We start from the raw sequence: 60,948 nt of genomic DNA on the forward strand, positions 1-60,948 counted from the left end.
TGAAAAGTCTTCCTGCTGCAGTCATTTTTATTTTCTTACTGAGTTTCTTTCTTCAGTTTACTTTTTTAATAATAAAAATGTGTTGACAATTAATGCACTATTGTTTTACAGAATTAAACCAACAATGACCAGTTTCTCCCTCATAGTCAAGATCTGACCCATCACTGTCGCTTTTTTTTAGCCTGGGGGATAAGTGCAATGTTGCAAGTAGCTCCTGTATTGTCTAACTGGGCTCAACTGTCAAGGACAAACTATTTCTTTAAGCCAAAGAGCAACATACATTTATTGTTTCAAAATAATATATCAACTCTAGACCCTTTCAAGAATGAATTGAACATGTCATATCTAACTAATAACAGGTTATTAACTTTCTGTCGTGGATCTCTGATCACTTCATCATCGCTTCATAGTGGACCCGACAAGGTGGGCCCAACAGCTGTGGTCATGTCATTAATTATAGGGCTGCAACTAAGGATTAATTTCATTATAAATCAATCTGTCGATTATTTTGCCGACTGATTGTTTGGTCGATAAAATTTCCGAAAACTCTGAGCTACTAAAATAGGAGTCCAAGCAGGAAGGGCAGTAGACATGTTGTCAGAGACTGAAGCCGACCTGATGAGTCACCACACACGTCTACTACATGTTCTGCAGTAAGGACACTGTCATATCAGATCTCGAATTGGACTGAAACCACTGACAGATGATCAGTTGCAGCTACCTTGAGACTGTCACCTGAGCATTCACACAGCGTGTGAAAAAGGCAAAACGGTTATGCTCTCAAATCTGTTGAACTATACTGCGCAGTCATTGTAATCAGGATGTCATCTGGTTTGACCTGAAAGACTCTGGCACAAACTGGTAACTCCCCGCCCCACAGTTTGATACTTCACAATGCTCAAGGTGGCAGCAATATGAGACTGTGTCACTACTACAGCATTCATCTGCAGCTGGTGTGCATAAACAGCTTTGATTCACAGTCAGCGTGTGCTCTAGGGCCACTCTTGCATGTGACGTGTAGTAATTGCCCATTTTTGCCTCATTGCTTAAGCACACAACACCTCTGGATTTTGCATGATATTGTGTAATGATCGGACCGGGCTCCTAAAGCTGTGCAACACCACCCGCTGGGGTTAAATAATGCGCACTGGCTGATTTCTGCTTTGCTCGTCTTTTCCTTACAGTTGAATTCCTAAGAAATAAACACTGTCTAGCAGATAAAGCTTCAGCTGATTGATGACTCCTGTTGCTTATTTAGGCCACGTACATGCACTGCAGCACTCAGCTTGTAGGCTTCTGAGTTTCTTTATCTGTGTTTGCTTTTTAGAGCCTGTTACCCTGCCCGGGCCATCGTCACACTCGGCGCCTTTCGTTCTGATGTCCACCGTGTTATTCATTTACACCCCTGACTGATGCTGGGAAAACTAACCCCTTATCAGCTTCGTCCCGGGGAGCCAAACACGGCGATACAATGACTTGGCGCATACATGCAACGGTGAAATTAACTTTGGACCAATACATACGTTTCATTGGTTGTTGTTAATGAGTAACTAGTAAACGCGTCAACAACGAACTCCCAGTCGTTGAACCAGCAGCGTGTCCTCTGAGACTGGACAGAGAAAACTGAGATAAATGTGTGTAACTTTTAAGTTTAATTCCGGCCAGGTTGTCGGTCCTGTGAACGAAACTGCGAGTCGTCTGTAAGGACACATGTGTGTGTTTACTCGTACCAGGATTTTAACGTCACCCACGGCATGTACGTTAGACAGCTAGAAAAAACATATATCCTACACGTTGTGCACCTGCTCTAAAAATCAGCTCCATGAACTTCCCCACCGGCTGGGATAATTTACACTACGTTAGCGACGTAAAAGTTTTCGGTATGTTTTTTATTTATTTATTTTTTTTTTTACCTTTAGTCTTCACGCAGTCATACAGGTTGAGGAAGGAAGGAAGCGGGAAGAAGTTACAAAAGAAAATTGTCTCTCAAGTTGTCCGCGATGGTCTCGCCTGCTGAGCTGTTGTAAGAGTGGTTTTTTTTTTTTTTTTTTTTTGTTGTTTGTTTTTTTTTTTTGCCTCCAGTCATTCACAGTAACCAGACGTCAGACTGCTCCTACGCCCAGCGGACACTCCCTCTCCGCGCCGCCTTTTCAGGTCGGGCCACACTGCTCCGGGGGTCAAGCCACACGCGCGCACACAGACAGGCACGAAGAGACGGGAAGTGCGGTGTCGCTACTTCAAAATAAAACCGCAGTAACGCGTGCTCAGCAAATGCACGTGGCATCCATAAGTCCTTTTGTAGCGTAATGGTTGGAGATATGTTTTAATCACCATAACCAAACAAGACCACCACTGAGGAGATATTGTCTCTATTGTGTGTCACAGGGTCAGATATGTGCTGCATAATTGCCAAAAGAGCGGCTTGAAGGCAAGTGTTTAACTTCGAACTGGGAGAACAGGTTTGTATTCAGGCCATAGCTGGCCCAATAAGTAAACTAAAGGGCTGATTCCCGAGAGAAATTTACAAATGTCAAGTGTGTTTTCATTTTCTGTCATAAAACTGCAATCTGTACATTTCTGTATGTTCAGACTATATTAAAGATAACAGGGCAGCGTCTATTGTGAAGAGTTGAGTGGAACTCGCTTTGGCCCACATTATTAGGTAATATTAGCTGTGGAAAATATGATGAAAAGTGAAATTAGTTAGAGAACTTCCGATAACGTTACTTTACTTTACTGCGGTGTTTTGGCACATTTCAAAGCAAAAAGTATTCATTATGTACAGGTAATAATTTTGAGGTACTTCAGCCTACTTTTTAGTGCACCACTGTCAGGTGTCAAGCCGCCAGAGTTTCAACTTTCAGTATAAGTCAACAAATGTCAAAAATACAAAAAAAAAAGAAGTCAGCGAATGGGCTCAAAATGAAATGAAAGTTGAACTTGCACATTTGGAAAGAGTTACAGTAGGATCTTTTCTATTGACAATCCAGACTGGAAGCGTTCTGTAAATTCCTCCTAACTTGACGGTAGTTCGCTGTTCAATTGACCGGATAAACAGGTTCAGACTGAGGCGAAGAGCCACTTTACCCGGAGTGAAAAGGAATTGGATCCATGCAGCTCTCCCTGCTTTACAGAGAGTGCTGAGTCTACCTGGCGCGTCTTCACAGCAGGAAGTGCCCATCAGCTCTCACACAGCAAGCCCTCATTTACATAACACCTGGGCCTTTAGAGCCTTCATTTGCGTTGCACTGTGCCAGCAAAACGATCTGTGACATTCAGCAAATATAAAAGAAAGGGAACGCTTAGATTAATTCACTTGTGTGTGTGTGTGTGTGTGTGTGTGTGTGTGTGTGTGTGTGTGTGTGTGTGTGTGTGGTTTGGTTGATTTGGAAGGGTTATGATGGGAATGATCTTTCATAAAGTCATACACCATTGCAAAACTGCACACTGCACACAAATAAAAATCAAAATCAACCAAGGAGTTTCTGACAAATTATCAGTGATGGAAAATAAGGGTTAGGGCTCAAGGTTTCCAACCCTTTGGTCACAATCCAGTGTCTGCTTGGGGCCTCCTGTCATGTTGAGAGGCCCATGTGTTGATAGCAGTTCCACCTATGAGAGCTCTCCCCTCTGAACCTCTCAGGCGGTTTAATTCAGATAACTGATTTGATTTGGATCTTAAGGGATCTTAGCCCAACAACATTACTAATTTTACTATTATTATTATTATTATTATTATTATTATTATTAATAGAAACTATTAAATGACACAATTCAGTGTTTTTCAGAGCGGTGTGAAGGGGTTGTTTCCGTCGCCCCCTGGTGGTCGTTTCGACCAACCGCTTCACACCCTGCTCTGGCTCACCGGACGAGTTGTCATGGCAACTGTTCAGCATGTGTTTACAAAAACAAGCGCTTGACCGTTCACCGACACTTCTCTCGACACTCGACATCTTAGGCGCCATCTTCTCCTTCTAGCTTTTACCTGAGGAGGAGACGGAGCCTACTCCTTCAAACAGAGAGGAGCCGTGGAGAAAGATGAGCGGAGCCAAAGCCCGCAGCGAAGCTCCCGTAGCAGAAAACGTCTCCAGCGGCGGGCACAGCACGGCGGCTCCTCCGCGGGAGCGCAAGCCCGGTGGCGGGGTTCTGAAGAGGCTCAAGTCCCGGAGGAGCCAGGTGGACAGCAGGCCCGTCACGGAGGAAGACCTGCGGACACAGAGTGGACACATCACGCCGGAGGATGTGTTAGGACTGCGGGTGTCTACGCGAGGTCTGAGTCGCTCTCTGTCGCCGCTTGTCGTCGGTTAACGTGGACCCGGTGATGCTTGATGCGCTGCCGAGGCTGAATTAAGTATCGAGCATAATGTGACCGAGTCTCTACAAGCTACAGAATACATCAAATCACACATTACATACAACTAGAGCGGTTGTACTAGCTTACGTTGCTGTCATTTAAAAAAAAAAAATGGTGATGAGACTATTGTGATATTAAATTACATCTGTGATCATTATGCGAGAGAATATACATATCTGACTTGACAAACACATGTAGGACGTCACTGCACGACCTTTCAGTCATGGAAAAGCCATTTGTTTCTATTTTGAAGCAGCTCGATGAACAGGAGGCGTTTGTGATATGAAAATGTTCTCTGTTGTGTCACTTTAATTGAACTGAGATATTACGTCTTCGGACTCTTCAGAAATGTCGGATACAAATGAGCTCACAAAACCACTGCCATGACATCACAGTCAGGATTGATCAGGAAGCCCCTTTGCCTGGTCTAAATTAAAAAAAAAAAAAAAAAAAAATTATATATATATTTATATTTATATATATAGTATAGCAGCATGGTAAATTCTCATCAGTGTGGTAGCCCACGTTTACAGCTGTTGTGGCAACACAGGAAATAAAGGAAACAAAAAGAGACTAAATTTAATGCTTCATTTTCTTCCCATGAGAGGATAGCACTGTTTATGAAATTGTTAAACTGTGAAGTCATGGTCAGCGTTCTTAATCTCTCTGTTGCTTCCATTATTTTCCATTAATGCAGTATATTCTTCTGCGCCTCATATTTGTTTATTTCACTGTAGAGCTCACAGTAGCCCCACAATGGTCATTAAAGCTTTGTCTCATCCTACTTTATGGCTGCAAAGTTGTGTGTGTCTGTGTACAAGCAAAACTATGTCATCTGAGTGCTAACAAAGTCAAGCACAATGTTTTGCGTGTAACCTTTGTGCACGTCAGCAGCCTGTATGTGCTTTAACAGTGTACATAGTAACTGTGCTGGCTGGAAAATCATTCCAATGTTTATGACTTCTGTCATTGTTGCAGGTTACCTGTGTAAACCCGAAGACAATATTTATAACATCGACTTTGTGCGCTTTAAGATCAGAGACCTGGAGACCGCCACTGTCTTGTTTGAGATCGCCAAACCCCCACCTGCAGGTATTGCGTATTAACATACTCCTTGTATTGTTTTATTTTATTGTTTGTAATGCACGCATGTAATGCACATGCATCTGTTGACTGTGAAGTATCTGGCTATGGAGCACTTAAGATGGATGTACTGACCCTGCTGGCAGCTTGTTCTTGTTATTAGCTTGAAATGAATGACTCAAAGCAGGTTACGTGGTTCAGTAACATTCATTGCTGGTTATTCTTATCAAAAATAGTCCTCTCTTTGAATGATTTGAATTGTCTGTGTCGTCTGTTGTGGCTCTCAGAGGATGATGAGGAGAACAGAGAGGCAGACGCCAGCGCAGGTCGATTTGTACGCTACCAGTTCACCCCAGCCTTCCTGCGACTGAGGACCGTGGGAGCTACGTGAGTGACTCAGGCATTGCAACACACTGCTAAGAAAAACACACTCGACTGTTCCATGCACAAACAATAAAGACAATTGCAGCATTGTGTTCGATCAGCTACACACACTCACAGAAATTTTTTACCTGTACACTGATTGTATTAACATTATAATTACACAAGAACAGGCTTGCTGTTTTAATGCTCCCTTCTCTCCCTGTTATTCAATCAGAGTGGAATTCACAGTTGGAAACCGGCCTCTAAACAACTTCCGCATGATCGAGAGGCACTACTTCCGTGATCACCTGCTGAAGAGCTTTGACTTTGACTTTGGCTTCTGTATCCCAAACAGCCGTAACACCTGTGAGCACATCTACGAGTTCCCTCAGCTGTCTGAGAGCCTGGGTGAGTCCCATTTTTCAAGACTATTATGAGTAAAACTTAAAAATGCCTTGAATAGGGTTATGGTTGAAAATGAAACAATATTATGATTATATCAAAGTGTACTGTATGTTTTATGATACACTGTGTCACCTTTTTAAAATGATAAATATCTAGGAGATGCCAGAAGTTGTTTTTTTTTTTTTTTTTTTTTGATTATGGAAATACCAGAACAACAGATCAGCAGCTCCTACTAATGATATTTCCTTAAAGGCTATTCTTGACTCCTTCCTTGTCATATTTCACAGTGGAGCAATTAACAAAAGTAAACATGAAATTACATTTTAGCAAGCGTTTTGGTGGTGAGCTCATCGTTCTGTGGTGAATCTTTGGATAATGGTTAGACATGCATCTCTCAATGGCAAATAATTCTTTAATAGCTCGTGCTCCCAACACGACATTCACAATTTTCTTCAACCCACTTTACTGTTTTTAAGCTGTGTGTTGGATGATTCTATCCAAAATAACTAATGAACAATACATGACACTTTGATCACTGGTTGCCTCTATAGAGTAGATGATCTTACTGATTTTTGAGCACTTTCTGTGTAAACCTGCGTATAAATGAGAAAAAACGGTTCTATTGAAAATATTATAACTTCTTAAAGGGTAGATTCAAGAGTGTTTCAAGTGTATTTTGATACACTTGAAACATTATTTTAATACTGTATCTACATGACATGTGAATGTTGCGAGAGTTATTGATCACTGCAGTCATTTCTAATCTCCATACTGTAAAGACATTCCTTCCTAGTATGACTTCAATGTAAAAAAGAAAATGCAACAAAATCCACAGTCCCCTTTCTGTGCAAAAATACACTCTTAATTTCAGCCAGAAATAAATGTGAATCTTCAGGGCCCTAGGCTGGTGGTTAACATGGTGTCATCAGGCTAAAATAATCCTGTTAATTCTCATCCAGCTAATTTTCTTCTTTGAAGGCACTTTAGGGATTCATTTGTTAATCCTGGGTGAAGCTATCTCCCGCTCCCGTTTTAAGTGGAGGCAAAATGAGTAAACAGTTGAAACCCTGATCAGCATTGGCCTGATTGGCTGAGTGCTGATCATGTGATTGCAGTTCTTTGAGGTAGGTGTGTTGGGAATCCTTCCAGCCTGCACTGGGGCAATAGATTAATGGACATAAATCTCATTTTATTTCAGGTTCATTTTATTTTATGGGAGTTCCTGCAGTGTTACTGGTGTCATTTCTTCAACATTGTGCTCTACAGTGCTTCCACTGTTTCCACACTTCAATCGCTGTTAAACTTTAGATATAATCAGTGAATCTGGTTGGACTATGAGTGATGTTGGGTGCATGAATGGTGAGGTTCACCCTAATGGACATGCAAGATCCTTTTAAGTGACAATCATCAGCCTGCCACGAAAATGAAACCTCCCTAAGATCTCTCAAGAGGCAGATTTAATTGCATAATCAATTTTTAGCAAATTGACCTCTGCAATTCATCATTAAATAAGTGTTCAACTGACAAATTTACATTTTAATGTCAAATTAAATTCTGTATGTTCTGGCTCCATTTGTATTTTAATACTCAGAATTTGAGTCTTGTTGCTCACAGTATCTCAAAATCTGGATTGGTTCTTATTTAGAGTAGAATCCTTTATTTATTTTTTTTACTATCCTATTATGTATAAGTAAAGGTAATTGAAATGTGGTAATTACATCAGCAGATCATAATGTTTTTCAATAACCTCCATGTTCTCATCTAAAATCATCATTATATAAACATTCTGTGATTATATTGCTACGAAAGGAAGCCGTTTGTATCTGAAATTTAGTTCATGTAAAACATAAAACATCTTGTTCATGATCCAGCTAACTGTCAATAAGCCTGCACTTTTGCAGTTGTTACGCTGACAACAGCTCAAGATGAAATTTAAACAAGCTTCAAAGGACCAAAAAAATCCAGACTCATGCCAAATTCTCAACATTATAATCTGGATATCTCATTATTCCACAGACAAAGAACAGGGCCTGAGTTATCCAAATCATGAAGGTATTGCCGTCCTAGCAGTTGGAGTAGTTTTATTGTCAGTGTTTTGTCCCAGTAACAAACGAACATGTGACAACGATAAATTACTCCTCTGCTGCGGCACACAAAACACAAAGGGGGAAATTTGTAATGAAAAAGACTGAAACTTTGGAGGATACAAGCTTAATCTGGCTAACTCAAACTAACTCAAACTGCAGTGTAGTTGCGCAGTGTGTAGTTAGGAAGGGATCGTTTCATAGCCAGTATGGAGTAGATGACCACGGTGACCATTAACGCTTTCAGTGTTCAATGTGCATATTTCAAGTGCTTAATCAATTATACTGACCCAATAATTTCAGTTGTTTTGTACATATACGTTCATCCATTTTAATTGCATGGACACTAAAAAAGCCTTTGTAGCAATTACGGACTTGCATTTGCCGTCTGTTTTGCAGTCCGTCAGATGGTGGAGCGTCCTTATGAGACCCAGTCAGACAGCTTCTACTTCGTCGAGAACCGACTGGTCATGCACAACAAGGCAGACTATGCTTACAACGGAGGACAGTGATATTTGCCTGCTAGCATGCAAACACACGCACAGACCTGTGCATGCACCGACATCGTACTCACATTTATAGATATACATATACACAAATGCATGCACACGGCTGAACATTCATACACTTCATTCATTCAGACATGCACAAGCAGCTACAGGCAAGGTTGAGTTACTTCTTATGTTTGTAAAGATAAATCGCCACTTGTCATTTTCAGGGGATGCATTTGATATTGCACGAGGTCAATATCAGTCTGCACTCTGACACACAAACAGGAAGCCGCTGTTAGAAAGAGGTACAAAACGGGTTAACGTGTCTGTTTTTAATTATGGAATGATCGCTTTAAAACCGAAGAGGGCTCATCATTCTAGTGGCCATGTGACGTTTGTCTCTAACAGACCCAGTGGTTACTAGATGGATGGTTAGTCTCCTCTTAGCAATTGTAAAAGTGTCCTACCACCCACTCAAAACACACACACACACACGCACACACACACAGATTTGCGCGCACACACTCAAAACCCCAAGTGACACACATAGTGTTTACGCAGTGTTTGTCAGAAGCAGCTGTTCTCAGAGCTACCGCCTCCACAATCCACTCCAGACAATATCGGGGGAGAAGGAGAGAAGCCATCCACAGAAACACTCCTGTCAAACACACATGGTCACTCCTGTGATCCTCTTCCCACCTCCCTCGCCTCTTTCACTTTCATATGCACACATAAAGACATCAACAATAGTACTGTATAAGACTTCGACTTAAGGTCTCTGAGATATTACTCTTTTATTTTTGTTTTACAGTTTTGACTGGTTGATAGCAACATGGAAATAGATCAGGTAACAGTTAACTACAATGTCATTGTAACCTTTGGCTGCGACAAAATAAACTAATTAATGAACAACAGCAACAAAAAAAAAAAAGAAAGTTTCAAGTAGAAATTGCTCATCAGTTCAGAGGGGGATGGGTAATATTTGATATCATGATGCATGTGATGATATAAACAAAAAAGGGAGAGATTTCTATAAATTATTTGATATTCAGTGTAGAAAAATTTAAAAACAGGTGTACTTTGCCGAAGGAAGAGGTTGGGCTTCCTTATTTTCAAAGTCACATCAAATATTCTTATGCCCCATCTTAGTTTAATTACCTAGAATGTTAAATCATTCCCTTATCATGCACATCTTAACACATCAAAATCAACTTAGAATATGTTGGGAAAATGAGTGGTATTTCTTCTAATTAGATAGTATACCTCCTCTTTGTACTTTGTAAACTTTGGTGTTCAGGGTTAAAGGTGGTGTTTGTAAAAATATATATATAGTTTGTAAAAAGTGATAAAAGAAAATAAATGTACATTTTCAGATACAAGATGTGTGACACTTGTTTCATTTTTAGAGGATGAGAAAAGATGAAGAGTTAATTTTGGTACAAGTCCCAAAAGTGTCCACTAGGAGGAGTTACATTATAACTAAGTTACAAAAGATTGCCACTGGTTTCGGTTATTGGAGGAGATCACAGCAGTGGTTTTTATTATTATGCTGGGACATGTTGACATTCATATCTGGTGTTTACTTAAAACAAGTTGAATTACTTCAGATGAGGCCATGATCTGATCCCTTTATTCGTCTGTGGCAGAGGGGACACAACACTGATAATATCTTTTTAATTCCACATCATTACTTTATCTACAGGCCACATGTGATGAGCTAACATAGCAGGCAATACATTTTGAATTTTTTTCAGGATTTTTACACTTTGATCATCCATTTTTGGAGTCTTGTGGGATTTAAACCAAAATCTGAGCCTCTCTCTGTTTATTCTTTCTCAGGCTGTTTCCTCCAATCTCTGTGTTCATCTCTTGATCTCTCTCAGCCTCTCTGAGTCTCCATTTCTCTTTCTCATGTCCACACTCTCATGGTCTTTTCTCTCCTTTTCTGTTTCTCTCTCCACACCTATGCAGCTCTCCCTCGCTCGCTCTCCCACTCTGTTTTTCCCCTTTTCTTTCCTCCCCTCTCACCTGGTAACCAGACCTCTGGAGAGGAGTGTTGAGTTTCCACTTTCCCAGAGAAGAGGACAATCTGAGGCACACAAAGGCCCACAATGGAACCCTCTGCTCTCTCCTCCCTTTACTCAGTCGCTGCACAGCTGCACGCACATACACAGAAACATACAGTTCACTGAAATATATAAGAATACATACAGTGATCGGCCAAAACATTAAAACCAGTTACCGGTTTTAATGTTGTGGCTGATCGGTTTACAGCCTCTGCTTGTTATGGGCCCTGTCCTGATTACCTCCTCACTCAGTTTGCTATACAATTTTTATTTTTTTGATGCTTCCCTTCTTCTTTTTTTCCCACCTAAATCGTTTCTATTCAATTCCTGCATTAGTTCTGTCACCTTATACATTTGGTGCTCTAATAGATACATTCAGTTGTATGTAGTATTTGTAAAATAGTATCAGTTTCAACCTTTCTCTTCATTTACCCCCAATATTACAATATTAGCATTCATTTGGAGTCAGGTTTGTATCCACTAGGATATATTCACCCTCCTTTTACCTCCGTTTTGCTCTCCACCACCTCATGAGAACAATATCTGGCCCTTTAGCTGCTAACTGCTCCACTGTGTTCACCAGCTAGTCGATAACTTTGTCCGTTTGGTGCTGGGCAGGCAGCATACAGTTATTTTACAATAGCTTTTTTACTGAAAACAGGTGCCTGCTGTGGTTGTAAATAATGTTTATGAGAGTAGTGAGACCGAACCAAAACAGTCAAGCTGTGGGTCGTAAAACCAAAACAATGAGCTTAAAGATGCTAACACGCTCCATAGAGCTGAAGAGAACTGCAGAATTGGATGAAAATTAAGTGCAAGTTCGTCACTATGAACAATGCTTATCATATTGATTTGCCCAGCTTTAATGGTGACATGAGCAACTTTCTCAAACACATAAGCTAAAAAACGCAGTTTAATTGTACTACCTCTGGAAAAGTTTAAAGGTGTTTTTCAGTACTTTCCTACTGGGTAGCACAGACATTTAGCAACAAATGTGGGCTAAGCTAACCTCACAAATTTATCACTGAAAGTTTCAAGCAGCCTGTAGAGAAAAGCATCCACGAATTTACTCAACTCACACCTTTCCCCAAAGAATGAACTATCCCTTTAAAGTGCATAAAAAAATGATGGTGTGAAGAACCAATGTGTCAGTTGCTGATTAGACCACAAAGCAGAGAGCAATTCAACTGTGTGCTCATAAATCAATAGCCACTGCCTTCCATCAGGCTGTAGGGCCTGCACACTGCAGCACGCAAGTAAACCAGCTGTATTGTGCTCAACCTCGTGTTGGTGTAATAGGAATCTCAATAGATCCCGTTTTAGCGTCTACAATTAGCATGCACATGCACAGACACATTCACAGCAGTAAATACACACACTTTCCAACTTTCCAGGGATGATTTGTGTGTTCCCAGGCTTTCGTGGAACACATTTCAGCAGTCAGTTGTGGATCGACATGCACGCACCGGAAACAACTGGACAGGTGGGATAAATCAACTTCATTCACCCCTCCCCCAAACACACACACAGACACACACCTATCTTCGTAACTGGATTTCCCATATATCCTGTTCAGTGAATCACACCACATTGAGATTAGGAGTGAGAAGCCACTGGTTTGTTGAGGTTCCCCCTGAAACACACACACACATACACTCACACAGATCTGCGCAGGGGGACAGGGGGGACAGTGGTCTCCTATAAATAGCAGCTCGGAATGGCGTTGATAGGTCCTGTGAAAAGAAATGGAGGGGGGAGTGGAAAAAGGATTAAAAGAGAGACAGGGACGCACTGCAACTCCACTTGTTCGTGTGTGTCTGTGTGTGTGTTTGTAAGGTACTTTGAAGAGAGGTGACATGGATTTCTTTGCTGCCAACAACTCTCTCTCTTGGACCCCCCCCCCTCATGAAAAAACCTCCATCCACACTCTCTCTTACATACATACACTTCCTCATCCTCTCCTCTTTCTTTCTCATTCTCACCCCCCCCCCCTTCCTGTCGTCCTGCTCCAAGGCCCTGGTGTGAAATCCATCATGTGTTAACACCTAACATTACTCGCAGCGCGTCTTCCGACAAAGAGATGATGAGTCACTGCACAGTCTGCTCTTTTAGGTCACCACGACGATGGTCTCAAAGATGGTCGTGACTCCATCTGTATGTGTTATGATGTCATTTCCAGCAATTGCTTCGCGACATCATCTCTCACCCTGAGAGAAGACAGGGAAGACTTTATGTTGCAAACATAGATGATGGTGTATGTTAATATGAATAAACATTTCATGTAAAAAAATCTCATTAATCATCACTTCTACCTTTTAACCAAGAAAGCACATTCAAAAAAAAAGAGGACATAAAAGCTTTTTTGAGGTACAACGTGTGTGCCACTTTTGAATGAACATCTCATTTGGGACTGAAGGCATGCTGTAATTTAATGTCATGCCAAGCAAATCTTTGTAGATGTGACAAGAGATAACACATAATTAGTTATAGGGGAGCTAATAATGCACTCAGTACAGCAGTGATGGATAGACAGTCCTTTAACAAACTGTGATTCCCATACCAATTTCCATCGTGGCAAGTGCAGTATTGACAATCTGTCTTTAAGTGTTAGGTCTCTGCTGATATGTAACAAGACACCTTTGTGCGGCTTCTGTTTTTTGTGTGTGTGTGTGTATGTGTGTGTGTGTGTGTGTGTGTGTGTGTGTGTGTGTGTGTGTTTCCCTGTGTTTGTCCGCCCAACCATCTGTGTGGTATTACAGCGTCGATCTCCTTTGCCTCTTACACTCATACAGGCGACAGACAGACAGAAATAGTCCTGTGTCATCTGGGTAAATAGGTTTTGGTCTGTTTGTGCTCGCAGGAAGCCCACAGCCGCCTTTGGAAGCCTCTCAGAGCCCTCCACCACCGTCAGTCCAGTTTGTTTTGTGTGCATACGATTAATAAAAGGTTAACTCAACCCTCAGTCAACTGCTGAAGAGGCCTGTAAATCTCCCCACAATCTCTTCCTTCCTCTCCCTTTCTCTCCTCCCTTTGTCTCTCTTCTCTTTGCCACACCTTCGCCTGGGGGATGGAGGGATTGTGATCGGAGAACAGAGGTGGGGCTCCTGGTGCAACCACAGGTGTGCCTGTTTCCTCCCTTCTCCTCTCTCATGTAATGATTTCTTTGGCTTGCCACCTGCCAGGTGGAAAAAACACCCATAGCAAATGGAGTGCTTTAAAATGGTCTCCTGGCTTCCGCTTTAAAAGACTTTTTTGCTTGTTCTGTTTGTCTTTTATCCATCAACATACAATTCATGTTATCCTTTCTCATTATCCACAAACTGAATTTAATTCAGTCTCGCTTGAACTACTTGTTGCTTGTTTACATTTTGGAACACATTCAAATGATGGCTTATGGCTCTAAAAGATTGTTGCTGCTACTGAAGCATACAGCTGGGAGAGCCAGAAAGGTTTTGCCTTTTTAAACTGTTTTCTCTCTCGAGCCCCCTTCTCAGCTCTCTCTCTCACACTGCCTCGAGGGCGGTGGAGAGCAGGTCCCAGGCCCTGGCAGGTCAAAGGTTGCTCACAGACAATGGGTTGCCACTCTGGGTCAGCTGTGGTCAAGGAAACAAAAGCAGCGAAGACCTGGATTGGACAAACTATCAGTGTTTTAAGGTGGCAGAGTGACAACAAGACAGAGGGAGAGAGATGGCAGAGAGCTAGAGCAGACATAAAAAGGGCAATGTGATCGACTGAAAACCTCTCTCACACACCCACACCCACACACACACACACACACACACACACACACACACACACACACACACACACACACACACACACACACACACACACACACACACACAACTGTGTTGATTTTGCCTTCACGTTTACTTTACCAGATTTTGAAATCTGCCAAAACTGTTGCCTAAGCCCATAAAACAAGTTTGCAAAAGGTTCCTCAAACACCAAAAATATCTTTCTCTTAATGGTCCCTCTTGAATCTCTTATATTTAAATTGATACAAAACTTACAAAACTACTTTAATATTACAATCAAAAGTAAAGCCAAGTGTTTTTGCTCTATTCTACCCGTATCCTTTCACATCGTTCTAACTTGTTCCTCCCCCTCCCCCATGCCGCTGTCTTTCTCCTCTCTTTTTTATTCAGTGCCATTGATCATGCATGCAGAAATTCAGCACGCCCAACCATGGCTCCAGCCAGGATAGGTTAGCCGGTGCAAGGCCCTGTCCTACATACTGTTCTCTCGCTATGGTCCACTAGGCCACAGTCACACCCTCCCCCTGATCTCCCTCCCCTCACTGACTTCTCCCACTGTCATACACACACAAACACACAAACACCCTGCGGCCCGTCTCAAACTCAGCACATGCACAGATCATCATGTGGTGTTGGGAATGTTAACTCCTCACTACCGAAAAACTTTGCGTCAGGTGCAGAGCGAACGAAAGGGCTCATCTCTGTCTCTGGTTTAGTTTCACTTGCAACTTGTTACACACACATACACACAAGCAGTAATTTAATTTGAAGGGATATTCTGTCCTACTGTAATCAGAACAATTATATAAATGTCACAGTTACATTTCATCTGGGCCCATATGATCTATATGATCTCGCTAGTCTACGAAACAGTTTTTGACTGCATTAAACTGTACGTATGCTGCGAGCTTTTGGTTTTCCTGTGTATCAAGGTCTCAGTCTGATGAGTTGAACGAGGGCATTTCACTTGCTTTTGCTAGTGCATCGCTTGTTTCACTTTTGTCAGAGGAGCTGAGGTAAATGATGAAACCACTCAGCTAACCAACTAATCTACCTTCTAGCTGTTAGGACGGCCTGTCATGTGGGTGGGGGCGGAGAGGGGAAGTGGCTAAAATCAGGTTTAGATGAGGGCTGAACTGTAATTGGGTAAGAACAGGATGAAAGGTATTGAGAGGTGATCACTGCCGTTTTGAATGTGATGGATTAGGATGAGAGCCGGGGCAGCAGGAACAGGTGGGCTGAGGGTTGTGGGAGGGTTGGACCAGGCAAGGATGATTGATGGATGGAGATGATCTCAAGTAGTGTGTTTGCACGAGGTTTTGAAAGACTTTGGGGATATGTGAGTAATGCTGCTGCTGCTGATGAAAACCAGTCCAGGAGGTGCCTAAAAGAAACCATAAATGGTTTTAATACGCATGGATTACAGTTAGGGTTGGATTGAGTGAAGGTAATGAGTACACATACTATCACATACTATGACATCATATCATATAGTATCACATCACAATGCTTCACTTTGCATCATGTAAGATACATACCATATTGAATTGCATGGCATCGTATACAGTCCTTATACGGCCAGAATTATTGGAACCGCTGGATTTTAACTACAGAATTTAGAATATTTTCAGAGAGAACTGCAAATGAGTCAATGAGTATAAACAGAATGTTTAATGAAATGTCCAAAGTTATTGAACAACACACAGAAAAAGCTTTCATATAGTGAAATAAAAAATACAGACATAAAATGTACATTGGACACAATTATTGGCATCCTGTTGATGAATTTAAATTAGTTCCTCAAACAAGACTCGCCTGTGGTAGATTTTCAGTGTTCACATGAGCTGAATTAACAAATGAACGATGGTTTTACTGCATAAAAAGGGGCTGACTGTTTCCACTTTCGTTTTTACACTGGCGAAGATAAAAGAGCTGTCTGAGAGCATCAGAAATGCCATTTTCAAAAAACATAACAATTTTAAAGGCAACTGCAAAGATCTTGAAATCCATGTTTCAGCAGTGTGTAATTGTTTCACAGTCGTAAAACTGTTAAGACGCTTCCAAGACATGGTGCTAAGTAGAGACGTCTGTGAAGATTGGTGCAGATTGTGGAAAAGACATCCAAGACATCTAAAGAGCTTCCGGCTGACCTGGAGCAATCTGGAGCGCTGGTTTCAGCCTGTATCAGACACCGCACACTAAACAAAGTAGGGCTCCATGGATGAAGGCCAAGGAGGAAACACTATTGAAAGAAAGGCACAAAATGGTAAGACGAATGTTTGCAAAAACTTTAATAGATAAGCCACAGTCTTTCTGGGGTAATGTTCTATGTACAGATGAAACCAAAGTAGAGCTCTTTGGGAATGCAGAGCATCAGTTTGTTTACAGGTGATGAAATGAAGGCCATAAGAAAATGGAGACGCTACCTAGAGTAAAACATGGTGGTGGCTCTATCATGCTCTGGTGGCTGCTTTGCTGCTTGTGGTACTGGAAGCATTGAATGTATCAAAGGAATGATGAAATCAGAAGATTACAGAGGCATTTACGGGTTAAATGTGTTACCCAGTGTCAGAAAACTAGTTTTGAGGTGAAGGTCTCGGGGCTTTCAGCAGGGCAACCACTCAAAGCACAAATCCAGCAGCACAAAAGAATGGTTGAAAAAGAAAAGATGGACTGTTTTAAACATTTTCTGTTTGAATTATTTCTCCATTATGCAAGTTTTGTATTTTTTTTTCTTTTGCTCAGTGACCTTGGAAATGTTATCAAACTATTTTGATTATACAAGATTGGTTAATTTGCTTTTATTTCTGAAGATGTTCTAAATTCTGTACTTAAAATTCAGGGGTGCCAATAATCCTGACCAGAATCGCATCACATTACATCATGTGAGATCACATCTAACATATTACATCTTGTTAGATCCCATTTCATTATATAACATCATATAAGATCACATCCTGTCAGAAAGCAGGGCCTGACGAACCTCTATGCAATCTGAAGAGAGAACTACAGCACTGGCTCCACTGCCAACTGGCTGAATATGTAATCGAATGTGTGGCTAAATGGGTTGGGAGCAAGTGTCCTGGTTACAGATGCCTCATTTCACCTGAGGCCCAACCTGGCACTGCCGGAATACATCATTATCCATTAGTAATACCTCAAAGCCTGCTCATAAATCTAGTTGATATGGAGCGATTAATAATAAGGCACAAGACATTAGTCATCAATTAAAAACCTGTTCTGCAAAGATACATACAGTGCATGTTGGTGCTTCATGGTTTTACGTTATTCTTCTAAGTGGGTTCCCTGCTCTCGTTGCGTGATCTGTTATTTCATTACAATGCTACAGATTCCAAACCATTCAAAAGGCTTTCGACGGGCCGTGCTGTTGTGATCAACCAATGACACGAACGGCGGGGAAACACTACAGAGTGAGCGCCACTGGCAGCATGAATAAAGGCAGGCAGGCATCGCGCAGGAGGGAGGGAGGGAGGGAGGGAGGTCCGAGGCTGGGTTTGGCTACGGGAAAACGAGGTAGAGGCGGAGTCTCTCTCGGAGCATGTGTGCGTGCGTGCGTGCGTGTGTGTGTGTGTGTGTGTGCGCGTTTCCTCGCTCACCCCTCCTCCTTTCCACCACCCCACCCCCATCTCTGCCCCCCCTCCCTCCCTCCCTCCTCTCTCCCCCTCTCCGTCCCTCCCTCCCCCGGCTGCCCGCCCCTGAGTCTGGAGCAGCAGCAGCAGTGGAGCCTCACTGCCTCTCCTCGCCTCACAGTGCGGGAATATACCAGCGGAGAGCAGAATGGACACGGAAGGGAGCCAGAGCAGCCTGTCCTCCGGCACGGACAACTCCCCCCACGACCCCTGGTAACAGCCTCAGCCCGCCCGCCTGCCGTTCGCTCGCCCCTCGGCCCCGTTTGAGTTCACCTTGGACTTTAGTTGAGTTCGGTGCGGGAGCGGAGCCGCGCCGAGACAAAAGACAAGCACGCTGTGTGTGTGTGTGTGTCTGTGTGGGATGGATCCACTCAGCGGAGGAGACACAGACGCACCGCTGCTTTCCGCCTGTTTTTCTCCCTCTCGCTTGTTTATTTATGTCGGTTTTCCGCCAGAAGGCCACATTGCAACTTCTCCTCCATCATCTGGAAAATCCTCGCCTTTTTTTTTCTCCCTCTCCTCCTCTAGGGGATTATAACGGCCCGACTGGCCGATTGGCGACTTCGCAACATGGCCGATGCTTTCTTCTTACTTTAATGATGCTATATTACACACAATTCCTCCACTTTGCCCCACGTTGAATGTGCCTGTGTTGTGCTTGAAAGACGCGTGTTATTCTGTGTGACTTACGGCTTCTATTTCTCCCATTCAGCAAAATGTTCATCGGGGGTCTGAGTTGGCAGACAACACAAGGTGAGCTGTCCCGCACGCTACTTTAACAAGTCTCAATGAACGCCTCCTGTTTTTGCTCCTGTTTTCCCTCTACGTGCATTTGGCTGAATTACTGCTCCCACGTAACCCGCGAGGCTTCCTGGAGTTAGGGAGAGACGCAGCAAATAGTTAAATCAGAGCCTTCAATTCAGAAAGGATCAGCTCTCGGGATTTAGACTCGCCGAGACGCAGGGAGATTAAGACTGGAAATGCGTGCACGTACAGCGGCTTGTCTGCCTTTTCCCCCCGTGCACTCATTCCACCGTTAATAGCAGAGAAGGGCATTTCTAGTAGACGCGATCGATTATTAGAGAAGTTGGGCGCCTGTCGGTGCCCACGCTGGCGTGTTGTTTTCCTCATTGTTGCACTCCGCTGCGTCCATTCATTTATTTTAAGACCCATGAGCGCAGGCTGATGCTTGAATACAGTTTATTCTTGTAGCGACGGCCCGTGTTATTATCCCCGCTGCCGCTGCTGCTGCTGCCGCTGCCGCCGCTGTGGCAAAGCAGCAATCGTCACCAAGTGTAGCTTTGTTTGCGGACCGCAGGGCCTAATGGGCTAGTGTGCCGAAGGGCCAGATAGCCAGTGTGCGAGCTCGGAGGGGGGGGGGGGACACAAACACAACGTGGTCCGCCCGACCCCATTGTCTCTCTCCAGCCACTGCCAGCGCACCACCTCGCCAGGGCCTGTAGGACACGTCTCTCATCCCCTGCTCTTGTCTAACCATACCCCCCCCCCCCCCCCCCCCCTTGCTGTCTTCGCAGAGGGCTTGAAGGAGTACTTCTGTAAATTCGGCGAGGTGAAGGAGTGTATGGTGATGCGGGATCCCGTTACCAAGCGGTCGAGGTAAGGAGGAGGCGTGTGCGCTCCGCCGTCCTATCACTGGATGCCTCATGCTCTTCCATACTTTTCCACGAGACCGTTTAAGCTGCCGTGAGTTTGCATTCTGATTTTGAGGGGCTTGAATTGCTTTTTCCCCCTCTTCTTCTTCTTCTTCTTTCTCCCAACACAGGGGCTTCGGGTTCGTCACATACGCAGAACAAGCCGGTGTGGAAAAGGTTTTGGCGCAAAACAGACACGAGTTGGACTCCAAAACGGTGAGTTCTGCCCTTGAGGAGCTGGATGGTGCCACTAAGTTGTCATGGGTAACTTTCTTTTCCAGTAAGGACTCTGTGTAGGCCTAGCATGTTTTTTCCCCCCTCGGTGCATTTTGCCTCCCCACCTTATGGCTTGTAAAGTTGAGGAGTGCGTTTTGGAGGAGCCCCCCCCTCACACACACACACACACACACACACACACACACACACACACACACACCTCCTCCCTCTTCTCTCTGCTCATTTCCCCCCTCCAAATCCCGGTTCAGGGCGCCAACATGAAAGCGTTCTTTCTTGGTCTTCATTGCCATGGTTACCTGGGGACCTGAATGGGGTAGGAACCCCTGCAAAACCCTCACAGGGTTTATACAGAAAGCTTACAAGTTTTTTCTTCTCCCCCCCCTTTTTTTTTTTTTTTCATAGAAAATAACAGCACCCGTTTTGGTAGTGGCAACTCTCAGAGAGAAAAAAAAAAAAAAGTTTGAGGGGAGGAAACAGTTGTGGCGGTGGTTCCGAAACTGATGACAGGGGAAGCCTGTGAGTTCCAAATGAGTTTTACTAGAATTTAAGGTTGAGGGTTGTAGAGAATGTGTTTGGACAACTACTGCAATCAGGGGCTCCTCTGTGGCTTCCCCTCCTACACTATTGACACATGAAAATTCAAATGTGTTTGAAATGGGACAAATCAGTCACCAAACAGAGGCCAGAGCACACAGTGTGCTCATGCTTGTGGTTGGCTACATGATGTACCTATATCGTGGTGTGAATCCCTGCTGTTTGCTGTTTGGTGAGAGTCAAAGCCGCTTGTTCGAATTTAAATATCTATGAAAGTGTGAACGTCGTTGTCTTGTGGTCATGTTGACTGGTCGCAGGCATGGGGGACTGGGTGTGTCTTCGTCCGCTTGTGGCCTTTCCTAACCACACGTACGCGCACGCATTCGCACACAATGGGATTATTTGAGAGTGAAAATCGGTGGCACAGAGAGGCAGCAGAGCCCAGGGGTGGAGAGAGGTAGAGCTGGTTAGTTGTTGGAGCAAGCCTGTTGCCGGGGGTGATGCCAGCCACAGGAGACAGTGCTGTAGCTGCACAGCCTGATGGGATTTATGTCTCCATAACAACTTCTCTGCTATTTTGCATTAACTTAAGACACTGGGCTCGGTTGGGTAGCAGAAGAGCGCTGACACACACACACACACACAGATAATGTTATGTCATGATAGACCTTTATACTTATTTGTGTGAGCAAGATTGAATTAATATCTGTGTGTTTGTGAGTGTGATGATTAATATTCAGAAAGTTTAAAAGCTCTAATTTTCAAGTATTTGAATTGAGTGGATCTTTCTACACAGCTGCTGTAATATTTATTACAAAATGAGTGTTGGTGCTGGTATTGGGTCAGTGTTTTCAGCTATCTTGGAACTGTAAAGTGTTACTTAGTGAGTCACATTACCTCTTAAAACCAGGTACTGCTGGAGTCGTTGAGGGCCAGACCGCCCGCCCGCGTTTGTGTGTGTGTGTGTGCTTATGATGGTTTGAAGGCAGAGGCTTTTGGCGGCTCAGCTTGGCAGGCCACTGGTGGGGTTAGGCGTTGCCCTATTATAAACCAAAATACAGCATAAGGCTAAACAATAATAATGTTAACGACTCGAATGTATCTTTGTGTTGCTCAGGTTGTTGTGTTAGCACCGTGTGGGGGAAGCGTGCCATGGTACCATTTATGCAACCAGGCGTTTTAAACAAGGGTATGGTTGCCATTTTGTCGTTCCATTTCGGGAACGAGAGCCTGGATTTTTTTTTTTTCTTGTTTCGCGTGTTTTTGCAAATCTGAGATTTGCAAGAGCTATATAGTTACAGGAAACAATGACTGCAGGTTGTGTTTTTATTGCTTAAAGCTCGATTCTATGACACCACATATAATATAACCGATGCAAAATGATCGAACATTGTGCAGCAGCAAAACAGCTCATTCTAGCTCCAGCCACTGCCCTAGGTAACGCGGTTTCCACTTTTGTTTAAAAATGATTATGAATAAAGCATTTCAGGAGTTAATTTCCTGGTAAAACCTACTGCAGCTGGGAGACAACTGTGGGTCAGATTCTGTTGAGTTGGAATGAATATTTTTAATAACTTGCATAGCTTTATGGGACTAGTGTCAACCTCTCTGTAAGATTTCCAACACCTGTGTCTTTTTTAATTATTTTTTTTAATTTATTTATTTATTGCCATATTTCCAGTGCACTTTGTGTCTGCCTCACACCTGGACCCTCCCTCCCACCACAGTATTGTTTGATCAGCATGAGATTTGAGAAAAAGAATTCCTCCATGGAATGAGGAAGAATACATTCGATGCTCTGATTTTTTTTTCTTTTTCTTTTTATGCTGAGCCTTTGGTTTGTGAGAAAAGACGCTACAAATCCTGAAGCAGGAAGGAGAGAGACGCGGAAGGTGCATTTAAGGGATGTAACAGAGCAACAGGGTGCTGTGTGAGGAAACACGGGGTGAGAAGTAAACTACATTAAAGGGTGCAAGGTCCATTTTACTGGTTATAAGCGGTATTAAACATTTACAGTCCTGTTACACCCAGTATTGTTTTATCCACCATTAGAAAACCAGAACTACAGGCTAAATCCTGATATAGCATTATAATTACTATCAATACCTGTTTGCCTAAAAATATAAATACAACACAGGAGAGGTTGTCTTTTGTTTTTGGACTGAACTCTGTCGAGGTTGTTGTTTTGGTTGGAGGTTAGATTTCCTGTTAGGGCCGAGCATGGCCTTAGGGCAGTGGTGTGCTGTCGTATTTCTCTGGACAGAGAAGAAGGGCACAACTGGTATTTGTTTTCTCTGAGAAATACTTTACTGGACCCAGTTACGGGAAGAGGAAAAGACGAGACCAGATATTCTCTGAAATGTTTCCACTTCTCAGTCACTTGGATTAGCACAGGCTGATTTTAGGTTTTGGCGTATTATTATCTGTGGTGTATTTATAAGTGATGGATTATTTCGTACTTTTTCATTCTTTTGATTAATAAACTTATTTCTTTAGCCATTTTCATAGTACAGCAGACAGTACTTATGATTTATTTATTCAGTGATGATGTGTAAGTAACTGTTATTTTTTAAAGGGTAGTGTCTCCAAATAATAATAAGTGTTATGCTGAACTGACATTACTTGATAGGAAAACATATATTTATAGAAGGGAATGGAAACAATAAGGAATATACAGACTATTCTTTTTTTTTCAGTAAACAGTAATGCTCCTTAGGAAGTACGGTACGGTAGCAGTCATCAGTACGGTGCTAATATAGCTGTTTTCGTCCATAGCCATGCATTGTAACAACATGTGTTAGCAGCAGCCACCGTGGACCGTTGGCACAGCAGTCTGCTAGTGTCTCCACTGTCAAAGTCTCTCCTGGTCCAACACCTGGTTGGTGGAGAATTTAGATGCTAGCAGTAGCTCCTCGTTCCTGACTGGAGATTAACTGTTAATGCTGATGTGGACAAAACTGGAGAGGGGGATGGAGAAGGTGGAGGAGAAGTGAGAGAGAGAGAGAGAGCGAGGGAGGCCCAGCTCCTGTGCTGTAATTAGTATGGATCTGAAAAGCAACTAATCGGATTGAAGGAAACAAACTGGATTGGGCTTCCGAGGTCCATGTGCAGCCCCAGATCCGGGGATAAAGCCTGGACCTGCTCTGGGAGGTGGACCCAGGGCGCTCTCAAGCCATGCTACATGGGCACAAATTGAAACCAGCACCAGTACCACAAGCACCACCACCACCCTACACATCCAAACTGGCGAGGCGCTCTAGCAAGGGTTACAGGGGTAGGCGTGGGGTCGGGTCGGGGGTCCTCATTAGTGAGCTTCGTTAACTAATTACTGTGCCATTGTTCAGCTGTGCAGATTGACCCTGCTGGCCTGAGCCCAAACCAAGTCTCTCTCTCTCACTGTGTGTGTGCATGCATTGAAATGCCAACTCCTTTTGTCTCCTTTTCTGTTTATAGCTTTTTGTTTAGCTTATATTGATTATATTGCCATAATGGGGCAGCCTTTGGTGCCTTTTTATCAGTGTGGGTGCCATTTTGTCACAAGAATGTCTTGGCAGGTTGGCCGATGTGTCAGAGCTCGAATGTCTGTACGTGATTTGACACATTAGGGACACACATTTGTTTTCAGTGGTTTGGAAGTGGTAGATATGTGTGTATTTCGGTATTACTACCCATATAATTAACTATATGTGTCACTTTGTCTTCGTGTGTTGGTGTTTATGTTTATGCTACACTATGTGGGTGCTTGTGAGTGTGTGTGTGTATGTGTGCCTGTGGGGGTAGCACAGGAGCCCCAGTTCCTCTACGGGCCCATCTGTTTTGTACTCTTTGTCCTGTTAATTAATGGAATCAGAGGGGCTGCCTGCTGGGACGGCCCCACTGCACCGCTACACTGGACAGGCCCACTTTCTCATGGGCTGACTCTGTTTTCCAAATGAATGCCTTTTCTTTTTCCCCTTTGATTTTTCTCCCCCACCTCCTCTATCTATCTATCTATCTATTGATTTGACGTTTTTATTTATTTCTTTATTTTTTTGTTTTCCAGTTTTTAACACTGGTGGACGCGCTGGGCCACGTGAGGTGACTATTGGTCGTAGATTAGTCTAGCCTTCAAAGCTAAACCACTAAAATCATATTGTAGGCTCTGCGTTTCTGTGCTGCTTAGATTGAGCGGAGGTTGGATGTCATGAAGTAGGATGTTAGTCAGACCATTTTATGAACACTCAGTCATGACTCTTCTTTGTCAGCCTGGGAAGAGCAACTTTTGTCTTCCTACAAAGGCTTTACCATAATCCATGAGTACTTAAATTTTCACCAGTCTGATTGTGACAGACTGTGACAGTAGCAGAGCCACTTCTCAAATATCAAGCCCCTGAAAGGCTATTTCTGAGTGTTGCAAACAGTGACCTGGCTAAGTCATTTTACTTTTTGCTTTGTGGCCTATCTGTCTTCCTCGAGGCTAATATGGCAGTCTGATAGATGCTTTAGTTTTTATTATTGCCTTCCTCTGAGTACAGGCAGATGTAGAATTTAAGTTTCTGTTACTTTGCTGAAGTGGTATAATTTTTTTTAACCGCATGGCATGACTGTAGCTGTAGTAGCATTACTACAGATATTGCATTACGCCTAACCTAGTCTAGTTGGTAACTTTCTATATTTTAGACTGTTTTTCAAGAATTTTCGATAATTTAAAAGCTATGAAATACCTGTGCTTTGTCAACATGTGTAGTATGGGTGGGCATGCACCTTGACACGAGTCAAATTTATCAACCTTTAGAGATTTTTTTTAAAATACGGTTTTGTACCATGGTATCTGTGTCTTTAATATCTCAGATTTTATTATGTGTATTAACAAGATTGTTGGATTAATGCGTTTGCGTATCTACCTGTTTGTCAGGTGTTTAAGTCACGAGATAAGCCAAATAATTAGCGTCCAGTTATTTTATCCTTGAAAAGCTTTTCTAATGAGTTTCATGAAAATATATCACAATATATATCAATTCTGTTACAATATACATGTACTGACGAACCACTCCTAATGTAAAAAAGACGTTGTTCTCAAGCAGAATTGAAAAGGAAATGGATCTTACAAAGGTGCATTGACAGGCGACTGATTTGCAACCTCACCACATGTTGTTAAATTAGTAGAAAGGCTGTTGGATGTTTTTGTTTTTAGAAAGATATATATTTTTTTGCGAATATATGATGGTATTTACTCTGAAGACTGTTACCTGACTGTAGCCTTGTGTCCAATGTGAGACTTGGTTTCTCAGCGCTGTCACTGTCAGCTCATGGTCTGTGTCTTTGCCACATAATCGCCTCAGGGCAGCTCCTGTACTCTAGTCTTGTTAAAACACTTAAAGGCAGGTGGGCTGACCTGAACACGAGAGGCTGCTACCTCTCAGAGCTTTCAGGTCGGAAGAAACACCAGTCATGTTGGGCGCAATTTCCTGAGGACTGTTTTGTTAAGTTAGGATGTGTTGTGGTAGTGTTATTACAAGCGAAATTTACATGAGAGAAAGTAACACAATATGACATTTAATGACGACGTGGTGTTGCAGTGTTCCAGTGTGATTCTGTCATTGTGTTATGCTTCAGAGGTAACTGCAGCCTCTCCTGTCTCTAAAGCTTCTTCCTGGTTATTTTTATACCATTAAATAAATTTACAATCTAGAAGCAATTTTTCTCATCAGGAGTACAGGTGAACTGCTACTTGCTCTGCAAAAACCTGTAGTACATAATCAAGGCTGCATCTGCACGTGCCATTTACGGTATATGTGGCTTTTGCTCCGTTAATTAAAAAAAAAAAAAAATTCTGTCAAAGGGTGAGAACCAAGGGGTAGAGAAGTCACCGTGCTGATAACTGTACAGCATGAGCCACACGTCTTACAGATCTTTCTTACAGATCCAATGAAATGCTCTGTTGCCACTGTTTGTGAGTGCACTCTGTTGTTGCACTGCTGTTGCCGATAGTCAGTGGGGGCTTTGCGTGTCCTTGTCACCTTTGTCTTTGTGCCCGGACCAGCTGGAGGTGACATGATTCTTCACGTCTTTGTGTCCCACTTCAAGGTGCAAAGTCCTTCTGCAATCCATTCCAAGGACGCTGCAGCTGCATCATAGTTACACAGCGTTGTGCTCTCGAAGCATTGGTAAATCTGTGGCACTTAAAGGTCCTCGTAGAATGTCTGTAGATTTGTCATCAGAAGCAGGGAATTATCATAGAAAAGAGATGAAAGAATTGTTTGAATATTGAATCAATGCACTCCCTCGCATTGTGTGTGTTGTTCACATCATCAAGTACTTATTTCTGGCCATTTGATAGGCTCCTTTTAGTTGCCAATATCAATTCAATACCTCTGACAGCGGCTGTATGAGGCACAAGGGGTTTTGCTTCACACATCCAATTATTAGAACAAAGATGGAACTCTAAGACCATAATACACTACAAGGTCCTGTGACCTAAAATCATCTCTCTCGTAGGCTTGAAAGAGAATAACATGAGATTCCACACAAATTTAAAATGCCAGGCCAGGCTTTGCATATTTAGCATTATTAAAGGCCAACTCATTCAAAACTCATTTGCTTCTAATTTTATCTGTAACCTTGACCACTGCTGAGACATTCCACTGAGGAGAAATATGGATACAGTAAAATCTGGCTAATCCAAAATGGGGGTTGTCTGGATTTGTGAGATTTAAAAAAAAAAATATCCATCTGAAATATATTCAGAATATTAAATGCTCATTCTGGATTCCAGACTGCCCCGAACGGTCTAGTTTGTGGCTAAAATACATTTAGTTGTATCTCAACACACAATTCAGAGAATGTACGTATTCACAACTCAGTGTGTATCTTGTTCCCTACGCCTGTTTGTTTGGCTGGTGTGTTTGGATTTTTTGGGGCTTGCATAAACAAGGATCTACTATACATACTCTCAGATTTGCATAAGTTCTATTTCTGGACTTGCCGGCCTTCAGATGGGCCAGACTTAGAGGCTCAGTGTAATTACTAATTCTGGTTTTGTTAACAGTGTGATAATTCATTGACGCCCAGAGGGTAAATTCACTCTGCACAAACACAGGATCAACCCCCAAAAATATCCAGAGCAGGTAGAGATTTGGTGTCCTTGTTCAAGAAAACCTAAGCAGGGTGTACCTCTAAGTCTCAGAAGGGACATGGAAAAAAAGCACTTGATTTCTGTTTAACCCTTTTAACCTTTATATTTGTTTTGGGGTCCTGGAGATCCCGGGTCCTCTTTAACAGCTGAAAAAACATGTTTTACATTGTTTTATCAGCTTGATAACTCACGACTTTTAAGAATTTCTTATATTTTGAACTGATGACATGTTTCAAGTGTCTGCATTTCTAGTGTGTGGGATCTTGGGCATCCTAACTTTAAAACATGATTAAGTACAATGGATTTTGCTCTCTGTCTGTGACTGGTGTTGACAATTCTTTTTATTCAGCACTACTACTACACTAATAAGTCTAATTGGATTTCTGTCGTTCAATTTTTAAAACAGAGGGAATTAGACTGCTATGGGGTCTATCTGTGTCTCATTGAGCCCCAAACCTATGTAACATGTAGATACTATGCAGATAACATATTGTACATTTCTTTGTCTATTAATGACTTTTCTAGCAAACGAAATAATTATATATATCTATTAATGCCTAGCCCGTATAATTTATGTAACTGTTGTAATAACAATGCTTTCTAGTCATTCTTGTATTTTGTCACCTTTGTAAAACGTGCAAGCCAAGCCCAGTTTGTGTCAAAGGGAAGGGTTACCACTTAAATACTTTTCTACAGAAAATCAAGATGGGAGGAAAAAAAAATATTAATTTGTTAAGTTGGGAATAAAATTGGTTAATTTTGCATTTACTATTTTTGTTCGTACATGGCGGGGTTCTGTGAGTCCTCAAACAATGAGGAAGTAAAGCAAATGTCAATACAACACAAGGTTTCAAATCTAACTATCTGTAATACAGTAGCGCCGGCTTACTACAATCATCATCATTCATGAAAACTGTAATTTAATCTTAGAACCTCTTGAAATATGTATGTCTTTACAATAAAATGTGTTTCACTACTTTTACGAAATTTGAACACTATCTTACCTCCTCTCTCCCTTACAGATCGACCCAAAAGTGGCGTTTCCCCGCCGGGCCCAGCCTAAGGTGAGTGCACCCTGAAGGGGTTAATGGCAAGGAGTAGTAGTGATGATGTCATGTGTCACCCCTAATCACTCAGCCCTGGTTGGCTGGGATTAGAGAAGGGCACGTGACCAAAGAGGAGCGGCAATCCACTTGTCCAGTGTGACACCGTGGCCCTGTACCCTGACCCTAGCCCCCACCCGCACCCTGACCATCAGCAGCCAACATCTCATACACACACACACACACGCGCACACAAACACATACACATATGCTTGTTTGTGTCCTGGCACGCACACGACTGAAAACTCATCGGCAGTACTCACCTGTACACACACATGCACGCCTTCAAGCTCTACATGTAACAGACCGAGAGGCTGACTGACTGAACTGAATTAGCCTGAATGCTCAAAAGAGCTTTCAGAAACCTCTGAGATGAGATAAAACCAAAAAACACAAAGTTTCTTTATCACAGGCATCTGCCCCCTGCCTAATGTGATTAGTGGCAAACGATGCCTTCTTCTTCTTCTCTGTTGCTAGCTGGTGACCAGGACAAAGAAGATCTTTGTCGGAGGGCTGTCAGTCAATACCACCATCGAAGATGTGAAGCAATACTTCGACCAATTTGGAAAGGTAAACTATACACAAATCTGGTCTCTATTTGTGGCCGTCACACTCTTTGACAAGCTCCTGTCTCTCAGAGTCTCTAATGCAGTGGTTCCCAACCTTTTTTTGAGTGAACCTGGTGTCCCCTTCAGAGACACCGCCTGTCGTGTTACAAATGTGGTCATTTGAATTGATTTTTAACCTGGATATTAAAAGTGGATAAAATAATTATTGAATTGTCAATCTTTGATCAGTTTGGTTTGATACTACTTCCACTTGGAGCGGCAGAAGCGGGATGTTTCAACCATTTATCCGTTACTTTTAGCTATTTCAGTCATTTATACGTTAGCTAACTGTTTGAACTGCTTATCCCTTAATTTTAAGTAACTATGTTAACTGCTAATCCATTAGCATTAATTATTTCAATCATTTATCCATTAGCTATTTTAACTGTGTTCCAATACTTTTAGCTTACTATTTCATATATTACTTTTAGAATAACTATTTCAACCATTCTCCTTTTTATTAAATTGAAATTTCTATTTTATCAGATAAGTTGTGTTACTCTACAATCTTTCCACATACCCACTGGCAAGTGCAGAGGCTACCACTGCAGAACAAGTAGCTCTGGTTGGGAATCACTTCTCTAATGCACCTTTGATGAATTATACTCATCTTTTGGCTGTATCTCTTTGACATATTTCAACTTTTCTCTGCACATTTACAAATTTACAGAGAAATTATTGTTTTACACCTGTTGTTTTCCTCATTTTTTCCCCTTTCATTTGAGTTGAGGCATGACAAAAAGTGCAAGATGGGCTTAATTTCAGAGAAAAGGTGGAGAGAAAAGGGCCAGACGAAAGTGAAAGACATGACTGAAAGAGAGAAAGAACCAAAAGAAAACAAAGAAAGAAGCTGTGTGGTCACTGATGTCTGCTCTGCCAGCTAGAGCATCAGTTAGTTTGTTAGTTTATCTCTTTTGTGAGCTGTTTTGCTCTTTTCTGATCGCATCTTAGTGTTGTTAGCTTCCACATTTGTCGTGCTCAGCTCCTTTGAATGAAATTTGGTGAAAGGCAAACACATGCTGTGGAGACAGATGAGTGGCCGGGGAGAGGGAGGAAGAGAAAAAGCAGGCAGAGGAGGGGAAGAGAAGAGGGAGATGGCGGGGGACTGAAAGGGAAGAAGCAACCCCCCATGGAGAGCGAGGGAGGAGAACTCTGAAAGGGTTGAAGGGCAGAGAAAAGAAGGAATGTTGAGATAGTGAGGAAGAAAAGTGGCTATGAAAGGCAAAAACACCAATCTGATGGACCATAAATGTATGAAAGTGCCCATGAAATGTTGGGTTATTTTTTAGCTAACTACACGTATGGGGGTTGGGGGGTGCTTATGAGTGGAGTTCAGGCTCTTCAGTATTAACTAATCAAATGCAACAGCTGCTCCTGTAACACCCCCCCCACCTTGCCCAAAATCGGTACCTCAGACACCGACTCCCCTCCCGTCCCACACATACACACACCCTGCTCCAGTCCCTCTCAGCTTGTTGCCGTGGTGACCTGCTTTCGCCCATTGTCCTGCTGTAATCCAATGTTTTTTTGTTTCCCTTAAAAAAATGCGTGAGAAGTGTGTATTTGCATGAATGGAAAGAGGAGTGTGTGTGCACGCATGAGAGTGTGACAGTGGCATTGCTGAGGCTGCGAAGGGAGGCGAGCTTGCATACATTTGTCCAGATATAGACAGACAGCAAGACTCACAGCCAGTGATCCCACTTGTCACAAACATTAAGTGTGTGGTTCTGCTGCTGTTGGTGAGCAGGACTGTCTGAAAATGAGCATGGCTCCAGGATGTAGGCCTAATGGGTTGGAAGAAATTAACAGCACGGAGCTCCTTATTCCTCGTGTCTGGCTGTGTTTTTCTCTTAGTTGGCCTCTGACTCATGTTTGGGGTTATTACCATATTTCAGGTGCTAGCTCAAATTGAAATATTGTCTTCTAATTCTGGGCCGTGGGCCCTGGTCGACCTGCATTTTGACTCATTGTAAGGTGGGTGCTGTGACATGTGTCATGTTTTCCTGAGTGCGTTTCGTTAAAATGGCTGCAGCTCTGTGCCGAATCAGTTCTCCCTGGTGATTACAGACACTCATATCTAAGACAACATTCCCTCCGCAGGATGAGGGGATATTTGGGCTGTTTGGACACGTGAGACCAAAGCTGTATCATGGATAGCGCCAATCCCACAGTGCATTCCTGCTGAGCAGGAGGTATTTCTTGTTTATTATCTGAGCCTGGTTACAAGGTGCAGGTTAGGATGGAGTAGGACTCAGTGCCCTGTTTATTTTCATAGTGTGGCACCGCCTTGCAAAGGAAAACACAGAATGCACTATGCATTTTCTGCACCTCTTTGATGCGTGCTGCAGTTTATTTTTTTGATGTATACTTCTGAAAGCGCACCTACACAAACTTCATTAGACCAGACAGAAATGGCGGCTCAGTTGACACATCAGGTGTTTTGGACCAAACCAAGGAGTCAAAGGCGTGTGTTTATGTGTGGTTTCCCCAACTGAACAAATCTGAGCTCCTGTTGCTAAATGTCCTTGGGCCAATAAGACCACAGCAGCCATGTTTGTATGAGAAGGAAGTCTGAATACTGAGGTGAAGGACTTGTGATCCCCCTCAACCTGGTGGAGAGTTGAGAACGCCTCCCTTCTTTCTGGCAACGCTGAATGTAGAGCCTGTGTGGATCTGAGAAATGTGTTTTAAACTGGAAATCAGGCATGCAGTTAGGTAATTTGATAATTAGCATTTCAGGCATTTCGGTCACTCAGTCAGTGCGTTTAATCCAAAGGAAATTCCTGTTTTTGTGTCTTTTATCCTGCCTCTCTGTGCTGCATTCCTGGGAGTACCTTACACGAAAAACAACCATTAAAATCCCCCTTTTAAAACTCAATTTAAAATAAAATGAGAGAATATGTTTTAGCAATAAGCGAAGGAAGAAGTGGATAAGATGAAAAGTGCAGCATGTGGACAGGGCAGACATGAATAGTTGGGACTCCACTCACCCATGTGAGCTGGCGATTAGGAGGCTTGACTGAACACTTTGTCTTCTGGCCTGTTTAGAGAGAGATGGCCGGAGTGAGAGAGAGAGAGAGAGAGAGAGAGAGCGAGAACGAAAGAGGGAGATGTGAGGAGACAGCAGGGAAAAAATGTGAATGCCACCTTTCATAATCTTGGAAAAAAAGTGTAACGGACTTGCCAGCAAACACTTGTTCTTCAGACAATAGCTGTATGCTTCACTAAAACCTGGATATTTTTAATGCTGCGCTCTGAAAGCTGCACAGTTAACCCTCGTTTCGGTACATCTGAAAATGCCAGAACTTCCTGAGAATATGACCTTAACTTTTCTTCACTCTCCGCATGCATGCTGAGCACTTAGCGACTGAGCCACTGCTAAGCCAATCTCAGACCCCCACAGCTATCCAATCAGATTGTCTTACAGCACCCTGGGCAGTGGACACTGGAGATCGTCTTCTTATTGGTTTTGGCAAGGGCAAGGGGCTGGTGTGCGACCACAGCATAAGCTCACACACGTGACAGAATGTATTGTCATGGAAGACAATTAGGCTAAACGTATTAGCTTGACCGTACCGCACATTATCTTTTCTCTGTCTTCAAAAATTTGGCTTCAGAGCGGCACAGCTTGAAAGCTCCTCGGATCGGCCGTGCTAACAATTCTTCCAGAATAGATGCTGCTAATGCTAACAGGAGGGCTAGCTGTGCATGTAACTCTACTCTTATGATAACATGTTGGCTTGCAGCTGTCTACTTACTGTCCTGTTCCCTGGATCTCTGCTGTGTCATTGAGTTTGGATGACCGGAAGGGTGGAAGGCATGAGGGGAGGGGGGGGGATAAAAACTCAATGAAGGACAGAAAGAGGAGGGGGTGGCTTTGTGTCTGTGTGTGTGTGTGTGTGTGTGTGTGTTTGTGTGTGTGTGTGTGTGTGTGTGCGTGTGTCCAAGCTATACATTGACAAGGAAGGGAGTTAAAAGGTTCAAGAAGGTTATAGAAGCAACCTTGATCCTCTCCATATCCATCATTTGGCAAGGAAATATCAACTTTCTCACTTGAATAGGTGCACAGACGTAATCTCAATCAGACTGGAAGATGTGTGTTTATGTGTGTTTTTCATCTGAGGTAAAGGTTAGAAATCGGATGGCCTGGTCATCCAGAGGCCTCTGCCACTCATGTTACACTGGTTTGAGTTTCAGTGCTTGCTGCCTAATGAAAATAGCAATGTAGTCATACTCTCCATGTGATGCAGGGAGACTGTATTGCAGATATTTCTGAATGTTGTCGTAAAAGTTTTTTGTTTTTGTTTTTGTTTTTTCTTGTGGGGTACAGAAAAAACAAAAGTTATTTCTAAAGTGCTGCCAGGCCTTGGCTTCCCCGTCTCTCTCCTCATGCCGTCAGAGCTTGAGCAGAGGCTGCTAACTTTCCTGCCAGTGAAGGACAAGTGACGGAGGGAGGAAAAAGGGTGAAAAGAGGGAGGAGGAGGTGGAGGAATACGAATAGGGCAGGGGAGTGAGTGCAAAAAGGAAAGTGGAGGGAGAAGGAGAATAAAGGGAGAGCGTGTTGACAAAGACCCCAATTCACTTTGTTCTCTACTCTCTGATCCAAAATGTTCATTGACAGATTTTCTATCCTCTATCAAAACTTTACCTTCTATATTTTTTTTATCACCCCAATATCTCTTCTTTGGTCACATGCCTTCTCTCCCTCTCCTTTTCCCCTTTTCACTCCATTCTATTCATTGAAATGAGTTTGTTGGGGGGTGGGTGGGCTGAGTATGGGGGGGGGGGCAAGTTCTTCTGATTGAAATTCTTTACAGGGTCTCCATGGGAATAGTAAACTTTGTGGAGAGGGACAGACAGCAAGGGTGAACAAATGAAATGGAAAAAAAGAGGGAGAAAGACAGAGACAGAGCAAAGACTGGGAAAGAATTTCCTCCAGTGCTTCGTGAAAAGGGAACATTGACTTCTTTTTCACGTTGATAGATTGTATTTCATTTTATTTTTATACAGCTTCCCCTCATTTCCCTCATCGCTCTCTTCCTCTCTCTGCCGCTCATTCTTTCTTTTTCTTTTCTCCTTTGTCACCTGTCACCCCCTCCCTCTCTCCCCTCCACCCTCTCCATCTGCTTTCCCCTCTTACTCCAGTGCTAAAGAGGGACAATGGCACCCCATGCTGTGTAATGATGTGTGTGTGCGTGTGGGTGTTTGCGTGTGCGTTAATATGTCGTAGCTCATCTATTCTCTGCTTTGTTCTCACAGGTCGATGATGCCATGCTTATGTTTGACAAAACAACCAACAGACACAGAGGTATGTGCGGAGAGTTATAGTCGTACACTATGTTAATATGTGTCAGCATACTAAGTGAGATTCCCAGAAACATGTCCTCATAAATGAAAATAGAAACAGCATGATGGAGTCAGTAGGTGAACCCTCCACAGAAAAAAAAAAGCTGAATATTTCTCAAATCACGTTCTATTGTCTTTCCTCTTCTTTGGCCTCCCCTTGCTTCATTTATCTCTGTCCTCTCTCAGTGAGTCAGAAGCGCAGCGCCCGCTGAGGGTGACGATACAGGGTCAGGTTGCTTACAGGCGAGGATGTAACTTAATGAGACGAGAGAGGAAAGAGGGAGTAGGAAAAGAGGAGGGTGGAGTTGGAGAAACTGGGTGTGACCATGGGTAGAAGACAGTATATCTGGGCTGCGCTTTTGGTGAACCACACCCCATCCCTGCGCCTCCATGATGCCAACATCTGATCGAAAGGCGAGCCATGCCGGGCTCGGACTGATGGTGTCAGCTGCTTGTGTTTGGAATGGCTGCTAACGAAGGCAGAGGAGGAGGTTGAGGAGTGGGCCGCGGTCACTTGTCAATTACGTATCCACCTAATCGAACTTTTCAGTCTCTTGCTCTCCTGCAAGATTTGCTCTAATTTCTCGAAACAGTCTTATTATCTACTCGTATCCAGAACTGTAAAGGAAGATTCAGTGCTTTTTGCAACACTTTTTTAAAATTAGTGTAATTGCTGAGATCTGGGGTTGTGGGGTCTCTGCTACATATGTCTTTGAAACAAAACACAGGATATCCCAAACATGAACAAACGGAGAGGTCAGGTAGAGTCTTCACAGGAATAAGAGTCTGCTTCTGTGTCTTCCAGGCTTTGGCTTTGTTACCTTTGAGAATGAAGACGTGGTGGAGAAAGTGTGTGAGATCCACTTCCACGAGATCAACAACAAAATGGTACACATTTTTCATCAAGCTAGAGGTTTCAATTAAGAAACGAGAGTCATTTCAAGGTTAAATCTCCAACACATGTTCACTTTATGTCGTACATTGTAATTTAAATGATCCAAAACATCTAGAGCATTATTTACTCAACGCCGTAAGGATTTGCTTGAGCTGCATTTAGCTTTCTGCCAAGGAGTGTTGTGAAACGTGGAGTTTGGTGAAGTTTCGCTTTTCATCTCAGTATTACTTCACATCAAATGAAAATTTATTTCCAATGTTTTAGGTGGAATGTAAGAAAGCCCAGCCCAAGGAGGTAATGACGCCGACAGGCTCAGCCAGAGGCCGCTCCAGAGTGATGCCTTATGGGATGGACGCCTTCATGCTGGGCATCGGCATGCTGGGTAAGATCCCAAATCAAATATACCCGAAGCAAATACACTGTCCCAAAAGAATATGTAAATACAGTGTATATACATATATATCAAAAGCTAAAATGCCAGTCCTTGAGAAGTCTCCTTAAAGGTTTTATTCATAAGCAGTAAGTGTTATGGTTTAGAGAAGATGCTTAACACAAAATAAAGACTTAAATTTTCGGTTTTATCAAATATATCTTTACATAATATCACAATTACTAATGCATTTAACCATAGAAATGAACAGGTATTTTCACATGTACAGTATAATTGAACAGTTTAGAGTTACTGCTTTAAAAAAGTTGAAAATTCAAATTTTTCTTATCCAAAAATACAGGCCTATTTTAAAGCTGTTTACCAGACATTTTGCATATTTTATTGGATCAGAAAAGTTGGATGACCATTTGAAATAGGCTCAGTAATAATACTTTTTTTTTTTGGACGTTAACTTGCTGAACATACCTGAAGAACTCCACCATAAATTTGTGATAAATTTAGTGTTAGACCACTTTACTCTCTGCTTTGTCTTTGTGCTGCAGTATAAACCTAAAGTCTCACATCATGTTGACAATATCTTGGCCATATAAATGGCTTTTTTCATGTAGTATTTCTGGATTTCACCCATGTTATGTTGAAGAAAAAAATCCAGATGACTTAAGACCTAAGATTCTTGTTTTGGTTGCTATTATTCTCTGAGCTGATTCTCATACGAACATCTCCAGTGAAAAAAAAACTACCATGTATCTAAAATGTAGAGGTCACAGACTGAAGGGCGATACAGTCCTACACGGTGGAGTGAAATATCACTCGAAAAGAGAAATTGAAAAAAACAAACTGAGTGCGACTCTCGTGCCATTTGTAGCTGTTTGGCTCCCTCTAATGGACATTTGAGAGAGGAAGAAGGGAAAGTGTCAATATCGGCTATACAGGTCGATCACATCAGGTTTGGTTTGTCGGCAACTGGTCTAAATCTTCTAAATCACCATGTTTCCCATTTAGATGAGCTGCACCAGAACTTCATTTTAAACCCAAAATATTCTGATTAAAATGAACCCAGAAGGAGACAAAGAGAACATTAAACATAATGCAGCGTTTGTGACATGACATGCCTCGGATACCTTTCCTACTTGCTGCCTCAGAGCGGACGCAAATAGTTGATAGGAGACTGGTTAGTTAAAACTCTCTGCCGCAGCTGAGGCACCAGCTGTATTGACTCGCTCATATTCCATTTTCAAAATGAATGGCTATATTGGCTCTATGATGACAATCCTAATCCTAGTAACCAAGTTTTCTTTAGATAAACGTGGTTGCCTGCTCTCACTGACCTGTGTCAGCTAAAGAGATACCAGCTAGTATTGAGCACCAAAGTTTAGCATCTGTAATCATCATTTTTGTGTTTCCCAGCAGATCAATCTCCTCAAAACTTGGCAAATTATTTAAAGGTTGTCTTCAAGTGTGTTTTTCAAGCCAAGTTAACAGAACTGATGAGTTTTTCTCTCTTTCTAACAGGCTACCCAGGTTTTCAGACTACTACCTACACCAGTCGCAGTTACTCTGGAATCGCGCCTGGTTACACTTATCAGTTCCCAGGTAAGTCCGTAATTCACCTTACAGCTGATTCAGGCTTTATACGTGGAGAGAAGGCAGGCTAAAGGATACGGGCTGTGGCATGTAGTAGTTGATTCAGCTGTGAGCACCGGGGTCATGAAATGTATTCCAACTAGGAGACCCATGTGGAGGGATACATACACTGACACACGGTTAATACCATATTAACATCACTAGAGTCTCTGGCTGCTTGTGGATATTAACAGTTTGATTTTTAAATTGTTCCTGTTGCTTTTCAAACTTTCCTCCCTCGCTACACATGTTTCAAATCTCAAATGTTGGTCATTGTCCTTTGATTTGGGATATTTGCCTGTTTTCCTCTTATATTCTTCTGTGTTTATTTTATCTACTTATGTAACCCCCTTTCATTTGGCTGTGGCGCCCCTCCTTTTCCTTTGCTCCCCCCTTCCTGCTCTTCATTACTGTAGATTTTAACTTGCTGTGCCTGTGTCTCCATGTTAACTTTCTACTGTGGCTACATGTCTGAGTTTGTGTGGCTTTATAGTCTGGCCGGTGGATGGTGACTGTATTTACAAGGCGCTCTCTCTCGACCTTCTCTGTTTCTAGAATTCCATTTAGAGAGGACCCCACTCCTGACATCATCCCACCCCCCTGAGCTGGCAGGTCAGTGGCTCCTCACTCCTCCAAGGGCCCAGAAAGGGAAAAAAAACAAAACAAAACAAAGATATTTAGGAGCAGAAAGTCAAATGAAACTGCTGTGCGTTTTTGCAGTACTGCTGCTAAATGCACCCGGATGTCTGAGAATCTTCAAAGATGCAATGTAGAGCAAAAGCTTAACTGACCAAGGATCAGTTTGGATTCAGAGGTCTAAGGCTGCGTTTTCATTATCCTGTTTGATCCTGTTTGACATTGGATATGAGGTTTAGGTTTATTTGAAAGTTTTTTTCGAGAGTCACTACAGACTTTCAGAGTGGTTTCAATCTGAACATCACATACACAAGTATATGTCGAACTATTCCTGTAAGTGGTATGTAAAGCGACTGTTCTAGTGATGAGAACAGTTTATTGTTACTCTAACAGTAAACCATTGTCCTCAGGGGACAAAGTGGGCAAAAGCGTTTGTAGTTTTGTACAATCATTACACTCAAGTGATTTTTCAGCTGTTGTAGAAACGCATCTTTAGAGAAATCTGTGATGCTGTGGCTCCACTAATGACCCCTTAAACTTACAATGAGCTATCTCTCCCTGTGAATTCTGGGGTCCTATTTACAAAGTGTCTTATCTTACCATTAATGGTGCTAAAAGCTCCTAGAAAAGAGCTGTTCACGAAGCTGCTGAGAGTGACTTCCTGACAAACTGAGAGAACTCCCAAGCTAAGATAAGGTGCGGGGTCAAAGGGTAAAAATGAAATGAGATTAAATGTTTAATTAAATTACTCTAGAAATTACATTAAATTAAAAAAAACAAAAACAACTTAAATTAAAAAAAGTTAAATCTAATTAAAAATAAAATTTAACTAAATTATGAATTAAATGTATATTTATATATACATATTTTCCAAATTATGTCACAAATTTATATATTAAGAAACAAAGTAAAAGATTATCTTATAACTATTAAGTTTTCCTGTCTGATCAAATCTTCATCCTCTGATGGAGTAATTTTATATTGAAATGAAATCAGGTTCATACATTTATTTCATTTGTGGATTAGTTAATTTACACTTCACGAACTGTCAAACAAATGTGGATCTGAATAGCACATTTTTGGTTTGAGGAATATTTCTCGCAGCAGAGATATTGTGCAGACTGTCATCTCCGGACCTTATTGGATTGTTTTGATTTGTTGTTGAGATGATTTGATTCTTAAATTCACCTGCCATCACAATATGCGTTCAGAACTTCATTTTTGTTGTACTTTTCTGCATTATCTGCACAGTATTTAGGTGATTGTGAGCAGGTTTTAGTGACTTAGGACTTTTCAGGACTGCCCTCCTACTTATATCAGAAACGGACTTACTTTTAGCTCTACAGTGCTTTGCGATTTACTCATACACCACGAACTTTGGAGTCCTTAAGTTTTTATGAGTTTCACATTTAGCCGTAGGATGTTTTGTGAATAAGACCCCTGATCTACAAGCAGCTCTGTCCTTATACTGCCATCCAGTGGTGCTAAGTTTTACTTAGATCTTTACTTGGAAATGTCGTCTTCCCCGTTTTCTCAGCAACATTATTTTGTTCCTTATTTAAAGAGCCTAAAACCGGATGTTATTGGGTGTTATATCATTGGTGCAGTTGGTTTTTGGATTTTACTCCCTCCACCAGTTGGATTTAAATCAGGTGACAGATGTGTGAGCAGATGTAGATTGTTACTTATGTTTTGATATGAGAGTGATCCACAGTGAGTTGTCTGTGCAATAATTTGGTTTATCTGGTGCAATCCACAGCCATTCCCCTGACTGCATATGGACCAATGGCAGCAGCCGCAGCAGCAGCAGTAGTTAGAGGTACGTGTGTGTGTGTGTGTGTGTGTGTGTGTGTGTGTGTGTGTGTGTGTGCGTGAGATGTGCTGAGACAAACCGTGTGTCTGCTTGTGCATGTTTGTATGCTTGCCTTAGGTAGACTGTGAGTACAATGGCCTGCTTGGACAAATAAAAGAATATTTTTAGACTTGTGTGTGTGTGTGTGTGTGTGTGTGTGTGTGTGTGTGTGTGTGTGTGTGTGTTTGTGTGTGTAGAAAGCCCTCTAGTGTTTAAGACTGACTCGTCTCCTCTGTCTCTTAGGCTCCACCCCTTCACGCACAGCTGGTTTCCTGGGCACCAGCAGCCCTGGACCAATGGCTGACCTGTATGCTGCAGCCAATCAGGACTCAGGAGTCAGTAGCTACATCAGCGCCGCTAGCCCCGCCCCTAGCACAGGGTTCGGTCACGGTCTAGGGGTAGGTCAGACACACACACACACACACACACACACACACACACACACACACACACACACACACACACATACACACACACACAAACACCCTACACACACTTGAATAAATGCATGGATGCGCTTATGTATTCACAAAGCAAATAGAGAGTGTATTCACTCTTGTTTGTGTGTCCTCAGGGTCCTCTGATTGCTACTGCATTTACTAATGGCTACCACTGAGAAGACTCAGGTCACTGAAGATGGGAGGGCTCCTCCTCTGCTGATGAGCCAATCACAATGCTGGCTGCCCACTGATGGCACAACCTGATTGGCTGGCCACAGGCTCTACCGGGCTCTCCTGGCTCCCTGTGGCTTCACCCACCGACTGAATATCTTTTTAAATCCTGAACTCTTGTTTTGCTGTACTAATCTCACTTCAACATAACGTCCCCGTCTCACCTCTTTTGTCCTCATGTAGTCTAATAACTAGATTCCACCCACTGTTATCCTTTTCTTTCGAAGCTGAGAAAAGAAAACTGCAAAAAAAACAACAAAAAAACAAAAACAAAACAAAACATAACAAAAAACAAAAAAATCTCCGAGGATACATTTGTCATCTTCTACAAAGACACACAGGACTATTTTGAGTTTTTTTTTTTAACTATTATTTTATTTCAATGTGATATTTCATTTCATCATGAAATCCTTCAAAGCTGTTACTGATGTGACCAGAAAGAGAAAACGCCGTGCGAGATGGGTCTTTGTCTGAAAACCATTTTTAACAAAGAAAGAACAAATCCAACAAAAGTCCTTTTTTTTAAACTCCAGCTTCATGGAAACACGGAAAAAAACTAAAATGTATATTTTGGTAGTCTTTAAAAACAAAACCTTTGTAATATTGTTATTAATATTGACATAATAATGATAATCTGTAAGGTATTTTATTCTGTAATTGGTTTTAAAGCAATGTTTTTATGTCTTCCTGTAAGATATTGTACATAGACGTTGGGGTGGGGGGTGGAGGGGTTACTGAACCGGCTGGCATGTCATTGGTTGGTTTGGAAAGGGTTAACAGCACGATGTCATCTACTACTTTGTGCGGTCATCTCACTACTTTGATCAGTATGCATATGGTATATGTGTACGTTGTTGGCCAGTCGGCTCCGGCGTCGCCTCAGTGACGTGACTGTTGAGAGCTTCCAGGAGTTCGTCTGGCGTGCTCGTTCAAAACACGTTGAAAAAGCTGTTTTTGTTACAAAGTCATCACTTTGTGTGCTTTGCTTCTTGAAAAAGCAACTTTGACTTTATAGTTTTAACACCATGATGAACCAGATTTCTTGCATCTTCATGAAAACTACTTCAGATTAAGATGATGGACTACGGGAGAATAACAACTTTAACCAGGAGAAATCAGGGGTTCATGGGGTCGGGGGTTGACTTGACTTCCTCTTTTTCTGAAAATATTATATATATTTTTTTGTGCGATTCACTTCTTAATGTTCTTTTGTTTATTTTCTTTTTTTAAAAAAAATTCTTTAATGCGGTGTTCTCCACCGTGAAAACAAATGAAGGACATTCTCAGAGAAGCAATTGTAGGAAACATCATGGTCATGTTCTGTCCTCTTATCACTATTGAAGGTGCATGTGATTGCGTCTGAGTGTGTGTGAGTGAGTGTTGTGCGCATACATCAAGGTGTAATATGGAACTACTTTTGGCAACGAAGGAGCATTTCGATTGCCTCTTTTTTGGTACTGAAAAAAAAAAACGATCGCCCTGTTCCATTTTGGCTCATCTGCTCCTCTCCCCTGCCTCCCTCCCATTTCATATTTAGTTTTAATAAATTTGTGCTCCTCTGGAACCGACATATTATTGTTAATATAGAGTTGCTGCTCCGTGTAGTGGTGAACAGAGGGGGTTTGGGCAGGGAACCAGAAATGGAACAGGGTCTCGCTCCCAGTCGGCTCTGATACAGGACCTCAGTACAGACAACACTGGCTGGCAGGAAAAGTCAAAAAGCTGGAACGAATTCAACATTTGCAAAACACAAGTAGGCTGTTTGTTCAGCCTTCTTGCTGCAGCCTGTTTGATGTTCAGCACAGCAGAAAACTTCCTGATCCAGCCAGTAGTTCCTCTGTCAGACCACCTGGGACACGACACAAAACTACTGCTGGACACCAACACTGTAACTTTTTAACTTACAATAAAGCAATAAGTTATTTTTTACCTTACATATGAAAATAGTACTATTATTGGTAATAGCAGACGACGTGTGGATAATTCTGCGGCATTAAGACTTATTTTCAGAAAAAAAAGAAACTATATTTTTCTGTTTTGAGATCTTGTTCCCCTTGTATATTGATTTTAATGATGTCTTTTTGTTGTGTTGATGTAAGGAAAAGGGCCAATGCTTTGAATGGAGCGTGTAGCTCTACATGAGCTCAGTTAAAGTTTAAGATTTGGGCTGTCCTCTGCCAAGCTTTACAGCAATGCTTTTATTATTTTCTTTGTTTTTTTTTTCTGACAATTTCAATTTTAAAATCCTAATAAATTATTCTAAAGCATTTGACTGTGACTGTTTTTTTTTGCTGACCAGCGATGGCATACAATCTTAGGTGCCGGAATGCAACCTTTAATTTTGCGAACCTGTTTTTCTCCCAGTCTTTATATAAAATGAATTCAACTTAAAGCTCTCCCTGTAATAATTTTATGAATTTGGTGACCTCTCGTGGAAGTATAAAAAATGACACCCCCTCACCAAGAGGATTTGATCTGGAGATTCATGCCTTTCTGGCAAAAACTTTGACCCCGAATATTCTGACTTCCACAACAAGTGTCCAGCACCGACAATTTTAAAGTTGAAGCTAATTGTGTGCACCTCTGAATTTCTTGAGTGAAAACCACTCTCTTGTTTTACCATGAATTGAAGAAAAAAAGTGTCAATGGTGGCAGAAAATATCAGCGAGGACACCAGGTTTGAAAATGTATATTTTGTTTGTTTAGATTCTCACGTAGCCTTCAGAGTCCAAGTTGACCATTTGTGCTGCTCTTCATTCTGTGCACAAACTCGTGCAAACTAATCGTTCTTGCGTATTTGGTTTGAAACCACCGACCCAGTTTTCGACAGGACCGTTTTTCTACGAGCATAAACTTGCCAAAATAATAATCCAAAAGATGCCATAATTATATAAACTTTCTTAACATAGAGGCTTCAAAAACCTGTGACAGTTACATTCTGTGCCTGCCACCATTACTCTGTCTACTCTGGGCCCTGACCTGACCCTTTGTGGCCCTGGTGCCGTGTCTGTTAGCCTTTCTCATTGACCACATGCCTCTGCCTCTCAGATCAGGGAGATGCCCATCAATTGCTTTTAGCCACGGTACCAGCATGGCCGTAGGGTTGGCAACATCAATCTGTCCGTCGTTCAGTCCACCACTGCAAGTGATTGCAATTCATTATGTGGAGAACATGATTGTAGGGAATCTTGCAAAACTAATGACATTCCCAGCAAAGTTAAAAGAGTTAAAAGCTCCAAATGACGAGACGATTCAAAGATACAGTAAATGTGATAGTTCCCATGCACAGCCTGATTGTTTCAACTGTTTCCATCCGTTTTAAATTGAACTGCGACAGTTCCAGACAATCAAAAACATAGGGGTAAGGGGTGCAGCCGAATCCCTGATCCTCCTACACTGTGTGTGGTTAACTGTGTTAACAACATTCATACACGTTAGATGGCACTGAACTGTCAAAGGGGATCATTTCCATGTATCAGCATGTTGTGTGTTTCCGTGAGGTGCCAGCAGTGGTAAACAGTCTGATCCCTCACACTTCTACCTAGGGAGGGTCCTGGATGGAGGCCAGCAGGGTTAGGGATCCTGTCCTCTCTCTTACCTCACTCCCTCTCTACTCTCTCCCCACAAACTTAATTTTTTTCCAGCTTCGGAAGAGGACTAGAACTGGCACGCAACACAACAGACTCATCAACGGGACTTTTGAACTCCTGGTTTCAAACGTTTTCAAGTTAGAAGTTGGACTTCAGCTCCTCAAGTTGGATTTCTGTTCTTTCAGGTTCTGCTTATTTGCAGCTTATTCATAACGTTTCAAACTTTTTAATTTGGTTGTTTTTCACCCCCTGACTGTTTTTCATTGCAGTCAAGTACAATGGCTCTCGGAGTCCTAAATCCACAAGTGAAAGGTTCCCTGAGTGGGAGTGCATTTTTTGACCATGGTTCTATAGAGGATCAGGAACCTCCACCTCCACTCCGTAGCTACCTATGTCTGACTATTTTCACCTGCTTTTGTCCTGCATACCCCGTCAACATCGTGGCCCTGGTCTACTCTATCATGGTAAGCATTTGCTACGTACCTCTGCTAAGCTGACAGCACCTCCTGTATATATGTCATAGTACAGTATGCAGATGTGCTGCTGTGTGTCATGGAGGAAGTAATGTGTTAGGGAGAACAGACGTGTGTTCTCTCTTCAGGGTGTTGAACCTGTTTCAGTTACACGGCGTTCTGACATGCTGTGTTGTGCGTGAAAATGTTGGACACTAAGACGTAACCCAGTCACACACACACCTGCTCTGCCCGTCAAACAAACCTACTTGATCTTCCATTTTGGAAAATGAAATGAAATTGCCATCTTGCACAGTGATGATCTTAATGTTCAGTTAGTGGCCAAACCTCAAACTAGGCTGTATTCTGTTACCAGTCCGGGTCTCTGTCTGCAGGCCTGGTAACTGTGGTTTTACCAGCATTTTAGAGAACACAATTTAACCATTATACCGTGTGACAACTTGCCTGCGAAACAGGCTTGGAAGCTTTAGATGACACTTAGTCAAAGTTTCCAAAATTTGGTTAGTTTCAACAAAAAGGCCTTAATCAGCTTTCTTTTTTTTCTGGGACTGATCACATCCTTAGCGGATTTGTTATTGTTGCGGTTTTTAAAGTCCTCAAATGTATTGACAGAGTTTTGCATGTAAAAGTGATTTCTTATTCTCAGTCTAGAAAAAGTTATTATAATGGTGACTACGATGGGTCCAGGCGGCTGGGCGGGAACGCTCTCTACGTTGCTATCGCCTCCATCATCATCGGCCTTCTCATCATCGCCATCACCTGCATTGTTCATTTTACCACAGTAAGGCTTCCTTTTGCAGGGACGCCCTGCTCTGCGCTCACTCACACAACCACTGTGCCACACTACAACCACAGTCTGATCTTCAGGTCAAGGGCCGTTTTGTGTAACCCTCCCTCCAGCTCTAAAGGTAGATATATCTCAGAATTAGGAGCGCATTTACCTCAAAGCCCCATTGCTTGCTGTCGTGCCTCATTTTTCTTAGCCGATTTTTGAAAGAGGACAAACGTTCTGAAACTAATTCCCCCATAATCCTTATTTTGAGAACAATCGAGAACCTGCCTTTTCTCCTGTTTTCTGCCATTAAAACAACCTCTCAGTCATAACTTATGTACCTAGGACTCTCTGGAAAGACGTTCTCATATAATAAAGTCATTTGAAATTGGTGCAGTGCAGAGGTGGAGGGGAGTGTGACAGAGAGGGGTAAAATCTTGTATGAAATCTGTACGAAAGGGGCCATAACTATGTCGGACAAACCCCCAAATATTCAATGTTTCTACTGACAGTAACTGAAACACTTTACAACAACTACTGTATATGCATCTGACTGATCTAGATGCTGCGGGTATCATCAAACACAAGGCTGCGCTTAATGTGAAAGTCCTTGGTTTAACGTATTTCTCTGTGTGTTCCAGATGGAATTTTAGCACCGTGGTTGTGGAGAGAGGGGGAGAAGAGAAATAAGGCACTTGACAGAAAACTGCAAGAGGACATGCTGAACCTCTGTGGATCTCTGGACGGAGTCAGGTGGGCGGTTCATACCATCCGCCAATGAAAGGACTCGACTCATGTTTACTAAAATCTGTACATCACTTCCTCTCATGTTTCCTGTTCAGTATATGGACAACCAAACACTATAAAATGTGATGCATGTATACAACCTTCAAGTAATTCATTTCAATGATGCTTTGAATTAAAAAAGGTAGCTTTCTACAAGTGTGTGGGGAATCCACAGTTCACAGCTATGTTTTGCTAGGTCGTGATGCCCTATGTGACAAAATGTATCTTCAGTGTTGTTGTTTTTAGCTTGAAAATATTGCCAGAACTAGGATGATGATAGTGATAGAATGACCTCAGAATACATATTTTATCCATTACAAAAAGTTGTGATAAATTAATTCCAATGATAGTAATGAGAATAAAAACAATAATAATAACAATAACGATAATAATAACATTAATAGCATTTATTTTCTTTAATGTTACTAGTCTAAAATGATTAAGCTTTGTAATATTTAGTAATGGCATTGATATTTTGTGCTACAAAATATTTATTAATTATTATGATAATGTGTCTGTCTGTGGTTACAAAAATAAAATAACTTTCTAACGTATATGCCTTGGGACTTTTTCTCACGGTGTATTAATTAGCTCTAGACATTTCTAGAAACCTAAAGCTTGCTTGTGAGAATTAGATGCAAACTTGTCTTTGTCCTCTGATTCCTGTTTTAACAACATACAAAATATATGGCATCAGATTAGATTAATAGTAGATTAGATGATTTTCATCAGGTTAATGAAAGGATTTTCTCACACTGTTTCCTGTGTGGATTTATATGCCATGGCATGGCTCCAGCCTGTCCCAAACTTGGCATCAAAGCTATTATATAAAAGTAAACACAAACCAAAAGATCATATTACTTGTCTTTGAGATTCTTTACACCTGTTAGGTATTAGATCCTCACACCCCCACCTCTTTGTAACGATTCACCCTTTAAATAAGGTTTAAAACTAGGAGTTAATGCACTTTGTTATGAGTTACAATTAAAATTTGAAATATTTCACTTTCACCGTAGCTCACTGAGAACTCTCCATGAACCTTGAACTACAACCTGCTTCGCTGGGAAATTGTCTTGTAGTCTGATATGTCATAGTATACGCCAAACTAAATATAGCAGATTTGCCCTCTGCATTGCAGGTTGTCCAGCCTTTCACATGGTCAAGCAAAACCAACCCTGCTGCGAGGTAACTGGAACATATTAACAGAGTCATAGGAGGTGGGAGGAAATAAAGTGATGATTCAGATGGGTTCAAGCACGAGGGTCCTGACGTTGTTCGTGCATTTCATCTCATCTCATAACTCATCTTTTTTTTAATTGTTGCTATTGGAAAACAACACTTTCAGGCTTTTTTCATTCATTTCACAGCTCTCCATCCTATAACAACGTGCCTCGTGGACCCTGAGGACATCCAAATTACACATACATGCTCTACACGGAACGGAATGAAATGCACCGCTTGCATCTTCTTATTTGATTTGCAGTATGAGCCTTTTCCATCAAACCAATTTTCAGTACACAGGTGCAATTCAAAGCAGTGCCTCTGATGTGAAAGACCTGCTGCCAAGTTTCAGTGGTTATTCTAATGCACTTGGACAAATTAGGTTTGGCAGTAATCTTGTACTATTATCTCCGATTACTTGAAAGAAAAATGCAGCGTGTTTGTAGTTCCACCTCTTTGATGTCACACCAAAGCAGAAATTGAGAGAAGAAGATGAAAAATGAAACGAGTGCAGGGTTTAGGCGACTTGAAAGCACTTAGCAGGATTATCAAGGGAGCAAGGTAGACTTTGTGACAGCAAAGTGATTACCACAAAATATAATGAAGCTCCTTTGTACTGAAAATTTCCCACAAACAAAACTAATTAACATAGTTTTCATTCAATTTTTCATGCTACATTAAAGGCAGAGTCTGATTTCCAGCTTTGTGAGACAGCTGCTTTAGAATAGTGAATTATTTTCTTGTCCAGCTCACATCCGCGGCATCAGGTCACCTGAAGCTGTGCTGTTGTGTTGCTAGCTGCAATTCATTTGGAGAGCACTCCATGACTCACATGAAGTGCTCATAAATAGGCCACTCAAACCAGCTGCGTCCATTAGCACCAGATAGAGCCTCCACGCGCACATATCCCATGACGAGTTCCTCCCAGGGAGCAGCAGTTTGATCCAGTTTGAATAAATGAGAGAGGATGACTGTGGGAATGATGCTGAGCAGGCAGGGAAACATAAACATGCATTTACCTGATTCCACAAGACTAAACATCGTGGAGGATTCACTTTTCTATACTGACAAAATATTTTCTTTACAGTTACATTTTATTTTACCTGCTTTAATTTTTAAAATACATTTTTTGTCTTAGTTTCATTAGAGCTGCAACAGGACAAGCGGTAGACACAACATAGACGTACTATCACCTGATAGAATCGCTAAGGGGAAAATGTGTTGGCAAACTCTCGCCCATTTACACATCCAGCAGATACGGAGCAACATTATTATTCATTTGGAGTCATGTTTCAGGCCGCTTGGCGAATGTAAGTCCCATATTCCCTCTCATTTTAGCTGTATTTTTGGTTTCTACCAACTCCTGCCATACGTTCCACTGCGTTGACTAGCTAGTTGCTAACTTTGTCTGTCTGCTGTTTGGTGCCTAAGAGGTAGTGTACAATGGGTTTTTTGCTGCCTGCATCTGGAAACAAGTGCTAATGAGAGCTGTGAGAGTGAACCAAAACAGTAAAGTTCCCAGCCTGAAAACCAAAAAACAATAAGCTGAGAAATTCTAAAATGCTCTGTAGAGCTGAAGGTAACTGCAAAGTTGGGAGAGAATTCTCAGTGGGTTCATCCCATAAGTGACCAGATTCACATACACTTGGTTATGTGACCTCAACAACTATAATACCTACAGTATGTTGCGTTAACCATGATGTGATCATTACAGTTACATTTTATTGTGACATTTATTACTATCAATGGGGACCAACAGGGTAATTCAGCACTGCTACATTTTGTTGCAGTGGGTCAGTGAATACATTTCGCACTCACATGAGAAAACTGTCATCTCACATTTGTAGCTGTCTGTTGAGATGCTTTTCACTCTGTTCATAATTGTGTTAACACAGTATTGTGACATACACATCTACAGTGATATTACTTACATTGACTCATAACTTTGTCCTCTTGAAGTGGTGCTCACTACTGATTATTACAGACACTAAGAACAGTTTAACTGGATGGTTGTCAAGAGAGATCTGATTATGGTGTTACTTTACGTAAAAGAATTTCATTAGGCTTGGTGTGCTGTGTTGGGTATATTTTAATACCCATACCTATTTACCCTATTGTTTAAGAATTGTATAATAATTTTTAAAAATCAATATATCATAGAGAATAACCTGTAAGAAGTGGCTTTCTGCTTCAATATGTCTTCTGTATGACAGGAATGACCTTTGAAAACACATGTGGTAGAAAAATCATTGCCACAAACTGGGTCATGACTGTGGCTCATACACATTAGAAAAGTAGGGATGATCCATCTTACAGAACATATCGTCATCACATGAATAATGGCTGTTAACATTTACTGTGTGTGTAGCTCTGGAAAAATTAAGAAACCACTGCAAAATTATCACTCTCTCTGATTTTACTATTTATAGGTATATGTTTGAGTAAAATGAACATTTTTGTTTTATTCTATAAACCACTGACACCAGTTCTCCCCAAGTCCAAATAAAAATATTGTCCTTTAGAGCATTTATTTGCAGAAAACGACAAATGGTCAAAATAACAAAAAAGATGAAGTGTTTTTAGACCTAAACAAGTTCATATTCATTTTTAAACATTACAATACTAATGTTTTAACTAAGGAAGAGTTCAGAAATCAATATTTGGTGGAATAACCCTGATTTTCAATCACAGCTTTCATGCGTCTTGGCATGCTCTCCACCAGTCTTCCACATTGCTGTTGGGTGACTTTATGCCACTCCTGGCCAAAAAAAAAAATTCAAGCAGCTCAGCTTTGTTTGATGGCTTGTGACCATCCATCTTCCTCTTGATCACATTCCAGAGGTTTCAATGGTGTTCAGGTCTGGAGATTGGGCTGGCCATGACAGGGGCTTGATCTGGTGGTCCTTCATCCACACCTTGATTGACCTAACTGTATGGCATGGAACATTGTCCTGCTTGAAAAACCAATCCTCAGAGTTGGGGAACATTTTCAGAGCAGAAGGAAGCAAGTTTTCTTCCAGGATAACCCCTCCTACGTGGCTTGATTCATTGAGCTCATTTGCGGTACTACTAGCACTGTTTTTGCCATCCAGCTGGTCCTATTGCAAGAGGATAATGATGATCACAGCAGTGGTTTTTATACTCTTCCTCGTTAAATAAGATTTGGTTCAGGTGATCACCTAATCAGTTCCTCATTAAGTAGAATGAGGTGTGCTTGTGTTGGAATTCAACAGATACTGGAATGGAATGGAGTGGTCTCTTAATTTTTTCGAGAGCTGTATATATGTGTATATATATACATATATATATATAGATGTATGTATATAACCAGGCTCCTTTGTGGGATGTAAATGAGAATGACAAATTTAATGTATATTAATCAGCTATTGTTCTTAACATGTGCTTGTTAAAGGTTCATGTTAACATTTATTCCATCAGTGGATAATAGATCAGACTTCAGTGTTAGTTCATTTAGGTTTGGTATGATTTACAAGGTCAACGTCTCGGAGTCGCGTGCTTCTGAAATCCCTGAATACATTTCTGGGATTCGCAAGGTAATTTTGTCAAAATGGAATTCCATATGAAACTATGGCTTCTGAAGGCAGCTGAATCACAGCTTTGTGAATATGGCAGCTAGCTTCCAACATTAAGGGAAAAAAAAAAAAAAAAAAAAAATTCAAGCAGCTCAGCTTTGTTTGATGGCTTGTGACCATCCATCTTCCTCTTGATCACATTCCAGAGGTTTTCAATGGGGTTCAGGTCTGGAGATTGGGCTGGCCATGACAGGGGCTTGATCTGGTGGTCCTTCATCCACACCTTGATTGACCTAACTGTATGGCATGGAACATTGTCCTGCTAGAAAAACCAATCCTCAGAGTTGGGGAACATTTTCAGAGCAGAAGGAAGCAAGTTTTCTTTCAGGATAACCCCTCCTACGTGGCTTGATTCATTGAGCTCATTTGAGGTACTACTAGCACTGTTTTTGCCATCCAGCTGCCCATTGCAAGAGGATAATGATGATCACAGCAGTGGTTTTTATACTCTTCCTCGTTAAATAAGATTTGGTTCAGGTGATCACCTAATCAGTTCCTCATTAAGTAGAATGAGGTGTGCTTGTGTTGGAATTCAACAGATACTGGAATGGAATGGAGTGGTCTCTTAATTTTTTCGAGAGCTGTATATATGTGTATATATATACATATATATATATAGATGTATGTATATAACCAGGCTCCTTTGTGGGATGTAAATGAGAATGACAAATTTAATGTAAATTAATCAGCTATTGTTCTTAACATGTGCTTGTTAAAGGTTCATGTTAACATTTATTCCATCAGTGGATAATAGATCAGACTTCAGTGTTAGTTCATTTAGGTTTGGTATGATTTACAAGGTCAACGTCTCGGAGTCGCGTGCTTCTGAAATCCCTGAATACATTTCTGGGATTCGCAAGGTAATTTTTGTCAAAATGGAATTCCATATGAAACTATGGCTTCTGAAGGCAGCTGAATCACAGCTTTGTGAATATGGCAGCTAGCTTCCAACATTAAGGGAAAAAAAAAAAAAATCAGGAGACTATCTGGTTTTGCATTTAGAGAGAAAATAATAGGCATTCATATCCGTGGAAGTGCCAGTAAATTTTCATGTCAAACAAAAATCATGTTGCTTAAATATTCATCTACATGATAAATAGTTAATCCAAAATCGAACCGCTCACCATGTTTAAAAAGTAGCTGCATATGCAGTATAGGTGTATATATGATAGTGAACAATCACAGCACATCAAGTTTAGTTTCTAATCGCGAATGAACAGTTTCTTCGACACAGAGATTTAATAACCATCTTAATTTCATTAATGGAGGGTCAATTTTAGTCACTTAATTTTAGTCATGAATTTCTTCAAAGTTCTCATTTGAATTTCAATGGCAGTTCCTGAACTAAAAGTGACACACCATTCAACACAACTAAAGTCTCAAATTATGTCATGTAGAGATAGCAGGATTTAAGAACAGTCTTTCTGTGAAAGCGGAAAGTTCTTCAGCAGATTCGAATGCACAATGAAGAACTTGATGGAAGCTTTTAACTTGAAAAAAACTTTTCAAACTGTCCAACATGAAAGCAGTTGGTACGCTTCAAGAAAAAAATAAAGAGTGGATCTTTCAAAACAGACCTCTACCGATATTGTTTTCTACAGTCTCATCAAACGAGAGCTCCAGGAGCTGTCTAAATCTGGGAGCAAAAGAAGTTTAGAGAACGGTTTCCCTCCCACACATTTTCAGTTCCTTTCTTGGTGATTTTAATAATCATTCCACAGGTGCACAGGATTTAGATTTATGGCAACTAGATGACAGATGAAAGCGTCAGAAGTCTTATTTTCTGCTGTGACAGCTACTGTCTTTCTTTTCCCGGTCTTGTTCCATCTTTGCTTCTGCTATTGCTCCTGCTCGCAAGAATATATGTGTCTGCCGTCACATGTTTTGGGAGCTGAGAGTAACAGTATGTCCTGCATACGTCTGTTTTGCATCAGCTTCTCTCTCAGAGTGAAACCAGACTTTCATCTCAAATTCTGACACTTTGAGCTACATGTTTGTGTGTATGAGAAAGAGTAACAGAGAGAGCCAAGCTGACACAGGTTATCCTGTGCAACATATATCCATAACTGTTACATTTAGTCTAAATCCTGCTTATTTTAAGACTGGCACAGTTCACCTTTTTGTATTTTGGGGTTACAGTAGGTCGATTTGTTAGGAATCCGTTTCTGTGGTTAGTCTTGAGATATTCCTGTTAAAGAAAGGTCTAACTGTACTAGTATGTGTCTATCTTTGCTGCCCACATACCCAGAGGAAAGCGGCAGATTCTTGTTTTTTCCTGTGTTTTCCAAAGTCAAGTCAAAGTTACACCCTGAACCTGGTCTGCACTGCCAGTAATAATATTTCTGGCCTGTAGAGGGGCCTCAAGCAAATGGTCCATTGAGTCCCTGGTACTGGTACTTCCACTAAGTTAAAGAGTAAACAGGTTTGGGTATAAATAAGCAGATTCTATATTCATGGATTTCAGTGTCATCAGGAAGAAAGCAGAAGAGACAGCTATGTTTATATAGAACACACAGCAAGCTATTTCTATAGACACTCAGAAGAAATAACAACACAAGCAGATTGCTTGGACAAAAAAAATCTCATCCCAGTTCTTCCAGGTTGTATTAACATTAAATTTAAATGTAATATTTAATATTACCATTTAATTAAATATTAACAGTAAATTTAAATTTAATGTTAATACATTAAATTTAATGTATTTAAATTACAGCCACATTTAATTACAACTTCACAAACTGATCCAGAAATTAAATATGATCTCAAGTATCTAGAGGTAATATGGTATTAAAAGACATTTCAGCACTTTGCAATGGAGAAATTCGCCAAAAGAAATGCTGTTTGTGTTTGACAGTGCCAGACTTGATGGTAAGTAAGTGTACTATACATAATGAAGACATATTGTAAGTGAAATTGCAACAAATTGTCCAACTGCTTCAATTTACCTTATTCGATTTGAAAATTAATCAAGATTTTTCTGTTCAGTTAACTAGTAAACACTCACATGGTTTGCAGGTGACACCTTAATATTTTGTTTTGTCTCTTTGTCATCTAGCCATTTACAGACCCACCTTGTTTTGTAAAACACTAGAGTCATCCAGAATAAACAGTAATTTGAGGTTTTTGCCTGTTTCACCTGCAACTGTAACACCAATAATCCTATTATCCTCACTGACAGGATGGCGCTTTGGTTTAAACCTTTCACATTTGGATTATACCTGTCAGTAATACTTATTCTTTTGGAAAGTAATTAATTGACTTTTCACCGACATTATAAAAATCAAAAAACTATTTTTCATTGGCTTTCTTCTTTCAAACCAGCTGGACGCAGACTCATGGTCTGCACCTGCATGAACATCTGTGGACCCCCCCGCCCACTTTTCAGTCTTAGAGACATCCTTGTGATGAAATCGTATTGTAAGGAATTCATATGATAGTGTTACTGAATGGAAACCCTGCAACAGTGATGGCTGTGCAGCTCACTTAGATCTGAATCAAAACTTATATTAAGAGTATTCATCTGAGAAGCTAATAGGAGTCCTGTGTCCTGACTTAAGAAAGTTTAAACATGCAGTCTAGTTTGTTTTTCCAAGCTGTGAGCTTGCAAAAAAGCTATTTCATCATCAGGAAAATCTCAAATAACGTGAGTAAGATGTTTGTCTGCAAAAGACACCCCGTGGGTTTCAGGGCTATTTACTCATTGAGTATTAGCAAACCCCAAAGGGTACATCATTAGCATGACCAGAGGAGGTGGGGTGGGACTGGAGAAAACGGGAGCAGCATCAGGATATGAAAACAAAATGGAAACAACCATAAGACTTTGAAGGACAAGGGAAAGTTCCAATTTTGTAAATTGTATGCACTCGCTTTGTACTGGCTGTACCGTTCTTAAGAAATAGAATTCCCTTAATTAAGCCTTAATTTGGGTTCCTCTCATAATAGCTCAGTCAGCCTTCCTCTGTTCCCAGTCCTGTGTTGAACAGCTGAAATAATTTGTTTGGCCGTACTCTGCGATGCAGGGCGGAAGTCATTGTTTTGTCTGACAGGCGGCTTCGCTTGTTCATCCTAACAACCCCCGCCCCCCCCCAACACACACACACACACACACACACACCACCCACCCCTCCTGTCTGCAGCAGGAGCCCTTCGTAATTACATCCAAGCCGTTCCCGTCTCCCCTACGCTTGATATCACTGCTGACATCCACAAGCACAGCCCCTCCTCTCCCTCTCCCTCTCTCTCTCTCTCTCTCTCTCGGTGTGTCTCCGCGACTGGAGAGCTCTCTCACAAACAAGTGTGCAGTCCTCCCCGCCTCGTCTTCAGCTGTGTGTGTAGTGCAGCAGAGCAGATGGAGAAGGAGAAGACGAGGGGGAGACAGAGACAGATGAGAGAAGGGGAAAGAGCATGGTAGACAGCGGAAGAGGGAACTGTTAAGCATGTGAGCCAAAAGGGAGAATGGAAGCTGCGATATATATTAAGAAGACAAACTGTTGGCTGAGTCTGTGGGGTAAGTGTGCAGCTAGTATAAATGTAAGACTTTGCTTTGGCATGTGACAGCACATAAAATTCAAAAGTCTTAGCATCTTGGTGAGCTGAAGTTACCAGCCAGACAATATGAAAGACGAGCCTCTTTCATATCATCTGAGCCTGAACCTCTTAAAATGTGACATAATTAGAGGGTGAGCTAATGGATACTACACAAGAGAGATCTCTAATTGTGATTGCTGCATCCTCAGACTCTCGGGGGAAATTTAGTCATGAATAACAATCCTCCTTAATCTCCTAAGAGTGAAAGAATGGAGGTTCCTCTCCACCTGAGGGTTGAAGGCTGCACCAAAGCCAGATCAAACGCTTTGTGACTTTATCAACCACCTGTCACACTCGGTGGGCAGCCAGGTTTCCCGTCCCCACAATTCCCTGAGGGATGGGGGATCTGATTAATGGATCAGACTGATTGATGAGAAGTACTTGCAGGTCTGTGTGTGATAGTGCTGTCAGTTGTGGGTGTTTTTTAAGTAAAGCTTTCTAACAGCGTATCCCAACTGTTAAGTGTTTTGTGTGTGTGAGTGTGTGTGTGTGTGTCTATGTGTGTTTGTGTGTGCATGTGTGACAGCAGTGTGTCACCTAGAGACAGAAGGATTTAAGGCTGATAGGAAGAGAGAGTTTCAACTGAGTCAAGTGGACAATTCACTTGGGGTTATCAACTTGTGATTCACCGGCTTCGTAGAGGAGTTATTTACCACTCGTTTGAGAATGCAAAGCAAACTTCTTTCATTGAGAACTAGGGCCACTGTTCTTGAGCTTTAAGGATAACTTTCTTATTGTAAATTAGGGCCAATAAAATCTCAACAATGTAAACCAAAAAGCAAATACCCTCTGCCTCAGTGCAAACTGTTGCCTTGACTAACATGATCGATCATTCCAAATCACATTGTAATTACATTGGAATTAAGGGTGACTGTAAACAAAATGAAATGGCAGACGATTAAGCGTTCGTTTTTTAATCTAGTGTCTTTATTGCAATAAGATGACTTCAAATTCAAGACGCACATGGTTATCTGCTTTCAATAAATCTATCTCAGCAAAGGACCAGAATGCACATCGCAATAAAATCTCTAATCATTCAGATACTCTAACATGAGAATTTCTTTCATCCATTCTCAGGATTCCAGATAAGTGATAATTTTTCAGTCTTTTTCATTTCTATCTTACAAACCCAACTGATCCCAAATACAGCAACTGACAAAGTCTTTTTCTGATTTTGTTCGATGGTTGTTGTTGGATGTTTTTATGAATTCAAAAATAATTGGACTTGATAAGCACGCTCCAGGTAAACACTATTCCCTCGCTGTAGCAAAAGTTATCATTGTTAACTATCCACACTACAAGTGCTATTCCAATGTAAATTTATGGATATGCTAATTTACCAAATGGGAAAATAATGGGAGTGAATTTTCAATCTAGTTCTTGATATTGTGCGTCTGTATTACCATATGGCCCATCTGTGCTGTAAATGTTAATTTGAAGGATTATGAAGAAAGATGAGCATGTCAAGTATGTAGAGGTGTATGTAGAAAAGCGGAATGGTGCATGTGGAACATCTGATTTGTTACTGAATTTGGGCTCGTTTTTGTGATTCGAAGTACACTTTGCAAGGCGCAGTCATACTTTTGGTGTGTAGTTAAAGGCATGTAGTGCAATAGTTGAACACATAGAGACAGGATGGGTTTAGGAGAAATCCATTATCATATATTATCAGTGGGTATGTTAGGAATTGGTAACTATCTTTAAAAGCAGTGCATATTGAAAGTTGTGATAATGGAGTGCAGAGTACAGAACAGCATCTTTTAAGAGTAAATCATATTCTTGTTCATGACATGCAGAGTTAGTTATGCATTTGAAAATACAGCAGCCTACGAATATATTTTTCCTTCCAGCAGAGAAAGGCTGGATGAATTTGTTTGCACAGTGTGAGCAAAATATAAACATAAATAATTAAGCTTCTAAACCTAGATTGTGACACAAAATAGCTGCAAAATTGGCTAATAATGGCCGATCTGCATTAGTACTTAAGTGGTAGAAATTTCCTTTCAATTGTACAATTAATCAAAATCACAAAACTTTTGGGGCTCTTGGGGTCTGGGGCCATAGGGCAGTTTTGCCTGGTTGGTAATCCAGCATTGCCAACCATGTGCCAACCGTCTGCAGGTTTTCAATCCAACCAAAGACTCCATTCACTGATGAATAATTCAAGTAGTTGGGGGGAATTCATTGTTAAAATCACCTGCTGTGGTCATTGATTGGGATGAAAACTTGCAGATTGTTGACACAGGGTTGGCACGGGTGATCTATAAACTGCCGTTGTTACTGCTATAATCTTAATAAAAATGTATTTTTTTTTGTGTATTAATATGTGTCTGATGGGTGAAGAATTACAAACATGACCTGATGTGTTTTTCCTTTTCGTCACCAATTTCTTTTGCCACTGAACCCCTGAAATAGGCATTTAAAGGTTTCTTTGAATAGTTTGTCTTTGAACAGTTTTCTCATCCCTAGAGCACACCAGCTCCGAGGCAGCCATGTGAAAGACCAATGATGCAGCTCTTTCGATGTGCAGCAGATGAATGTTGATATGTAACGTTTGTACAGATTGATATGTGAACTGACTGACACACAGCTTGTCCCATTTCAAACTCTGCTGGAGTTCAATTATTCCTAATTTCTCTATTTGTTCCTCTCTTACAGACACTGGCAGGAATTTACTGGAATTGTAAGCAGCTTTTTGATAGTGCAGACTACTGTGAACTGAGCATTGCCAGAAAGTGCTGTGAGGCTCATCTGTATGTTGGAGTGGTGGTGTGTCACCCTAAAGAAGCTACAAAGAAAAACAGATTGTTGAGGAGTAAAGATTCATCTCTGCAGTGAAGGTACGGCCAGACTTTCCTGCTGTTTTATCTAAATATTCAGCAAAACCAAATGTGCACGGTGCCAAGGAACGCTCCCCTTTCATAGTCACAATGCATATTGATTTTTTGGCCTCACAGTGCACAAGGCATTTAACTACACAGTGGAAATACAGTCCATAAAATCCATCTTGTGACGTGTAATCATAATCCTGTGGATTCAAGCTTCTACTCTTAAATCTAGACATAGGTGATGCTCAGTCTCACACATTCCCTGATAATGAACTAAGGACATGATGGAACCAACTTAAAATTTAATATCTAAGTTGACCAACACTGGACACTGCAGTTCAGTTTACATTATGGAATCTGGAGAAAGCACGACAGGCCTGTCCACAGCTGCGTTGGTGGCCATAGCCTGCAACACATTTGTTGCTATCCTCCTCCTCCTCCTCTGTCTAATCCTCTACCGAGCCTGCAGGGTCCCCTCTAGCCCCGAGAGGCTGCCGGTGCTGGCTCCGAGTGAAGGAGAAACCCAGCAGATGAACGAGCACAAGTACCTGTTGACCTCCTGACTTCAGAAGGATGAGTCAAATGTAGCAGCAAGCGATGGCCTCATTACACTCCTCCACAGGAGGGGGACTGAAGGAGCACTGGGACTGACTGCAAGCTATAACCTGGCTTGTCCGTTGTAGTTTTTAAAATCAACTGCCAATCTGATGGCAGAAATGACTGAACCCCACAAAGATATCAAGGATCAGCTGTGGTGGAGAGACAAAACTATTTTTAAGCAGCCCTCACTTGTCAGATCTCGTCCTTGGTCTGAAAAAGCGCATGGAGGAATGCTGATGTGAATGTATACATTTAACACAGACAGCCTGAGGAAAATGGACATGACCACAAGAATGATCAGTAGAAAAAGAGCGGCTAGTCTATTGTTGGAGCTTTCTAAATATATCCTATTTCATACTCTCTCCTGGAGAAAAAAGAAATAAGTGTGCGTGTCATTGTCACTCATAAATACCAGTGATCTGTGGGGCATAGCGCCTTGCTGAGGGTGTTACATAAGGACTAGAGAGGCTTAGTTGAGATTTGTGTCCTCTTCAATATGGCCCTCACACAGACATCTGCTTGTGGCTGTTCGTGCTGGACTGAAACACAGGGTGCTAACATACAGAGGGATTAATCATATGGGAATCGTACAGATTGCAAAGAAAAACTGCCCATGCCTGGCACTGCAATGTCAGACCCAACAAGGTATGCAATGGAGTTGAAAGATTTTAGGACGTGCATTGTAAAAGGGTCTCAGGATATATTGGCATTTGCTCAAATGAAAATATAGCTGCTCAAGCTACTATGTGTAGAATTAGAAAATTCCAACTTTAGTATATTCCATTTGTAGTACCAAAAATGCACTATGACAGCGATTCACACTGCAGCATCTTCTCCCAAACTACCAATACCGTGGATCTGTTTTGGTTTACACTGGGACTGGATCATTTTTCTACAAACAAAAACTGATGACATCAGAGTAATTTAAGACATGCGGTAATCACTTAAATATTCTACACAAACTGACTCTAAAGAAACAATCCAAAAACACTTTGACATTTCAAGATGAACTGTTCCTTGCTGGAATTGTTCCTTTTCTTTACTGGCCCATTTTTTCAGGTTTAAGAAAATCGGAATCAAAGAAAAATCGATTGTAAAAGACGCGGAAACACCCATTTCTCCACTGACAATGGCAGACCAGAATGTAATACAGCCGTGAAACATGGTAACAAACCAAGCAGAAGTTCATAGTTGCAAGTCATTCTAGTAAAATTAATGTCTAAAGCAGATGTGAACAATGCAAGAGAGAGTGGTTATAGAAAAAAGGCAAATTACAACACCTCATCATAAAATAAATCCTCGAACTCACTGGGTGTCACACACTGATCATACATAAGAATATCTCTCTGGCTGTATACTAAAGTTGTTGCAATATAATTGTGGCCTTTGTTTTAGAAGTGTTCTCTCTAGCTGCATGACCACTCTTCCAGCCAACCCAAATGTGATACAGGCGACTACAACAATCCACAAAAAAGCAAACATAAACAAACCTTACAAACAATTCAACAGTTCTTTGGCCAACCCTGCAGTTTGCTTCCTATTGCTGCAGTAATGAGGTAACTGTTGCAGCTGTATTCTCACT

The 60,948-nt window shown here is 41.6% G+C and overlaps 4 protein-coding genes across 4 annotated transcripts in view; 3 read left to right on the forward strand and 1 right to left on the reverse strand.

Moving 5' to 3' along the window:
• tnks1bp1 (tankyrase 1 binding protein 1) overlaps positions 1-2,014 on the reverse strand; it is an 18,501-nt gene extending 16,487 nt beyond the window's left edge. The window contains exon 1 of the mRNA XM_040159056.1: positions 1,914-2,014. The gene's annotated coding sequence lies outside the window, so the exon portion shown is untranslated. The remainder of the gene's footprint in view (positions 1-1,913) is intronic.
• Positions 2,015-4,038: 2,024 nt separating this feature from the next.
• LOC120783022 (protein unc-119 homolog B-like) lies at positions 4,039-10,102 on the forward strand. The gene is made up of 5 exons (XM_040115683.1): positions 4,039-4,270; positions 5,333-5,446; positions 5,725-5,824; positions 6,036-6,208; positions 8,689-10,102. The coding sequence occupies exons 1-5, from the start codon at positions 4,039-4,041 to the stop codon at positions 8,799-8,801; spliced, it is 732 nt and encodes a 243-aa protein (XP_039971617.1). The 3' UTR covers positions 8,802-10,102.
• An 8,277-nt stretch (positions 10,103-18,379) lies between these two features.
• LOC120782929 (RNA-binding protein Musashi homolog 1) lies at positions 18,380-41,474 on the forward strand. The gene is made up of 14 exons (XM_040115498.1): positions 18,380-18,467; positions 18,967-19,007; positions 19,790-19,871; positions 20,038-20,122; positions 28,814-28,855; positions 29,372-29,464; positions 34,762-34,810; positions 35,654-35,736; positions 36,008-36,125; positions 37,647-37,727; positions 38,313-38,369; positions 40,153-40,212; positions 40,489-40,643; positions 40,820-41,474. Exons 1-14 carry the CDS (start codon positions 18,403-18,405, stop codon positions 40,859-40,861), a joined length of 1,053 nt encoding a protein of 350 aa, XP_039971432.1. The 5' UTR covers positions 18,380-18,402; the 3' UTR covers positions 40,862-41,474.
• Positions 41,475-44,784: 3,310 nt separating this feature from the next.
• LOC120807272 (transmembrane protein 233-like) lies at positions 44,785-46,532 on the forward strand. Its single transcript, XM_040159057.1, has 3 exons — positions 44,785-44,970; positions 45,626-45,887; positions 46,393-46,532. The coding sequence occupies exons 1-3, from the start codon at positions 44,785-44,787 to the stop codon at positions 46,530-46,532; spliced, it is 588 nt and encodes a 195-aa protein (XP_040014991.1).
• Positions 46,533-60,948: the final 14,416 nt, after the last annotated feature.

Source organism: Xiphias gladius, chromosome 21, assembly GCF_016859285.1.
Source record: "Xiphias gladius isolate SHS-SW01 ecotype Sanya breed wild chromosome 21, ASM1685928v1, whole genome shotgun sequence".
NCBI lineage: Eukaryota > Metazoa > Chordata > Actinopteri > Istiophoriformes > Xiphiidae > Xiphias > Xiphias gladius.

Coding starts and splice junctions, on each gene's coding strand:
- LOC120807272 (XM_040159057.1), top strand. CDS start 44,785: ATGGCTCTCGGAGTCCTAAATCCACAAGTGAAAGGTTCCCTGAGTGGG. Junction 44,971..45,625: donor CCCTGGTCTACTCTATCATG/GTAAGCATTTGC, acceptor TCTTATTCTCAG/TCTAGAAAAAGTTATTATAA. Junction 45,888..46,392: donor CCCTCCCTCCAGCTCTAAAG/GTAGATATATCT, acceptor TGTGTGTTCCAG/ATGGAATTTTAGCACCGTGG.
- LOC120783022 (XM_040115683.1), top strand. CDS start 4,039: ATGAGCGGAGCCAAAGCCCGCAGCGAAGCTCCCGTAGCAGAAAACGTC. Junction 5,447..5,724: donor CGCCAAACCCCCACCTGCAG/GTATTGCGTATT, acceptor TGTGGCTCTCAG/AGGATGATGAGGAGAACAGA. Junction 5,825..6,035: donor CTGAGGACCGTGGGAGCTAC/GTGAGTGACTCA, acceptor TTATTCAATCAG/AGTGGAATTCACAGTTGGAA.
- LOC120782929 (XM_040115498.1), top strand. CDS start 18,403: ATGGACACGGAAGGGAGCCAGAGCAGCCTGTCCTCCGGCACGGACAAC. Junction 29,465..34,761: donor ACTTCGACCAATTTGGAAAG/GTAAACTATACA, acceptor TTGTTCTCACAG/GTCGATGATGCCATGCTTAT. Junction 35,737..36,007: donor ACGAGATCAACAACAAAATG/GTACACATTTTT, acceptor CCAATGTTTTAG/GTGGAATGTAAGAAAGCCCA.